This window comes from Choloepus didactylus, chromosome 8 (assembly GCF_015220235.1).
Source record: "Choloepus didactylus isolate mChoDid1 chromosome 8, mChoDid1.pri, whole genome shotgun sequence".
NCBI lineage: Eukaryota > Metazoa > Chordata > Mammalia > Pilosa > Megalonychidae > Choloepus > Choloepus didactylus.
In genome coordinates, this window is record NC_051314.1 from 122,179,481 (window position 1) to 122,251,569 (window position 72,089).

The following is a 72,089-nucleotide window of genomic DNA, read 5'->3' on the forward strand; positions in this document are numbered from 1 at the left end:
TGATGAAGTCCTTTGATGTACAAAAGTGTTTAATTTTGAGGAGATCCCATTTGTCTATTTGTTCTCTGGTTGCTCGCACCTTGGGTGTGAGGCCAAAGAAACCACCTCCTATCACAAGATCTTTAAGATATTGCCCTACATTTTCTTCTAAGAGTTTTATGGTCTTGGTGCTAACATTTAGGTCTTTGATCCATTTTGAGTTAATTTTTGTATAAGGTGTGAGATAGGCATCCTCTTTCATTCTTTTGAAAATGGATATCCAGTTCTCCCAACACTGTTTATTGAAGAGGCTGCTCTTTCCCAGTTGCTTTGGCTTGACTGCCTTATCAAAGATCAGTTGTCTGTAAATGAGAGGGTCTACTTCTGAACACTCAATTCGATTTCATTGGTCAGGTATATCTGTCCTGTCAGTACCAGGCTGTTTTGAGCACTGTAGCTTTGTAATATGCTTCAAAGTCAGGTAGTGTGAGACTTCCCACTTTGTTCCTCTTTCTCAAGATATTTTTGGCTAATTGGGGCACCTTGCCTTTCCAAATAAATTTGGTTACTGGTTTTTCTATTTCTGTAAAGTAAATTGTTGGGATTTGAATTGGTATTGCATTGAATCTAGAAATCAGTTTAGCTAAAATTGCCATCTTAACTATATTTAGTTTTCCAATCCATGAACATGGTATGTTCTTCCATTTTTTTAGGTCTTGTTCAATTTCTTTTAGCAGTTTCTTATAGTTTTCTGTGTAAAGGTCTTTCATGTCCTTGGTTAAGTTTATTCCTAAATACTCCATTCTTTTGGTTGCTATTGTAAATGGGATTTTTTTCTTGATTTCCTCCTCTTGTTGCACATTACTTGTGTATAGGAACACTACAGATTTTTGTGTGTTGATCTTGTAGCCAGCCACTTTGCTCTATTCATTGACTAGTTCTAGTAGCTTTCCTGTAGATTTTTCTGGATTTCCTACATATAGAATCATGTCATCTGCAAATAGTGAAAGTTTTACTTCTTCCTCTCCAATTTGGATGCCTTTTATTTCTTTTTCTTGCCTAATTGCTCTAGCTAGAACTTCCAGCACAATGTTGAACAACAATGGTGATAGTGGGCATCCCTGTCTTGTTCCTGATTTTAGAGGAAAAGCTTTCAGTCCCTCCCCATTGAGTATGATGTTAGCTGTGAGTTTTTCATATATTGCCTTTATCATATTGAAAAAGTTCCCTTCTATTCCTATACTTTGAAGTGTTTTCATCAGGAAAAGATGTTGAATTTTGTCAAATGCCTTTTCTACATCAATCAAGATGATCATGTGGTTCTTCTGCTTTGATTTATTGATGTGGTGTATTACATTAATTGATTTTCTTGTGTTGAACCAGCCTTGTATACCTGGAATAAATCCCACCTGGTTGTGGTGTATAATTCTTTTAATGTGTTGCTGGATTCGATTTGCAAATACTTTTTTTGAGGATTTTTGTGTCTATATTCATTAAAGAAATTGATCTATAATTTTCTTTTTTTTTTTTTTGTAGTATCTTTGTCTGATTTTGGTATTAGAGTGATGTTGGCTTCATAGAATGAGTTAGGTAGCTTTCTTCCTTCTTCAATTTTTTTGAAGAGTTTGAGCATAATTGGTACTAATTCTTTCTTGAATGCTTGGTACAATTCATATGTGAAACCATCTGGTCCTGGGCTTTTCCTTTTGGGGAGCTTGTTGATGACTGACTCAGTCTTTTTACTTGTAATTGGTTTGTTGAGGTCATCTATTTCTTCTTGAGCCAATGTTGGTTGTTTATGCTTTTCTAGGAAGTTGTCCATTTCATCTAAGTTGTCTAGTTTATTAGCATATAGTTACTCATGGTATCTTCTCATTATCTCCTTTATTTCTTCAGGGTCAGTAGTTATATTTCCTTTCCCATTTCTGATTGCATTTATTTGCATCTGCTTTCTCTCTCTCTCTCCCTCTCTTTCTCTCTCTCTCTCTCTCTTTTTTAGCCTAGCCAGTGGTCCATCAATTTTACTGATTTTCTCAAAGAACAAACTCTGGTTTTCTCGATTCTCTCTATTGCTTTCCTGTTCTCAATTGTGTTTATTTCTGCTCTAATCTTTGTTATTTATTCCCTTCTGTTTGCTTTGGGGTTAGTTTGCTGTTCTTTCTCTAATTCCTCCAGGTGAACAATTAACTCTTCAATTTTTGCTCTCTTCTCTTAGTATAGGCATTTAGGGCAATAAATTTCCCTCTCAGCACCACCTTTGCTGCATCCCATAAGTTTTGATAAGTTGTGTTTTCATTGTCATTTGCCTCAAGGTATTTACAAATTTCTCTTGTAATTTCTTCTTTTACCCACTGGTTTTCTAAGAGGGTGTTGTTTAGCCTCCATATGTTTGTGAATTTTATGACCTTCTGCCTTTTCTTTATTTCCAACTTCATTCCGTTATGGTCTGAGAAAGTATTTTGTATAATATCAATATTTTTAAATTTGTTGAGACTTGCTTTGTGACGCAACATGTAGTCTATCCTAGAGAATATTCCATGAGCACTTGAGAAAAAAGTATATCCTGCTGTTGTTAGATCTAGTGTTCTATAAATGTCTGTCAAGTCTAGTTCATTTATCATACAATTCAACATCTCTGTTTCTTTAATGGTCTTCTGTCTAGATGTTCTATCCATCAATGAAAGCAGTGTATTAAAGATTCCAACTATTACTGTAGAGGTGTCTACTTCTCCTTTCAGTGATCTCAGTGTTTGCCTCATGAATTTTGTGGCATTCTGGCTTGGTGCATAAATATTTACGATTGTTTTGTTTTCTTGATGAATTGACCCTTTTATTAATATATAGTGTCCTTCTTTGTCTCTTTTAATTGTTTTACTTTTGAAGTCTAATTTGTCTCATATTAATATAGCTACTCCCACTTTTTTCTGGTTGTGGTTTGCGTGAAATATCTTTTTCTAACTTTTCACTTTCAGTCTATTTTTCTCCTTGTGTCTAAAGTGAGTTTCTTGTAGACAGCATATAGATGGATCCTGTTTTTTAATCCATTCTGCCAGTCTGTCTTTTTATTGGGGAGTTTAATCCATTTACGTTTAGTGTTATTACTGTAAGGGCAGTACTTTCTACTACCATTTTGTCTTTTGGAATTTATATGTCATGTCTTATTTTTTCCTCTCTCTCCTTTTACCTTTCCTGATAATCTTCATTTCTGCACTCTTCTCCAACTCTCTCTCTCCTGTCTTTTCCTATCAGCCCGTAGCACTTCCTTTAGTATTTCTTCTAGTGCTGGTCTCTTATTCACAAACTCTCTCAGTGTCTGTTTTTCTGAAAATGTTTTAATCTTGCTCTCATTTTTGAAGGAAGGTTTTGCCAGATATAGAATTCTTGGTTGGCAGTTTTTCTCTTTCAGTATCTTAAATATATCATGCCACTATCTTCTTGCCTCCATGGTTTCTGTGGAGAAATCTGTACATAGTCTTATGGACCTTCCCTTGTATGTAATGGATTGCTTTTCTCTTGCTGCTTTCAGAATCCTGTCTTTGTCTTTGACATTGGGCAATCTGATCAGTAAGTGTCTTGGAGTAGGTCTGTTGGGATCTATTCTATTTGGGGTACGCTGTACTTCTTGAATCTCTAATTTTCTGTCTTTTATAAGAGTTGGGAAATTTTCAGTGAATACTTCTTCTATTACTCTTTCTGCCCCTTTTCTCCTCTCTTCTCCTTCTGGGATACCCATAACATGTATATTTGTGCATTTCATATTGTCACTCAGCTCCCTAAGACCCTGCTCATATTTTTCCATTTTTTTTCACCGTCTGTTCTTTTGTGTGTATGAATTCAAATGTCTTGTCTTCCAGTTCACTGATCCTTTCTTCTGCCTGTTTAAATCTACTGTTGTGTCCCTCCATTGTGTTTTTCATCTCGTCCATTGTGGCCTTCATTCCCATGAGTTCTGCCATTTGTTTTTTCAAGTTTACAAGTTCTTCTTTATGGTCATGCAGTGTCTTCTTTATATCCTTCAGCTCTTTTGCTATATCTTCCTTCAGTTCATTGAATTTATTTAGCATTAGTTGCCTCAACTCCTGTATCTCGGTTGAACTATTAGTTTGTTCCTTTGGCTGGTCCATATTTTCATGTTTCCTGGTATGGCTTGTTATCTTAAGTTGTCTAGACATCTGATTTTCTTCATTAGTTTATTCTGGAGCTTGTTTTCTATCTTTTACCTAAGGGTTTCTTGTTGGTTGTCTTTGTTCTCTGGTCTCTGTTATTTAGTTCAACTTATTCTAGACCTCTAACTTAGGTTCTATTTAGTTGATCAGAATTTTTCACTTCTTGTTTTCTCTGTTTCTTGCCCTGCCTCTATGTAGCCTTTTTGTGAGAGGGTCTCCTCAGATATGGTCAACCCCAGTCAGATTTTCCCAATCTAGAGAGGCCCAGGTCTCACTGGGAGGGTATGGAGTTTTCCTGAGAATGAGACCCTCCTATGAGGCCTTTAGAATTGGTGCTTTTCCTCTCCTGTCGAGCAGGTGGCACTTGCCAGCCCGCAGCTCCCCCATCAGTGTAAGGAGGTATGGAAACTTTAGTTCTACTGGTGACTCTGATCCTGTTGGGGGCATGGCTGACTGACGCTGGAATCTGAATTCCAGCCCCTGGGGTCTGAGTTCCCAGAAGGAGGACTGCCAATTGAGCTGGACGTCCCTCCACTCTCCCAATCCTAGGAAATCCAGTTGTCTCTCAGGAACACTATTCCCTTCTCCCATCTCCTCTTTGGGGCATCTCCAGCTATATTTCTTGGTCAGCCTGAATTGCCAGTTAAAAACAGGGGTGGAGACCTTCTTCAGAAGTGAATCTGGAACTCAAAGACACTGTGGGTACTCTGTCTCCCCCCAAGCCCAGCCTAGTCCCTCAATCTGGGCTTTCTGATAGAAAATAACCATGTTACTTTTAGATTTAAAAAATAGAAAAGAAAAACAAGAAAAAGAAAAAAAAAAAAAAAAAGGAGTCCCTTTTAAAAGTCTTTCCCCAGCCTGGAAGTTTTGTCAGTGTCAGAATAGAGCATTTAAAGATGTACTTTGGGCGATTGTCTGATAATTACTCTCCAACAGCTTCAATTCCACCCCTGCCAGGGGCTATTGAAATGCAAAAAGATAAGGAGTCAGTGAGAAGCCAGATGTGACAAAATGTAGGGGGGAAAATGGCTTTTTTTGGAGCCTGGGAATGGGTGACTTCTTTTATGTGCACCCCCTTCTTGGAGCCCAGCGCTTCTTTAGCACCCGCAGCTCCCAAAATTAGTTAATTAATTCGTTAATTAATTCTACAGTTGAGGCTGGGTTGAGCCCTCCTTCTTGCCCTCAGCAGATTGCTGTTTTCTGGTTTTTTCAATTTTTTTTTATTTTTTCCCCTTTCAGGGAGCCAGCAGCAAGACAGTCTGTGAGGTCTGGGTGGGGAGGGGTGCCAGACCCCTGTTCTGGGGAACTTAGAATGTTAGCTGCAATCTCAGCTTTTCCTCCAATTCCAAACTTGCCTCCGATGTGTGACTGGTTACTGGAGACCCCAAAAACACTGTTTCATATAGTTCTTGGGTAATTGCCAGCTGCTCTAGGGGAGAGATGAAATTCTGCACCTCACCACTCTGCCATCTTGCCCCTCCTATCCATAACTGTTTCTTAATGTGTAATAAACTTTATCAATTAGAAATGAATAGTACATGGTTCTTGTAGAGATGTACCCTCATTTTCACTGGTTGATAAGGACAAACAGAATAATGCTATGAGAGACATATTCAGAGGAGTACAGAAAGGGAAAATAGGCTTAAAATAAATTGCAAGTATTTGTGAATATTTTGGCTGCTGATGTAACTGTAGAAATTAGATAGTCTAGAATTATTTGAAGCTGTTAAAAAAAAACTTTCATAACAACCCAATTACTACTTCTGGAAATAGGATTATAGTGACATATTGTACAATCTAAGAAATATAGAGCTATCATACCTGGGATGTTCTTCAAAATAACCTATAAGGAAGCATATGGGTATGGGTATATATGAAGCAAGATTGGACATATATTGCTGAAAGTGGGGGATGGATACAATAGATTTATGGTTTCTGTCTATTCCTGTATATGTTTGAAAAATTCTATAATAAAAAGTTAAAAATAAGTTTTTAAAAGAGAAATGTTCTTTGCTTACATTGCAAGAAGGGGAAATTAAGATCATGCAAGACAAAAGAGAACTCAAAGAACTGAATAACGCACAACCACTCCACCACTGCCAAAAGGAAGGATTCTATGGCTGTGCTATAAAGTAATGAGAATAAATGAACTACAAAATATACAAAAATATATAGTTCAATCTTAAAAACCTAATTTTGAACAAAGGAAACTAAATTTATGTACTTTATGATTCTAATTCTATTTATATAAATTTCAAAAATAGGCATAACCTATCTGTGGTAGGTTGGATTATGTACCCCAGAAAAAAAAAACATGTTCTTAACCAGTGGGGAAAGAAGAACAAATTAAACTCTTCCTATAAACCCATGATTCTGTTATTATTTAATAATAGTACCAATATTATTGTAAATTAAGTAGTTCAGCATGCCACTTTATGAGGCTTTTTACTAATTAAGGGTTTTGATTCTAATTAAAAATCTATTTTATAAAAAAGTAATTTTTAACTAAAGCTATTGAATCTATGGAAGATTTTGCTTATTAAAAAGAAAACTCTAAGAAATTTTAAGAAATATATGATTTTTTTAAACACAGCAGAAACAAGAAAGATGTTTTCTTAACATTTTTATTTAATAACAATACCAAAGTTTCTGAAATGACAATGGGAAATTGGTGCCATTAATGGGGCACATTAAATCACTCTTAATCAAAATCGGCTATTTTGAAAGTAAAAATCATGAAAAAACTAAAAATATGTGAAAATTCTAAAATATATATTGTGCTATAATTTAAGAGAAAACTATGAGTAGCTAGAGAATTTAAACCCTAAACAAACTGATCACATTCCTGGCAACTTGTCTGGCCATACACAGACCCTGTGCCCCACCTCCTAATGGTTGCTGTGTCCTTCAAGCCATTTAGACCTCCTCTTCTTCCACAACCCTTGAAACATGGTGCACACATCCATGTAGCAAGAATACCACCACTGTCAGGGAAATGCTGTGCCAAGACAATCCCATGAGCTATTTTAAAGTATCAAATTATCTTTAGAAATATAAAAATTGCCTTTAGGAATAGGCCAAATCATGAATTCGTGTTGGAAGTTACAGCAGAAAGTCACTGACTGTCCAATGGAAAATCCAGGTCACCTGGTGTTCTAGTTTGCTAATGCTGCCAGAATGCAAAACACCAGAAATGGATTGGCTTTTATAAAAGGGGGTTTATTTGGTTACGCAGCTACAGTCTTAAGGCCATAAAGTGTCCAAGGTAACACATCAGCAATTGGGTACCTTCACTGGAGGATGGCCAATGGTGTCCGGAAAACCTCTGTTAGCTGGGAAGGCATGTGGCTGGCATCTGCTCCAAATTCTGGTTTCAAAATGGCTTTCTCCCAGGATGTTCCTCTCTAGGCTGCAGGTCCTCAAAAATGTCACTCTTAGTTGCACTTGGGATATTTGTCCTCTCAGCTTCTCTGGAGCAAGAGTCTGCTTTCAACGGCCGTCTTCAAACTGTCTCTCACCTGCAGCTCCTGTGCTTTCTTCAAAGTGTCCCTCTTAGCTGTAGCTTCTCTTCAAAACATCACTCACAGCTGCACTGCATTGAGTTCTCTCTGCCCATCAGCTCACTTATATGGCTCTACTGATCAAGGCCCACCCTGAATGGGTGGGGCCATGCTTCCATAGAAATATCTCATCAGAGTTATCACCTACAGTTGGGTGGGGCGCATTTCCATGCAAATCTAATCAGCACCAAAACGTCTGCCCCACAAGACTGCATCAAAGAATATGGCTTTTTCTTGGGGACATAATACATTCAAACCGGCACACCTGATAACCCTGGTCTTAGGAAGATGAAGGACAGAGGTGGGAGCAGCTTCACACCAGCCTTCTCTATTGTTATGAATTAAGGATTCCTAAATCAATGGTGGGGTCTCTGTGTGTGTGTCAGAGTTCGGGTGAATGCAATGAACAGCAAACCCTCAGAGATAGCTCTGGAGAAAGAGTCACCAAGGGAGCAAACTTCTTCATGAAGTCAAGAGTGGTTAACTGAGAAAATGTGTGAGGAGACCATAGTGCAAGCTACAGAAGCCCTGGAGGGAATGAGGTGAATTTTCCAGTGCAGTGCTATTCTAGATTAATTCTATATGTTGGTGTTGAAAAAGTTGATTCTATGGGGAGAAACTGCCCCTAGATTTGGAAGAGGATTGGGTCACATTCAGTCTGGCTCCTGTCATGAAGACAACACAAGCTCCTGAAAAAAGGAAAAGACCTTCTGTTGGATTTGCCAATCACCTTGACCTTCCCTACTCTCCTAGACTACTGGGTCACTAAGTTAGTTATGGCTCCTTCAGTTTACAAACACAGGTGTAATCTAAATTCATATTAAAATGTAAAAGTAATTGTGGTAGATTAAATAATGTACCCCAACAAAAGACATGTTCTTAATCTTAATCTGCATTCCTGTGGGTCTGAACCCATTTGTAAATACAGGAGGTAAAAGAAGAACCTACTTTTAAAGAGTCACTGTAGGAAACAAAGGTTGATATTAGATAATAGCTGCTAAATGTTCTCCATAAAATTTAAGAAAACAACTCTATGGAAGAAGAGATAAAATATTAGATGATACAACAAAAATAAAAAATAAATAGGGAACTTGTAAAGAGACAAACCAAAAAAAAAAAAGAAGAAATTGAATTAAGTATTAGATAATTCATGCAACTAAACATGTGACAATATAATATAGATTGAAATGTTCAGAAATTAAATAATAGTCATTGTACCAGTTTGAATGTATTATGTCCCCCCAAATGCCTTTATCTTTGATGTAATCTTGGATGGGCAGACCTATCAGTGTTAATTAGATTGTAATTCTTAGAGTGTTTCCATGGAGATGCACCCCACCCAACTGTGGGTGATGACTCTGATTGGATAATTTCCATGGGGGTATTGACCCGCCCATTCAGGATGGGTCTGAATTAAATTACTGGAGCACTGTATAAGATCAGACAGAAGGAGCAAGCTTGCTACAGCCAAGAGGGACACTTTGAAGAAAGCACAGGAGCTGCAGATGAGAGACAGTTTGAATACGGCCGTTGAAAGCAGACTCTTGCACTGGAGAAGCTAAGAGAGGACAATTACCCCAAGTGCAACAAAGAGTGACATTTTTGAGGAACTGCAGCCTAAAGAAATATGTCCTGGGAGAAAGCCATTTTGAAACCAGAACTTTGGAGCAGATGCCAGCCACATGCCTTCCCAGCTAACAGAGGTTTTCCGGACACCATTGGCCATCCTCCAGTGAAGGTACCTGATTGCTGATGTGTTACCTTGGACACTTTATGGCCTTAAAACTGTAACTGTGTAACCAAATAAACCTTCTTTTATAAAAGCTAATCCATCTCTGGTGTTTTGCATTCTGGCAGCATTAGAAAACTAGAACAGTCATAAAAGACCTTAACTTAAAATTAATAAAGGAGAATTTTTAGACATGTGATGGCAATTAAACACTACTGAATTTTCCTACTTTTTTTTTTAAGTGTTCAAAGGCACTCAGACAAATGGATCAGTCACAAGGCTACAAAACAAAATCCAATCCTCACTTACAATCCTGCCAAAAAAACACAAATAAACAACAACAACAACAAAAAACAAACAGAAAACAAAATCTAGAAATGTTAACATTATATTTTCTTATAATAGCATCATAGAATAAGCTGAATAAAACTTGCATGTGTGCATTTGTGTATATTTTTGAATCAAACACATTTTACCTTTCAATAAATACTTGATTAAAATCTTTATTGACTCAAATTTTGTTAAATGAAGATTATAACACTTTCCTCAATTTCATTTATAATTCTTTCAAGAAAGTGTTTGGAAATATTCTACACCTATAAGTACTTGGGAATAAATTTACATTATTTACAAATTTTGTGTTTCCCCATTCAGAAGAATGTTATGTCTCTCCTTTTATTTAAATATTCTATTTATGACTGAGTTAAAACTTTTAAATCTAAACAGATCATTTAGAGGCAGGTACAAGCTAACTATCTTATTCTACATGTCCATGTCTTTTAAAGCTCAATATTTTAAGAGTTTGAACTTTGTCTTTAATTCTTATCTCTCTCCTCTCTCAAGATTTTCACTTTCTAATCATTCTTGGCACCTACAGATATTTTACTTTCCAACAGCTCAGCATACACTTCAAAATTTCTCCAAGGATTTATTTTTCAATATTTTCATGTATTCTTGACTATAAGGATTTCTCTGGATCTGGTTTGCTGAAGTTAGTTGTTCATTTTCTAGCTTATTTTCAATCTTTCTCCTTTTCTTTTTTTAAATAAATGTATCCAAAGCTATATATTTTCTGCCTAAATACATCAACAAATATTGGCATATAGTTTTTATATTGTCATTCAAATTTGAAGAATTTCAAAATTTCATTTATGGTTTCCTTTTTATTTCTAGTTTGCATTGGTTGTATTTTTTTTCCCCAATACCACCACATTTTTTACACCTTGCAAGGCTGAAATTCATTTGTTCTCCCTTATGTAAAATCATATTTGTGCATTTTATCACAATTGTTGAATACTCTAGATTTCACTGAGTTATATATTCCCAGTCTTTATCTTTCCTCTTTCCTTCTGGTGTCCCACATGTTCCTAACCTTCCTCTTTCAACCATACTCACAGTCATCTTTGTTCAGTGTACTTACATTGTTGTGCTAACATCACCCAAAATTGTGTTCCAAACCTCTCACTCCTGTTTTTTCCTTTCTGTCTGTAGTGCTCCCTTTAGTATTTCCTGTAGAGCAGGTATCTTGTTCACAAACTCTGTCATTGTCTGTTTGTCAGAGAATATTTTAAACTCTCCCTAACATTTAAAGGACAGTTTTGCCAGATATAGGATTCTTGGTTGGCAGTTTTTCTCTTTCAGTATCTTAAACATATCACCCCACTTCCTTCTTGCCTCCATGGTTTCTACTGAGAAATCCACACATGGTCTTATTAAGCTTCCTTTGTATGTGATGGATCACTTTTCTCTTGCTGCTTTCAAGATTCTCTCTGTCTTTGACATTTGAGAATCTGATTATTAAGTGTCTTGGTGTAGGTCTATACAGATCTATTCTGTTTGGGGTATGCTGCACTTCTTGGATCTGTAATTTTATGTCTTTCATAAGAGATGGGAAATTTTCATTGATTATTTCCTCTATTATTGCTTCTTAGAGGCATAAAACACCTTGCAAGTTTGAAATTCATTTGTTCTCCCTCATGTAAAATCATATTGTGCATTTTATCACAATTGTTGAATACTCTAGATTTCACTGAGTTATATATTCCCATATGTTTCTTTTCTTTTAGCCTTCCCTTCTCCTTTTGGGACACCCATGATATGTACATTCATGTGCTTCATGTTGTCATTCAATTCCCTGAGATGTTGCTCATATTTTTCCATTCTTTTCTCTATCTGTTCTTTTTTGTGTAGGCTTTCAAGTGCCGTGTTCCCAGTTCCTGAGTGTTTTCTTCTGCCTCTTGAGATCTGCTGTTACGTGTCTCTATTGTGTTTTTCATCTCTTCTGTTGTGCCTTTAATTCCCATAGATTCTGCCAGTTGTTTTTCAAACTGGATTTCTACCTTATGTTTGCCCAATGTTTTCTTTATATCCTTCATCTCTTTTGCCATATCTTCCCTGAATTCATTGATTTGGTTTTTTAATTGATTTAGCATATTTCTTTGACAATCTTTAACTTATTGTTTCATTGAAGTGAAACAATATCTCAACTACATCTCAATTGAGGTGTAAGTTTGTTCCTTTGACTGGGCCATATCTTCATTTTTCCTAGTGTAATTTTTAGTTTTCTGTTGTCTAGGCATCTGGTTTCCTTGGTTACCCCAATCATATTTTCCCAGACCAGAATGGGTTCAGGTCTCAGAATGGGGTTATATTCAGTTTCAAGTTTCCCTAAGGGTGTATCTCAGAAGAATGACAGACTTTCCTGTGAGACCTCTAGCCACTGTGCTTTTTCTAACCTGCCCAGCAGGTGGTGCCTGTCAGCCTATCGCTCCCAACTGGTGTAAGGAGGTATGGAACCTTTAGTTTCTGTTTTGGCTGTTTTCCCCCAGGCTCTGGGATCTGAGTTCTGAAGGGAATGCTGGCACTAGAGCTGGTCCCCACCTCCTTCCTCTTAGGGAAGATATACCCACTAGGGAGTTACCTTCTGCATTTGAATTGTTCCTTTGTCTCTCTGACTCTGTTATCTCCACCCCTGTCTGGGTCAGATTGCTGCAAACTGAAAATGGCTGAGGCTCTCTCCACTGAGCCACTCAGGTTGAGAGAGAGAAAAATGTAAAGAAAGCCCCTTTCAGAGCCAGTCCACAGCCCCCCAGTTTTGCCCATTGGTCAGAGACAGCACCTGATCTTCTGGGCTCCCTCTCCCAGGGTACAGGCATTTTCTGGATCTTTAAGGTCAGTCATCTGTAAAAGCCTCTGTCTGCTTGTTAGGGGTTTGTCTATGTTTGTAGCTTGTATTCAGCAGTCCACATTTGTTAATTAAAACCCCAGTTGGAGCTGGCTGGCCTGAGCTATATTCACTTGCTCCAGGACTGCTGCTTTCTCCCACAACAAGGTCTTGCAGCTCAGCCTGCCATGGGGGGAGGGGGCTCCTAGTGCAGCTCTGCAGTTTTTACTTACAGATTTTATGCTGTGATCTCAGCCATTCCACCCAATCCGGGTTGGTGTATGATGTGTGGATAGTCACAGTTGTCCCCCAGCAGTTGTTCCAGATTATTTACTAGCTATTCCTGGTTGTTTATTAGTTGCTCCAGGGGACTAACTAAATTCCACTCCTCTCTGTGCCACCATCTATGGTTTCCTTTTAATTGAAGGGTTATTTAACAGAATAATTTTCTAGGTATATGAAACTTTTAGCGCTAAACTTTTTGGTACTAATTCCTTATTTTATTGAAGTTGGTATGATATATGGCCTATGGTAAGATTTATTTGACCTTATATAATGTTTATTTTGTGAATGATCCAAGTTTCCTTGAAAGGAGTTTGATAGCACTAAAGTTAAAATTTTATGTATTAGATGGAGCATATTAGTTATATTACTTCTTGATATCCTTGTTTAATATATGCCTATTTGAAGTAGTTAAATTAGTAAAAATACATTTACAAATATTTGTTGTTTTTTTCTCATGTCTCTCATTTGTAGCTGCATTTAACCTGAAGAAATATTGATAATTGTATTTTTATTTATGATAATTACTGTTTTATTTATTATTATGTTTATGGTATTAAAAACCCTTTTATCAAGCATGAAGGTTTTGGCTTAAATTTTTTGTCCATGTTAAAAATAATTAATTATTTTGCTTTGCTTTATATTTGCTTATTATGTGTTTTTTCCATTTTTTTGTTGTTGTTATTTGTTATTATGTGTTTTTAAATCTCAATATTTTCAATCTTCCTGTATTTTTCTTTTTAAAGTGTTTCCTGTAGAGAAGAAATCTCTGATTCTTGATATTTGTTTAGTCTTAGAATCTCAAAATTATGACCATTGAGTAAACATGTTTATATTTATTGTAATTGCTGTGTTATGTTAATTTTCTTTCTACTTTCTTATTTTTTTAAATTTTTTGAGTTTCTGTTTTTCCCTTTTCCTGCCTTCCATTGATTATGTCAAATTCTTATGTGCTGGTTTGAGAATTACATACCCTATTTTTTTTCTCCTAGTGGTTACTCTTAACTTATTGACTCTAAAACTTGAATTTATTTTGCCTTCAATTTTTAGATATGATCAATACCTTTATCTTTGTCCCAAATAAAGCAAGACGTTCAGTTTATTGTCATCTACTTCTAGTCTTTCCAATGCTGCATGTTTTTATGTCCTAGGGTTTTAAATTTTATTTTCACGATATATTGATGTTCTTTTTCTGCCAGTTTGCTGGAGATTGACTCATTTCCTACACAAAAGTCATGTTCAGGTCCCATCCCCTGGTCCTATGGATGTGAACCCATTTGTAAAGCGGAACTTTGTTGAAGTTTTAGTTGTCTCCAAACTGAATGAGGGTGGACCTTAATCCAATATGGCTGAAGTCCTTATAATAAAATGAAATTGAGTTCAGAAAGGGACCAGCCAGAAATTGGAAGTCAATGGAACCCAGAGGAGAAAGGGGAAAGCCACCACATGCATTACCATGTAAGTGAAGAGCCAAGGAACCCCAAATATTTCTGGCCAACCAGAAGATATTGGCCTGAGAGGAAGCAAGCCTTGTAGCCTCTGAAACCATGAGCCAATAAATTCCTCTTCTTAAGCCAACCCATTATATATTATTTATTTAACAGCCAGGAAACTAAAACAGAATTTTTTTGAGACTCCACAAACTTTACAAAACTCCTTATTAAACTTTACTCCATGTAAGTTACATAGGTATCTCCTTATTTCTCCTTAGTCCATTTCAAATTTTACTAACACATCCTCTAAAACTTCCTTGAATAAAACTCCATGTATATTAAATATTCTGAAACCTTATATGCATGAGAATATATTTATTTAATCTGCATATTTAGATAAGTTGTAAAATATAAATAAGTATCCATTGTGTTTAGGTTTATAAACTATTGGAATGGTGTTATTTATGACATTGTGAAGGGAAACTGAAAACTATTTTTGTTCTGAATATCAGAAGATACACTGAACATTAATATTGAATGAAGAAAAGAACCAAGTCCTATATATGAAAAAAACTGCTGAGTTCATTTTTAAGTTTATTTACTTCATCAATGAATAATAAAAAATATGATTGAGCCATCATTAGTATTATACTGTAATATTTTATGATTTCATGTAACTATCATGAACCTTGAGGTCTGTACAAGCATTATGGATAGGAAATTGTAATTCAGATCCATCTAAAGACTCTATAGAAAATAATTTAACAAAAGAGAGTTGTGATTTCTTGAATTGAATGTAAAGAAACTCAGTAATGATACCCAGTCAACATTTATTGAATTTATATGATAAGCCCCATTTTATCCTAAGTGCTTTAAATGTAAGTCCTCATTTAATCACAACAATCCTAAGAGGTGGCTAATATTATCAATGTTTTACACTTGAAAAAAAAGTTAAACACAACCCTAATCACACAACCAATAAACAGTGGAAACATGATTCATTTCCAGCTGCTGAGACCAGGGATGAGGGTTTTTTTTTTTTTTTAATTTTAAAATTACTTTATTAATCAAATAAAAAAAATTTTCCAAACAAAATAAAGCAAAGCAATTGGAAAAACAATATCCTGAAATAACTTCATTCCTGCCAATATACTCTTACCATACCAAAAGAAAATTAACAAACCATAGTCTTAACTACGGGGTCTTAAACATACGTGAAATGCTGTCTATGGGGGAAACTCATTAGAGACTCAATGTCCAGAGTTTTTATTGAGGGCTGGTCACATTTTTCCTAGCTAATATCAAAATTCCAGATTGCCAGAAGGAAAGTAGGTGGTCATGATAAATCACCATGTTTATACAAACAGCTTAGGCGTGGTTGCCACTCTTATTAGGGAATGATTGGAACCCTCTTGAAATCCAAGATCCCGGATGCCAGCTAAGGGCCAACCTTGCAAGGTGGCCTTTCTAAGGATAGCAGTCATGGGCATGCTGGGTAAAATTTTTTCTGCATAAATGCAGCTAAAGCAATGCTCAGGAGCAACTCAAAGACTTTAATACATACAACAAAAAAATATCCAACTCAGGAAAGTCAGGAAAAGTACATCAAAATAAACTAAAAGTAAGCACAAAGGTTAATTAGAGAGGGAAAATTCCTAAATGCTGGAATTGATGAGTTAGAAAACACATTTTTTTCTGAGATGGCAAAAAATTAAGATATGCCAATAAAAAACCTAATCAGGAAAGAAAAGTGTGGTGGGGGACAAAGCACAAATACACAAGCTTGTATCTTTGCAAATAAATTTTGAAACTAATATGAAATGGTAGGAAAATATATCTTAACAAATTCCAAACTCCCAAAAAAAAAAAAAAAAAAGAAAAGAAAAGAAAGAAAAAAGAAGAAGAAAACATACTAATTTCCATAAAGAAATAAGAGAACATTGTCAAACAGTTAACCACCCTCCCCTCAAAAAATAGAAGCTTTGGCTCAGATGAAAACCAAATTCTACCAGATCTTTAAAGAACAGATAACTCCACCACTATGTAAGTTCTTCTAGAGTATAGAAAAAGAGAAAAACTTCCAAAATTTTTTATGAAGCAAGTTTTACTTGATACCAGAGCCTGACAAGACTGAACATAAAAAGGAAACTATAGTCCAATTCTACCTCTTGGCTTTGAAATGTGAATGTGGTCTTAGTTCATTAGAGCTGCTATCACAAATACCACAAACAAGATTTGGTTTAAACAGCAAGCAATTATTTTCTCATGGTTTTGAGGCTGGAAGTCCCCAAATCAAGATATGGGCAAGGCTTACTTCTTCCAGGAGACTAGTATTCTGGTGTTGGATGCTGGCAACTCTTGGGGTTCCTTGGATTGTATTTCTACCTCCTGTGACACGGCAATGTCTTCTCCCTTCTGGCTTCTGTGACTTCTGGATCCTCTTTATGAGACCTCCGGTAATCTGGATTAAGACCTACCCTATTCAGTTGGGCCACACCTTAACTAAAAATAGTATTTTCAAGGGGTCCTATTTATAGTGGGATCATACCCACAGGAATGCAGATTAAGATTAAGATTAACATATTTTTTTCAGGGGTACATAGCTAAGTCAACCACAATATCAATATAAAAATCATAAATAGAATATTAGCAAGTAGAAATAGTGACGGTTTCCCTAAAATAATGGTACAACAAGGCTAAGTAGAGTCTAAATCAGGAATGTAAGAATAATTCAATATTAAGAAATCTACCAAAATATTTGATGATATTTGTAAATCCAGAGGAAAATGCATATTATCATCTCCATAAACTTGGAAAAGACAATAGACGAGTGCTTCACTCATTCTTGAAAGAAACACCCAATAAAATAGAAATCTGTAGATATTTAATTACTGTAGTATTAATGGAGATGTGGCCAATTTCACAATCCCTGCATGTTTCAAATCTTTGAGGATGGAACTAATGTTGGCAATTCTCCCAAGTATGAAGTATTGCTTTGGTTTCTTATGCTGGTAAGAAGGGAAATTCAGAGGCTTCTACTTGAAACTTTGACCTTAGTAGCCATTAGCCCATGCATATGAGATCCAATGTGGGGATTTTTTTCCAGTTTTTAGGTATATCTATTCCAATTATCCATTCAGGAAATATAAAAACCACACAGTGGATCCATGAGACCTACCTGGGGCCACTATAATTAAAACTTTGGCCAATTCCTCACTACCATAGCTCTGTTTTTGCTGGTGTACCATAGTGGTGTTTGGGATCCTCAAGAATTAATGTCAACATTAGAGTTAAGGTCTACTAATCCCTTAGGGTTTGAAGTATTTTTCTGAGTCACCCTAGTAAATGGCAGCCAGGGCAGTCTCAGAAGATCCATGTATTTGTGTACTTGTGACACTGCTTCAGGGTCTTTCCTCAAGAGGTTCTGGCTTCTTTTTCAGTCAAAGTGCTCTGTATTTGTAAAGTTGTTTAGGACTGGAAACAGGTGAAAACCATGATTTCTTTGTGGCAATTCAAGTCATTTTTCCAGCTTCCAGACCCAGAATGCCTCTTACTATAAAGATCAAGTACGGTTTTTGTAGACTGCCCAGCTCTTTGATTCCTAAAGATACCATGATCAATCAATTACGCACCACCAAGGATACCTGAGGGTCAAAATATTCTAATCATCTAGTCTTTACTTTTCAATATAGTCTTCATGTCCATCTTGTCTCTACTGGCTAAGCACTGACACTCGAGCATCTCATCATCCCCACTGAGTTGTTATAAATTCTCCTATGCAGTTAGTAATAGCCGTACCACTCACAGACATTTTAGTCATCATTAATGCATTAAGAGTAAAAGGCAGGAGGCGGGGCAAGATGGCAGACTGGTGAGCTGTATGTTTTAGTTACTCCTCCAGGAAAGTAGGTAAAAAGCCAGGAACTGCGTAGACTGGACACCACAGAGCAATCTGTCTTTGGGCATACTTCATACAACACTCATGAAAACGTGGAACTGCTGAGATCAGCGAAATCTGTAAGTTTTTGCGGCCAGGGGACCCGCGCCCCTCCCTGCCAGGCTCAGTCCCGGGGGAGGAGGGGCTGTCAGCTCCAGGAAGGAGAAGGGAGAATTGCAGTGGCTGCTCTTACCGGAAACTCATTCTACTGATTCAAACTCCAACCATAGATAGACTGAGGCCAGACACCAGAGACTCTGAGAGCAGCCAGCCCAGCAGAGAGGAGACAGGCATAGAAAAAAAACAACACGAAAAACTCCAAAATAAAAGCAGAGGATTTTTGGAGTTCTGGTGAACACAGAAAGGGGAAGGGCGGAGATCAGGCCTTGAGGCGCATATGCAAATCCCGAAGCAAGGCTGATCTCTCTGCCCTGGGCACTTTTCCTTAATGGCCCTGGTTGCTTTGTCTATTAGCATTTCAATAACCCATTAGATCTCTGAGGAGGGCCGGTTTTTTTTTTTTTTTTTTTTTTTTTAAATCCTTTTTGCTTTTTCTAAAACAATTACTCTAAGAAGCTCAATACAGAAAGCTTCAAAGAATTGAAATTTGGGCACGTCAAGTCAAGAGCAGAACTAAGAGAGCTCTGAGACAAAAGGCAATAATCCAGTGGCTGAGAAAATTCACTGAACAACACAACTTCCCAAGAAAAGGGGGGTGTCCGCTCACAGCCACCATCCTGGTGGACAGGAAACACTCCTGCCCATCGCCAGCCCCATAGCCCAGAGCTGCCCCAGACAACCCAGTGTGACGGAAGTGCTTCAAATAACAGGCACACACCACAAAACTGGGCGTGGACATTAGCCTTCCCTGCAACCTCAGCTGAATGTCCCAGAGCTGGGAAGGGGGAGCAGTGTGAATTAACAGAGCCCCATTCAGCCATCATTTGAGCAGACTGGGAGCCTCCCAACACAGCCCAGCAGCCCAGAACTGCCCTGGGGGGACGGCACTCACCTGTGACATAGCACAGTCATCCCTCAACAGAGGACCCGGGGTGCACAGCCTGGAAGAGGGGCCCACTTGCAAGTCTCAGGAGCCATACGCCAATACCAAAGACTTGTGGGTCAGTGGCAGAGACAAACTGTGGCAGGACTGAACTGAAGGATTAGACTATTGCAGTAGCTTTAAAACTCTAGGATCATCAGGGAGATTTGATTGTTAGGGCCACCCCCCTCCCCGACTGCCCAGAAACACGCCCCACATACAGGGCAGGCAACACCAACTACACACGCAAGCTTGGGACACCAATTGGGCCCCACAAGACTCACTCCCCCACTCACCAAAAAGGCTAAGCAGGGGAGATCTGGCTTGTGGAGAACAGGTGGCTCGTGGACGCCACCTGCTGGTTAGTTAGAGAAAGTGTACTCCACGAAGCTGTAGATCTGATAAATTAGAGATAAGGACTTCAACTGGTCTACAAACCCTAAAAGAACCCTATCAAGGTCAGCAAATGCCACGAGGCCAAAAACAACAGAAAATTATAAAGCATATGAAAAAACCAGACGATATGGATAACCCAAGCCCAAGCACCCAAATCAAAAGACCAGAAGAGACACACCTAGAGCAGCTACTCAAAGAACTAAAGATGAACAATGAGACCCTAGTACGGGATATGAAGGAAATCAAGAAGACCCTAGAAGAGCATAAAGAAGACATTGCAAGACTAAATAAAAAAATGGATGATCTTATGGAAATTAAAGAAACTGTTGACCAAATTAAAAAGATTCTGGACACTCATAGTACAAGACTAGAGGAAGTTGAACAACGAATCAGTGACCTGGAAGATGACAGAATGGAAAATGAAAACATAAAAGAAAGAATGGGGAAAAAAATTGAAAAACTCGAAATGGACCTCAGGGATATGATAGATAATATGAAACGTCCGAATATAAGACTCATTGGTGTCCCAGAAGGGGAAGAAAAGGGTAAAGGTCTAGGAAGAGTATTCAAAGAAATTGTTGGGGAAAACTTCCCAAATCTTCTAAACAACATAAATACACAAATCATAAATGCTCAGCGAACTCCAAATAGAATAAATCCAAATAAACCCACTCCGAGACATATACTGATCACACTGTCAAACATAGAAGAGAAGGAGCAAGTTCTGAAAGCAGCAAGAGAAAAGCAATTCACCACATACAAAGGAAACAGCATAAGACTAAGTAGTGACTACTCAGCAGCCACCATGGAGGCGAGAAGGCAGTGGCACGATATATTTAAAATTCTGAGTGAGAGGAATTTCCAGCCAAGAATACTTTATCCAGCAAAGCTCTCCTTCAAACTTGAGGGAGAGCTTAAATTTTTCACAGACAAAGAAATGCTGAGAGAATTTGCTAACAAGAGACCTGCCCTACTGGAGATACTAAAGGGAGCCCTACAGACAGAGAAACAAAGACAGGACCGAGAGACTTGGAGAAAGGTTCAGTACTAAAGAGATTCGGTATGGGTACAATAAAGGATATTAATAGAGAGAGGGAAAAATATGGCAAACATAATCCAAAGGATAAGATGGCCGATTCAAGAAATGCCTTCACGGTTTTAACGTTGAATGTAAATGGATTAAACTCCCCACTTAAAAGATATAGATTCGCAGAATGGATCAAAAAAAATGAACCATCAATATGTTGCATACAAGAGACTCATCTTAGACACAGGGACACAAAGAAACTGAAAGTGAAAGGATGGAAAAAAATATTTCATGCAAGCTACAGCCAAAAGAAAGCAGGTGTAGCAATATTAATCTCAGATAAAATAGACTTCAAATGCAGGGATGTTTTGAGAGACAAAGAAGGCCACTACATACTAATAAAAGGGGCAATTCAGCAAGAAGAAATAACAATCGTAAATGTCTATGCACCCAATCAAGGTGCCACAAAATACATGAGAGAAACATTGGCAAAACTAAAGGAAGCAATTGATGTTTCCACAATAATTGTGGGAGACTTCAACACATCACTCTCTCCTATAGATAGATCAACCAGACAGAAGACCAATAAGGAAATTGAAAACCTAAACAATCTGATAAATGAATTAGATTTAACAGACATCTACAGGACATTACATCCCAAATCAACAGGATACACATACTTTTCTAGTGCTCACGGAACTTTCTCCAGAATAGATCATATGCTGGGACATAAAACAAGCCTCAATAAATTTAAAAAGATTGAAATTATTCAAAGCACATTCTCTGACCACAATGGAATACAATCAGAAGTCAATAACCATCAGAGACTTAGAAAATTCACAAATACCTGGAGGTTAAACAACACACTCCTAAACAATCAGTGGGTTAAAGAAGAAATAGCAAGAGAAATTGCTAAATATATAGAGACGAATGAAAATGAGAACACAACATACCAAAACCTATGGGATGCAGCAAAAGCAGTGGTAAGGGGGAAATTTATAGCACTAAACGCATATATTCAAAAGGAAGAAAGAGCCAAAATCAAAGAACTAATGGATCAACTGAAGAAGCTAGAAAATGAACAGCAAACCAATCCTAAACCAAGTACAAGAAAAGAAATAACAAGGATTAAAGCAGAAATAAATGACATAGAGAACAAAAAAACAATAGAAAGGATAAATATCACCAAAAGTTGGTTCTTTGAGAAGATCAACAAGATTGACAAGCCCCTAGCTAGACTGACAAAATCAAAAAGAGAGAAGACCCATATAAACAAAATAATGAATGAAAAAGGTGACATAACTGCAGATCCTGAAGAAATTAAAAAAATTATAAGAGGATATTATGAACAACTGTATGGCAACAAACTGGATAATGTAGAAGAAATGGACAATTTCCTGGAAACATATGAACAACCTAGACTGACCAGAGAAGAAATAGAAGACCTCAACCAACCCATCACAAGCAAAGAGATCCAATCAGTCATCAAAAATCTTCCCACAAATAAATGCCCAGGGCCAGATGGCTTCACAGGGGAATTCTACCAAACTTTCCAGAAAGAACTGACACCAATCTTACTCAAACTCTTTCAAAACATTGAAAAAAATGGAACACTACCTAATTCATTTTATGAAGCTAACATCAATCTAATACCAAAACCAGGCAAAGATGCTACAAAAAAGGAAAACTACCGGCCAATCTCCCTAATGAATATAGATGCAAAAATCCTCAACAAAATACTTGCAAATCGAATCCAAAGACACATTAAAAAAATCATACACCATGACCAAGTGGGGTTCATTCCAGGCATGCAAGGATGGTTCAACATAAGAAAAACAATCAATGTATTACAACACATTAAAAACTCGAAAGGGAAAAATCAATTGATCATCTCAATAGATGCTGAAAAAGCATTTGACAAAATCCAACATCCGTTTTTGATAAAAACACTTCAAAAGGTAGGAATTGAAGGAAACTTCCTCAACATGATAAAGAGCATATATGAAAAACCCACAGCCAGCATAGTACTCAATGGTGAGAGACTGAAAGTCTTCCCTCTAAGATCAGGAACAAGACAAGGATGCCCGCTGTCACCACTGTTATTCAACATTGTGCTGGAAGTGCTAGCCAGGGCAATCCGGCAAGACAAAGAAATAAAAGGCATCCAAATTGGAAAAGAAGAAGTAAAACTGTCATTGTTTGCAGATGATATGATCTTATATCTAGAAAACCCTGAGAAATCAACGATACACCTACTAGAGCTAATAAACAAATTTAGCAAAGTAGCGGGATACAAGATTAATGCACATAAGTCAGTAATGTTTCTATATGCTAGAAATGAACAAACTGAAGAGACACTCAAGAAAAAGATACCATTTTCAATAGCAACTAAAAAAATCAAGTACCTAGGAATAAACTTAACCAAAGATGTAAAAGACCTATACAAAGAAAACTACATAACTCTACTAAAAGAAATAGAAGGGGACCTTAAAAGATGGAAAAATATTCCATGTTCATGGATAGGAAGGCTAAATGTCATTAAGATGTCAATTCTACCCAAACTCATCTACAGATTCAATGCAATCCCAATCAAAATTCCAACAACCTACTTTGCAGACTTGGAAAAGCTAGTTATCAAATTTATTTGGAAAGGGAAGATGCCTCGAATTGCTAAAGACACTTTAAAAAAGAAAAACGAAGTGGGAGGACTTACACTCCCTGACTTTGAAGCTTATTATAAAGCCACAGTTGCCAAAACAGCATGGTACTGGCACAAAGATAGACATATAGATCAATGGAATCGAATTGAGAATTCAGAGATAGACCCTCAGATCTATGGCCGACTGATCTTTGATAAGGCCCCCAAAGTCACTGAACTGAGCCATAATGGTCTTTTCAACAAATGGGGCTGGGAGAGTTGGATATCCATATCCAAAAGAATGAAAGAGGACCCCTACCTCACCCCCTACACAAAAATTAACTCAAAATGGACCAAAGATCTCAATATAAAAGAAAGTACCATAAAACTCCTAGAAGATAATGTAGGAAAACATCTTCAAGACCTTGTATTAGGAGGCCACTTCCTAGACTTTACACCCAAAGCACAAGCAACAAAAGAGAAAATAGATAAATGGGAACTCCTCAAGCTTAGAAGTTTCTGCACCTCAAAGGAATTTCTCAAAAAGGTAAAGAGGCAGCCAACTCAATGGGAAAAAATTTTTGGAAACCATGTATCTGACAAAAGACTGATATCTTGCATATACAAAGAAATCCTACAACTCAATGACAATAGTACAGACAGCCCAATTATAAAATGGGCAAAAGATATGAAAAGACAGTTCTCTGAAGAGGAAATACAAATGGCCAAGAAACACATGAAAAAATGTTCAGCTTCACTAGCTATTAGAGAGATGCAAATTAAGACCACAATGAGATACCATCTAACACCGGTTAGAATGGCTGCCATTAAACAAACAGGAAACTACAAATGCTGGAGGGGATGTGGAGAAATTGGAACTCTTATTCATTGTTGGTGGGACTGTATAATGGTTCAGCCACTCTGGAAGTCAGTCTGGCAGTTTCTTAGAAAACTAGAGATAGAGCTACCATTCGATCCAGCGATTGCACTTCTCGGGATATACCCGGAAGATCGGAAAGCAGTGACACGAACAGATATCTGCACGCCAATGTTCATAGCAGCATTATTCACAATTGCCAAGAGATGGAAACAACCCAAATGTCCTTCAACAGATGAGTGGATAAATAAAATGTGGTATATACACACGATGGAATACTACGCGGCAGTAAGAAGGAACGATCTGGTGAAACATATGACAACATGGATGAACCTTGAAGACATAATGCTGAGCGAAATAAGCCAGGCACAAAAAGAGAAATATTATATGCTACCACTAATGTGAACTTTGAAAAATGTAAAACAAATGGTTTATAATGTAGAATGTAGGGGAACTAGCAGTAGAGAGCAATTAAGGAAGGGGGAACAATAATCCAAGAAGAACAGATAAGCTATTTAACGTTCTGGGGATGCCCAGAAATGACTATGGTCTGTTAATTTCTGATGGATGTAGTAGGAACAAGTTCACTGAAATGTTGCTATAGTATGTAACTTTCTTGGGGTAAACTAGGAACATGTTGGAAGTTAAGCAGTTATCTTAGGTTAGTTGTCTTTTTCTTACTCCCTTGCTATGGTCTCTTTGAAATGTTCTTTTATTGTATGTTTGTTTTCTTTTTAACTTTTTTTTTCATACAGTTGATTTGAAAAAAGAAGGGAAAGTTAAAAAAAAAAAAAGAAAAGAAAAAAGACAAACAAGGAAAAAAAAAAAAACAAAAAAAAAAACGATGTAGTGCCCCCTTGAGGAGCCTGTGGAGAATGCAGGGGTATTCGCCTACCCCACCTCCATGGTTGCTAACATGACCACAGACATAGGGGACTGGTGGTTTGATGGGTTGAGCCCTCTACCATAAGTTTTACCCTTGGGAAGACGGTTGCTGCAAAGGAGAGGCTAGGCCTCCCTGTATTTGTGCCTAAGAGTCTCCTCCTGAATGCCTCTTTGTTGCTCAGATGTGGCCCTCTCTCTCTGGCTAAGCCAACTTGAAAGGTGAAATCACTGCCCTCCCCCCTACGTGGGATCAGACACCCAGGGAAGTGAATCTCCCTGGCAACGTGGAATATGACTCCCGGGGAGGAATGTAGACCCGGCATCGTGGGATGGAGAACATCTTCTTGACCAAAAGGGGGATGTGAAAGGAAATGAAATAAGCTTCAGTGGCAGAGAGATTCCAAAACGAGCCGAGAGATCACTCTGGTGGGCACTCTTACGCACACTTTAGACAACCTTTTTTAGGTTCTAAAGAATTGGGGTAGCTGGTGGTGGATACCTGAAACTATTAAACTACAACCCAGAACCCATGAATCTCGAAGACAGTTGTATAAAAATGTAGCTTATGAGGGGTGACAGTGGGATTGGGAATGCCATAAGGACCAAACTCCACTTTGTCTAGTTTATGGATCGATGTGTAGAAAAGTAGGGGAAGCAAACAAACAGACAAAGGTACCTAGTGTTCTTTTTTACTTCAATTGCTCTTTTTCACTCTAATTATTATTCTTGTTATTTTTGTGTGTGTGCTAATGAAGGTGTCAGGGATTGATTTAGGTGATGAATGTACAACTATGTAATGGTACTGTAAACAATCGAAAGTACAATTTGTTTTGTATGACTGCGTGGTATGTGAATATATCTCAATAAAATGATGATTAAAAAAAAAAAAAAAAAAAAAAAAAAAAAAGAGTAAAAGGCAGCAGTCACTTAATTCTCCAGATAAATAAGGGAAATTATCATTTAAATAAAGGTGGCATTTGAAAGCAGGGGGCAAAGATGGCTTACCAAATCAATATAATTGGAGCAAGTGGATAACCTTCTGTGGCAAAGAAAGAAATTCAAATGGCTCTTAAATATAAGAAAAGATACTTGAATCCTAACCTCTCCCAGTGAGTGAGATTCTTTGTCCCCAGTTCTTATATTCAATTTCTGTTACTATCATTATTCTTAGAATGCATACGCAAATGATGCTGGGACATTTGTTTGAGATCATCTTGTGCTCTTTTCCTGACAGAGCTGCTCCTTCAGTTATACTGTCAGAAAGCTTCCAGATTAGATGTTAAGTTGGTGAAATATTGAAGTTTTAATTCAAGAGGATCTCAGTATGATTTGGTTCTTTGTTTTATGGATTTAGATGCTGTTTGTTTTAAATCATGAAACCAAAAAAATATTGATATCCAAATAGTAAAATTCTGATCAAATATATGTTTTGCCTTTTGAAATGTTATGTTCTCATGAAAGCTCTATAATGTAGGTTACTCTCATATTTAAACAAACCGTAATACAAAAATAGATTCTAAGGTGCAACTCCAGTAAGAGTTGATTGGCAAAACTAGAGTGTCTTCAGTGTTCAGTCTCCAGAAGTACTGGGTGAAAGAACTGTAGGTCAAATAACTGAGAGATGAGATTTTGGAAATGAAAGATACATTCCTTACCACACCTTTGGTGACTAGGGAAGGGGTCTATGCTTTTCAGAACATTCTTTATATTGAATAAAGCCAAAGATAACAAATAGCCTTTGGTGAGCAATTTCATTTTCTAGGTAGAGTGCTTGGCAAAGCATATGTCTTATAAAAACTGTATCTTTTAAAGAAAATTGAAAACCACTATTGTCTTACCTGAATTATTTTAATTAATGAAGTTCATGTGTTACTTTGAGGTTTAAATTATTAATGCTAATTGACTACACTTTTAATTTATCAATTATTTTTAAGCCCCTAAACCTGCATTTGTACAAAATAGACTACAATTTTGGAGCACTTTACAAGTAAGTATAGATAGCGAGGATGCCAAATTAGTCCATTTCCAATTTTTATTTTAGCTGTGAATTCTAAGTAATTGATTCCTTCCTGAAGTTTCTGGTCCACAGTTCAGATTGATGAATTCAAAATATAAAAAGTTTAAAATGAGAAAGGTTATTCAAATTCAGGAAATCAGATTCATTCTCATTTGTATCTTAGAGCCTTTCGATCATCACTACACATGATGGAAATCACTGGCTTCAATCAGTGAAGGCTTCAGGCGGTTCTAACCCAGAATAGAACCGGCCATCTTAACCCAACTGACTCAAGGCTGACAAAGAGTACAGAGAAAGACGCTGCATCATCACCCAAGTGGCAGGCATATTTAACATTCTTCACTGGTAAGCTAGATATCAGTTCATCATCAGTGATAGTCAAAATCAGAACTCTCTGCTGACATGCCAAGTACAAAAGAGGCAATATATATGATCCTGATTGCTGGTTGATTGATGACAGGGATTTGGGGAAATGGATTCATTGTGCTGGTTAACTGTATTGGCTGTCTCAAGAGGAGGGATATCTCCTTGATTGACATCATCCCAGTCAGTTTGGCCATCTCCAGAATCTGTTTGTTGTATGTAATTATCATTAGATGGTTTTTGTGATAATGGTGCTCTTTCCAGAAATATATGCCAGTGGTGAACTACTGAGTATTTTGGATGTTTCTTGGACACTTACCAATCATTCAAATGACAATCATTCAAGATGGTCAGCAATCTTCTGATTACTCAAGATAGCCAATATCTCCCACCCACTTTTCCTCTTGATGAAGCTAAAGATTAACAGGTTGGGATTCTTCTTGGGTACTTTCTCATGCTCTTATTTATTAGTATTTTAATGAGCAAACACATTTGAATGATGATTTCCATTATTACTTCAGAGTGAATCATAAAAAAAAACATACCTTGGAACTTCAAAGAGAATAAATTCCATAGGGCTTTCAAACAGATCTTCCTGAACATGGGGGCTGCAGTCCCCTTTATTCTATCCTTGATCTCCTTTCTCTAGTTACTTTACTCCTTGTTTAGACACACCAAGTAGATGAAATTTCATTCCACAGGGCCCAGAGACCCTAGCACAGAGGCCCACATGAGGACCATAAAGCTGTGATCATCTTCCTCCTCCTTTCCATTGGTGTACTATGCATTCTTTCCTGTAGTCATATCTAGCTTTCTGATTCCTCAGGCAAAATTAACGTTAATATCTGGTGGAATGATACTGTCATGTTCCCCTCAAGCCATTCTTTCCTCCTGATGATGGGGAACAGCAAGCTGAAGGAGGCTTTTCTGAAGGTGCTAAAGTTTGTGAAGGGTTTCCACAAAGGAAGGAAACCCTTTGTTTCTTTGAGGGCCCTGGAGAGAATCCTGAATAAAAGGAGAAAGAGATCATCAAAAGACTTTCTCCTTTCTCCCAAGTGACTGCATTCATTTTTTCCTTATGTACTTTTGGAAACCATTAATATCTATCATTATTCTAAAGATTCCTTTTGTGTTTCTTCACATTTCTGACTTATTTTTTCATTGAATGCTATCATTGAACCCCTATGTTTTCTTTGTCCTTGCAGGAGAAGCTTATCTACACCTCATACTAATTATTCATATCATTGCCTAAATGCAAAGAGGTTCTACTTCTTTCTGCCATATGCTGGGAATATGAAGTCAATGAGTGGAAAGTTTCAGGCAATCAGTCTGTGGGGAAGAGATTTTAGAACACATCAGCTGTTCCTATAAAATCAGTATAAAAAAACAGTCTACTTTGTCTGAACCTAACGCCAGCCTTGCCTTTTCTGCCCTATTCTCCTTCATTTCTGGAATAGTTTGTTCTGATCAGGAAGAGAGTAGGGCAGTCTTTGGTGATATTCTGCCTGGGACAAAATACAATGTAGGAAAAGAGGTGTGATCTCAAGAATGAAAGTTTGACCAGGAAACGGGAGTTCATACTAGGTTAGGAATGTTTATACTGGAAGCACCTTGAGAAAGATTTAGAGCCACAGTGGTCAGGATGCTCCATAATTAATCATAGCTGACAATGGCAGTTTTGGGATCCAGTTCTGAAAGATTCTTCAGAACACTCTCTCTACCCTTTCAGACTCAGGATCTTTTCCATGTTTTTTCCTTTGATTCATTCTTCCTTCTGTTTTATTTCCAGTGATATTTTATAGATAACTTGCTTTTTTTTTTCAAAATTATGAATTTCATGCTTTCCTATTACACATTAGGTAAATGTAAGAAGTAGGAAAAATACTACATATGCTGTTCACAATGGAGAACTATTTAAATGCAAGAAGAAATACCCTAGTTTATTGTGATTTGTAGTACATAGATTCTACTTCATTGTGGGCCAAATCATGTTTCTCCCCAAAAAATAAATCTAATTTAATAGTAGAATTAGTCCTGTTCCCTGGAATTTTTTTTTGTTTTTGGTAAAAGAGTATTTATTTGTTTATGTGATTGCCTCATTTAGAGAAATGAATATAATGTGAATTGTGAGATCATAAGTCTCATAAAAGGAATTGATCAGAATTAGAATAAAGTGTGAATTTCCTTAATTTTAGATGAAAACGCTTGTTATTCAACAAAGTTTCAGAAAGTGACTTGTCTTGGAGAGCATTTCTCATATTAAAACTAAAGATAACAAATCTTTGTCTTACATCTTTCACTACTAATAACCGACTGCACAGAGAGCAAATTTATAGTAAATATTACCATGTGCCTGCCTAATAAAACCATGTCATTTATAAATAGATCTGTATTGTATCATCCCCTAATTAACCATTTAAATTGAGACAAAAATTGTTATCCTGTGGCTGAATGTTAAATATCTACAATCAGATTGCACTGAACATTTCCAAAACTAAAATTAATTTCCATATAGGAGACCTGATTTCTAGATGATGTATAACTTGTGGTGATGAAATGAAGTTTCATTTATGAAGTTTGATTTTTATCAAACATTTATGATTTTGTTTGCTTTTTGTGGCTCCCTATTCAAAATGCAATTGGAAAAGTCCAACTATGCAGAACTTGAGGCAAGCAGCCTATTTCCAATTCATGAAATAAAATTTCTTTGCATTTGCATGAGAGCAGGTTCAGCCAAAAGCTTCCATTGTCACTTACTAAAGGATGATAATTATAATTTGCCTAGGCTGCAAATTACTGGGTAAGCTGTTTGTTTGGAACAACAGTTGGTTTGATCTTCATGCATAAAGAAACATCCTATTTCAGAAGTGAGAGATGAAAACATTTCATGATTCAAAGAATTTATATATATCATTTTCTAATTTGCCATCTGTAAATTAGCTCATCTGCAGGGACATTTGAAATCAGGTGTTCTCTCTACAAACATGCTCTGTACAGAAGATACCTTCTTTATAATGATAATAATTGGAGAATTCATAAAGGGAATATTGGGAAATGGATATATTAAACTAGTAAAATGAATTGACTTGGTTAAGAAGAAAAGATCTCAATCAACTACAACCTTACCGGTTTAGCTGTCTTCAGAATTTGTTGCTCTGTGTAATGGTACTTAATGGCTTCATAATGGTTCTCTACCTAGAGGTTTATGAAAATGATCAACTAAATATAGTCATTGATGTCTTCTACACACTCATCCATCACTTACGTATCTGGTTTGACATCTACATCCATGTTTTTTCTTCCTTGGGGTAGCCAATTACTCCCACCCACTTTTTCTCTGGCTAAAGAAGAGAATTGACAGATCAGTACACCAGATCCTGCTGGAGTGCTTGGCCAACGCCTTGTTGATCAGCCATGTACTAACAAGGATACTGGGTTATGCTTATAGGTTTCATATCATTGGAAAACAGATACACCACTGAAATGTTCCATGAGAGTAAAATTCAACACTTTAATGTACCAACTCTCTTTAACCTGTAGGCAGTTTTCCCATTGACTGTGTCATTTATCTCAGTTTTCTTTTTAATTCTGTCCCCATTGAGACACACTGAGCAAATGAAGCTCATTGCTGCAGGCTGTTAGACCCCAGCACAGAGGCCCATTAAGGAACCATGAAAACTGTGACTTCATTTCTCTTCCTCCTCTTTATATACTATTTATGTTCTCTTTTGGTGACCTTTAGCTACCTTATAACAGAAAGCTAGTTAGCTATGATGTTTGGAGAAACTATAGCAACTCTTTATCCCTCAGGTCATTCATTCATTTTAATTCTTGGAAATAACAAGCTGAGGTAGTCATCTGTCAGTGTGCTGAGATGTGGAAAAAACAGCCTTTGTGATGTAAAAATCATAGCTTTATTAGTGGACTTTAAAACCAAATCTTATTTCTAATAAAAAAATCTAATTTTTTTATAGATCTGTTATTTTTTCCAGTTAATCCATTTATATTGGATGGATATCTTTAAGTGTTATTATTACGATCTATTGAAAAACTAATGTGCTGGTTTGAATGTATTATGTCCCCCAGAAAAAGCCATATTCTTTGATGCAATCCTGTTGGGCAGACATATTAGTGGGGATTAGGTTGGATGTTTGGATTAGGTTGTTTCCATGGAAATGCACCCCACCCAACTGTGGGTGATAACTCTGGATAATTTCCGTGGAGGCGTGGCCCCGCCAATTCAGCGTGGGCCTTGATTAGTTTACTGGAGCACTATATAAGCTCAGACAGAAGAAGCAAGCTTGCTACAGCCAAGAGGGACACTTTGAAGAATGCACAGAAGCTGAGAGAGCAGCTGCAGATGAGAGACAGTTTGAAGATGGCCATTGAAAGCAGACTCCTGCTCCGTAGAAGTTAAGAGAGGACAAACACCCCAAGAGCAACTAAGAGTGACATTTTTGAGGAACTGCAGCCTAGAGAGGAACATCCTGGGAGAAAGACATTTTGAAACCAGAACTTTGGAGCAGACACCAGCCAAATGCTTTCCCAGGTAACAGAGGTTTTCCGGACACCATTGGCCATCCTCCAGTGAAGGTACCCGACTGCTGATGTGTTACCTTGGACACTTTATGGCCTTCAGACTGTAACTGTGTAACCAAATAGACCCCCTTTTATAAAAGCCAATCCATTTCTGGTGTTTTCATTCTGGCAGCATTAGCAAACTAGAACAACTAATAAATACATCTGTTATGTCTCTTTATAGCCCAAACATTCTCATTTTCACACTCCCTTTTCTCTGAAAATTTCAAAGAATTCACACTTCTTTTTTTGTCCTCTCACTACAAATGTTAGATATGTATTACCTAGTTAACTCCTTTAAGATTTTACTTTGGACCATCGGCAAAGTTCACATGAGCTACCCTTGCTGATTTCTTGCTCTCTCTTTCTCTTTTTTTTAATCATACATTTTCACTTCTGGCCCCTGATTGTGCACCTTCATGGCTCTGCTGAGTCAACAAGACCCTCAGCTCTCCCCCTGTGAAGGGTTCAGTTTCCTGGTTAAGTATATCAGCTCTCTGCTAATTGAGTGATGCCTTAGGTGGTCTCCCAGGTAATACTTCCTGGTTAACCTTACTCTGGCATCTCCTATTCATTTCCTTTGAAACTAAATTTCCTCTCAAATAACTTGCTTTTCCTATAACACCCAGATAGAATAGCACTCATTCAAACATCTCACTCCAAGGGGTGTTCCTAAGTTCCTCTTCACAGTCTGGATAAAAGGATGGGGATAACTAACTATCAGTCAGATTGCTTCTCTCAGGTTCCTTTCCTTAACAAGTCCTGCAGGGGTTCTTTTCATAAGGACTTTAAAAAAGAAATTAATTGTGAAAAAATTAGCATATGCTTTGGAATAACTAGATACTGCTACTAAAAAAGTAATGTATGCCCATAATACATACATACAGAGTAAATTGCAAAAAAATAGAAGAAAAACAAAAGCCATTAATAAAATGTGGTGCTACTGTGAGCATCAAACCCTTCCTCACTAGAGTGTGATTGAAACACTTGGCCCAGCACGTATAAGTCATGTCCCTTCTAATCCGCCACGCATTTTGACTTTTATTCCCAGCATTTTCTATTTCTAATTCTGGTCCATTTCAGTCAACTTATTTCATTTTGTTATAAATAAAATACTAATTTCCTGATTATTACCATTTTTTTGGCTTACAATTAGGCAAAATTCACTCTGTAAAAGAGTGGTGTTTCCAGCTCTGGGTACATAAATCTCTTTGGATATATTTCTTATACCCTAGCTATGTATATTTATCTTTGCTGTGCAAGGCAGAAGAATTGAAACTCCTTTGATGGAATATATTGACATATTCTATCAGGGACCTGTAAATTCTGTGTTGGGATAAATTTTATTATCTTCTGCAGGTTTCGGTGAAATAAAGAAATGTTTTATAAGATTAATACTTCCAAGAAGCTTATTCCTCCACTAGTCTGAAGTACTTTTTTCCATGTTTTTGTTCTTGTCTTTTGTTTTTTTCTATTTCACAACAGCAAATGTCTTCAATGATACTGGGGTTAAAAGTTGTCTGCTTGTGACAAAAATGCTCTCTTATAGAATTTATTTTTTCTTAACAATAGCGTTTTTGTATCCTCCATGCCATACGACACTGGCATGCATAAAATGTAAACTTACATGCATTAAAACAAAACTATATGCAGGTGAAGGTATCATCATAGTTACTGTGAGCATGTTATTTACTAGGACACATTGTGGAGAAGAAAATGCTATGCCTAGGTCAGAGACCATTTCCAAATCAGAGGAAGGTAGTCTTGTGTGAACATGGCTACATAATGAAGCAGTTTGTTCAAAACTCAGGGCTGTGTCTCAAGAATGAAGGTTTGTCCTTCAAGGATGGACAAGACGAGGCAGGCATTACCAGGAAAGGTGTGAGCTCCCTAGTATTATTCTGTGGAAACACTATGTAGCAAAGTATTTCTCAGTAATTCTAAATTAGACGATCTATTTCAAAATAAGAATTAGCTTGCAGACATGAGGTAAATTTAACCATCAGTCCCCTCCTGCCTAACAAAAAAGAAAGAATGAGGGGCTAGATACTCAGAAAAAATTTGGTATGAAGAAAGGTAGACGATAGAATGAAACGCAGGCATTTTTCCTCCTCTCTTGTACATACAACTGCACTTGAAAACATCTTAAATGAAAGGGAAAATCTAAAGGTAACCAATACTTTGATTTATCATTTATGTACCTTATTATATATAGCATCACACACTAAGTAACCATCAAATGTTGCTTGACTTAGGAGGCAAAGTATTATTTTAAGAGAGATTGTGGCATACAATTGCCCATCTGAACAACTTTGAGAAATACTTCTCTTGGAACCAAATAATCTATATTCAGTGATAACCTTTTAAATTCCCTGAAAATATGCAGCTCTGAATATGTACCAAAACTTTGAATTCTTTACCAATAATCAATATTACTGTTCATCAACAAAATGAAGATTCTTCCACAAATTTCAATTTTTGTCCATTTTCTAATTTCTAGCAGATCCTTGAGGTTTAGGTTTGCCAGATAAAATACAGTATCCCCCAGTTAAATTTCAATTTCAGTACTTCCTGGAAGTACTAACTTCATGAAATTTGGGGCACACACTAAAAAAATCATTCATTGTTTATCAAAATTCAAATTTAACTGAGCATCCTGAATTTTTATTTGCTAAAACTGGAAACCCTATTATGAGAATGCATCACAGAAAAATAAATCCCAAATTCGTTAAACTGCCTCAGAAAGGCAATGCGGAAACACGAAAGGGAATCAACCCAATTTGCATCCTGGTAAACACAGCTCAGCCTGAATTAACCATATGTGGAAAAGTACAACATGCTGAGGAGGTAAAAGGACCTATAATACCTAGACTGGGGATCACCAGCCACATTGTCAAGACTAATTAGGATTTAATGAAGATATCTACAGTCTCCACTTAGCATTCCAGTCTCCATCACAAGACAGACTACAATAAAAGAGGTAAAGAAAATTAGAGCAGAATATAAGAAACAGCAGTTGGTATCATACTAAATCAAGTCAACTAAAAACTGGATATTTCTCTATTTCCAGCATGTCAGGTAAAGTGGAGAGCACCTTGATGTTCATGGTGGCTGGAGTGTTTTCAGTAGGGATCTTAGGAAATGCATTCATTGGGTTGGTAAACTGCGTGGACTGGATCAAGAACAGGAAGATCATCTCCATTGATTTAATCCTCACAAGTCTGGCCCTATCCAGAATTGGTCTGTTGTGTATACTACTACTAGATTGTTTTATATTGGTGCTGTACCCAGATGTCTATACCACCAGTAAACAAATGATAATTATTGACTTCTTCTGGACACTAACTAACCATTTAAGCATCTCTTATGCCACCTGCCTCAGTGTCTTCTATTTCCTCAAGATAGCTCATTTTTCCCATCCCCTTTTCCTCTGGATGAAGTGGAGAATCGACAAGGTGACTCTCAGGATCCTGCTGGGGTGCTTGGCCCTCTCTATGTTTGTTAGCCTTCCGGTCACTCAGAATTTCAATGATGACTTCAGGCTTTGTGTCAAGGCAAGGTGGAAGAGAAACTTAACTTTGAAATGCAGAGACAATAAAGCCCAATATGCTTCCACCAAGATTCTTCTCAACCTGTTCACGCTGTTCCCCTTTTCCGTGTCCCTGATCTCATTTCTCCTCTTGATCCTCTCCCTGTGGAGACACACCAGGCAGCTGCAGCTCAGCGCCACAGGGTACAGAGACCCCAGCACAGCAGCTCACGTGGGAGCCATGAAAGCCCTCGTCTCCTTCCTCCTCCTCTTCTTCGTCTACTATTTGGCCTTTCTTGTAGCCACCTCCAGCTACTTTATGCCAGAGACTGAAATAGCTGTGATCCTTGGTGAGTTGATAGCTCTAATCTATCCCACAAGCCACTCATATATCCTAATTCTGGGGAACAATAAATTAAGGCTGGCATCTCAAAGGGTGCTGCGGAAAGTAAAGTATATCCTACAAACAAGAAAATTCTAACAACATAAATTGATCTGAAGAGAAACTATCATTTCCAAAGAAAGATGACACATTTCTTAATTTTCTTCAACTCCTCCATTAATATTGATTTTATATGGTGAATTGCTCTTAAAATTATTTAATATACTTGTAATTTAAGGAATCTCTCTGAGAGAAGCTAAAAGAAGAAACTGCATCTTCCCCTCCCCCTCTTCATCCCTACCTTCAGAGTTTTTAAAAACATGTTTCAGAACAAATAGAAGGTAATACCCTAATATTAACTGTGAGGAAGGAGGACATTTTCATAGCTCTAAATCATTTCTCCCAACGCAAAGTTGCATGGCCAATTCAGAACGACTGCAATAGCATCTTGCTGTTGGTTGCATTGCCTTGAAAAGCAGCTGGCACATCCTCACGGTCCTACTTAGGTTTTTCTTCTTATATCAACTAAGTTTCACCTTTGGAAAAGAATCAGTAGGGTCTTTTCTAGTTCTTAATCAAATGCTGTGGGATTCTATGAATGTAGCAGAAATTAATACTGATTATAGTCACAATTAGGACATAAATTGTGATTAGAATACATATTGTCACAATAGTTCGAAGGTTATCTTAGGATGATAGGTTAATGGAAGAAAGACACTCCATAAAGCATGAGGGAGGGGGAGTAGATGTAGAAAATTTCTGTAAAATAAGATTGGCTAAAGAAAGAGCTTAAATAGAATTACATATTGCTTATCAAAGGACATTTCTCCATAAAAGACATGTGTAAGCTTATGTTTAGCAAACTAAGAGCACTCCAGGCATTTTGTAAAATTACTCTGATAAAATGAGATCTTCGGCCAAAAGCTTATGTATTGAAATAGAGATCAAGTGATGGTAGGAATTGCAAATAAAACAAAAGTGTGTTCCAAGAAGGTGTTCATTAAGTTCAAGGGTGTTAATATAGGTATGAATTCTGCATGTTCGGGGATGGTGAGGAGTCCCCAAAGGACTGGGACAGATAATAACAGTAGATTGCATATGTGATTCATAGTACACTGATTGCTTTCCATGCCTAAGTTAAACTCAGCCCTGAAAAATAAGTATTTCAGGCTTCTGAAGGCCAATTTGCTCTTCCTAAAATTCTGTTTCCATTCCATTCTTCTTTTTCTCATTGAAAATCTTCAATAGCTACCCTTAATCCGTAACTATAGTGTTTGTTACAGAGAAATTGGTGTTGAATGTTCTTTTCCAATTTGTCTGAAATCACATTTCTAGCCTTTTCTCTCACTACTCCCCTATTAAGTTTCACAGGTGCTACATACTCTGTGATACATTAAAAACTGAATGGAGAAATCTATCTTTACCCAGTTGAAGAATTTTAAGGCCCTTTTGATTTTTAAAGTTAATGTTGGGTTTTGAGTAATAATTATAGTGAGATCTAGTTCATTAGGAGCTGAATTTGGAATGAAATTGCAAATGTTCTTTGAGCAAAGTAATCACAGAAATCTCTACCATCTGGCCTTTATTTTATATTTTAACTATTTTGCTTAAAGTACTTTTTGTTAACTTTTTATCCCAGTAACATAAGTACAACTCAGAATTTCCCATTGAAACCACTTTCAAGGGTGCAATTCAGTTGTATTATTGCATTCACAATATTGTGCTACCACCACCAACATCCATTACACAAACTTTTTCATCACTCTGCACCCATTAAGTAATAACTCTTCCTCCCAGATGATCTACTGTCTGTCTCTAAGTATTTCATATCAGCAAGATCATACAATATTTGTCTTTTTGTGCCTGGCTTATTTTACTCAACATGACGTCTTCAAGTTTCATCCATGTTGTCACATGTATCAGAATTTCTTTACTTTTTAAGCTGAGTAATATTCCATTGTATGTATATACCACATTTTGTTTATCCATTCATCTGTTGTTGGCCACTTGAGTTGCTTCCATCTTTTGGGAATTGTGAATAATGCCTGTATGAACATTGGTGTGTACGTGTATGTTCGAGTCCCTACTTTCAATTCTTTTGGGTATTGTTCTAGTTTGCTAATGCTGCCAGAATGCCAAACACCAGTAATGGATCAGCTTTTATAAAAGGGATTTATTTGGTTATAAAGTTACAGTCTTAAGGCCATAAAGTGTGCAACGTAAGTCATCAACAATCTGGTAGCTTCATTGAAGGATGGCCAATGGCATCCGGAAAATGTCTGTTAGCTGGGAAGGCATTTGGCTGGTGTCTGCTCCAAAGTTCTGGTTTCAAAATGGCTTTCTCCCAGGATGTTCCTCTCTAGGCTGCAGTTCCTCAAAAATGTCACTCTTAGTTGCTCTTGGGGTGTTTGTCCTCTCTTAGCTTCTCTGGAGCAGTAGTCTGCTTTCAACAGCCATCTTCAAACTGTCTCTCATCTGCAGCTACTCTCTCAGCTTTGTGCATTCTTCAAAGTGTCCCTCTTGGCTACAGCAAACTCGCTCCTTCTGTCTGAGCTCATATAGTGCTCTAGTAAACTAATCAAGGCTCATGCTGAATGGGTGAGGCCACACCTCCATGGAAACTATCCAATCAGAGTCATCACCCACAGTTGGGTGGGTTGCATCTCCATGGAAACACTCAAAGAATTACAATCTAATCAACACTAATATGTCTGCCCACACAAGATTACTTCAAAGATAATGGCATTTTGGGGGACATAATACATTCAAACCAGCACCAGTATATGCCAAGAAGTGGAATTTCTGGGTCATATGGTAATTCTATTTTCAATTTGCTGAGGAATTGCCAAACTGATTTCTACAATGGCTGTACCATTTTACAATGCCACCAGCAATGTAAAAAGATTCCAATTTCTCCACATCCCCATTAACAATTATTATTATCTGGGTTTTTTTTTTTTTTTTTTTTTAATAATAGCCATTCTAGTGGGTGTGAAATGATATCTCAATGTTGTTTTAATTTGCGTTTCCCTGATGATCAATGATGTTGAGTATCTTCTCATGTGCTTATTGTGCATTTGCATATCTTCTTTGGAGAAATGCTCCAAGGAGTTTTCCCATCCCCTAAACACACATTCCACAGTGCTCTCTTTCTTTGGAAAATTCCAAGAATTCTTAGCTGGGCCATTCTCATAGTGCTTATCATAAACTGCCTTATTGTATGACCTTTTACATGCGTTTATGTAGTCTCTGGAATCAACTGTCCTTGAGTGAATCAACTCAGTGTCCTTGAGTGAAGGGACTATGACTTACATGAATTGAACACAACCCTCCCCCCCCCAAATTAAATTACATACATTGCTTGAACATGCACTATGCATAATGTTTATTAACTGATTGCACTACCCACCCCTACCCCATACACTATCCAATCTCTTCATTGTAGTCAGAAATTAGAGACATAGATTTTATCACTTTGTATATTTCATGCTGTCTGCAACAAGGTGGCTTTAATTTTCCCTGAGGAGGATTATAATTCAATACTAAGGAAAAAAATGCAATGGTGTGGAGTTTATTTCTCCACCCCTTGAATCTTTGTTTGGCCCATATGACTTACTTTGGTCAATGGAACATCAGCAAACATGACATAAGCAGAAACTTGGCATGTGCTGGTGCACTGGAGCTTGTTCCCTGTCTTGCTGTGTTTTATAACCCTGCTGCCCTATGGATGGAAAAGCACAGAGCAACCTGCTAGACACTGGAGACATGAGGCCTATCACTCCATTGCCGTGGTCACCCACACACATACAAATGAGGCCATCCAGGACCAGCCAGCCCCCAGCCAACCTACCAGCTGTCTGCAAGGGCATGAGTGAGCCCAGGCGAGACCAGCAGAAGAACTGCTTAGCTGAGTCTAGTCCACACTGCTGATCTACAGAGTCATGAGCTAGTAAATGATTGTTTTCATGCCTGTAAGGTTTTTTTATATTTTGTTACACAGCAAAATCTAAGTAATTTAGTAAATAATAATATCAGAGTATTAAAAATTAAAAAATAATTGTACGTGTTGAGATGTTAAAATGTCCAAACTATCAAAAGAAACATTGATTCAATACAGATCATCTCTACACCCCAGGAGAATATTATTTGAATTGTAATAAGTCATCTATAAGATATCTATTTGGATGGTGGCAGTAGGCAATTTGTTAAGGGGTAAAGTCCATATAATGTGGTGATAAAGCTGACAGGTCTTGTAGATTAACTAGATATAGGGAGAGAATTGAAGGAAAAGAGGATTAAAAAAAACTTTTAGATTGTTGTTACTTAAACAATTGGGGATATACTGCTACCAAAGATTGAGGGAGGAATTGTTAATGGCAATGAAAGACTAGAAATCAAAAATTCCATTTTGTGCATATTGTAGGTATGAAGGCCTATGAAATGTCCAAGTGAAGACATCAAATAGCGAATTGGATATATGGATCTGTAATGAACAACAGAGATCAGAGATATAAATTTGGAAGTCATCAATATACAAGTGGATTACTTGAAAAAGATTATTCATAGAGAAGGAGTCCCAGAATGGAGCCTGGAGACATTGAGCAGAAAGAACTGGCAAAAGAAAGTGAGAAGGAACTATGAGGAAGATAAGAGGAAAGCAGGAAAATGTGGCATGGAAATAAGAGATATTTTGTTGCAAAGAGGGAAAGATCAGCTGTGTCAAATGCTGCAAAGGAAAAAGTAAAGTTGATATAGCAAGGTAATCACTGGGCTTGGCAATGGATATAATTGGTGCCCTTAGCAAGAGCAATGATGGTTAAAGGTAGGGGCAGAAGCTGAATTCAAAGGGGAGGGAGCAAAACGTGAGGAAGCAGAAATAGGAAGAATATATAACATTTAATAAGTTTTATTATGAAGGGGTGTAGAGAATGGAGCATGGAAACAATGATAAAATTGTGTTGTTTTCATTGGTTCTGTTTTTAAGTAGGATTATGCCATGACTGAGTACAAATGGAAGGGATTCATTAGCTAGGAAGACAGAAATAATATACGAGGTGCTGGTAATTGCAGGAGCAGCTATGTTCAAATGTTGAAACAGAAAAAGGTGGAGCCCTCAGACCTGGGATAGGGATGTTTGGGTGTATGAAATTGAAAACGTGGAACCCCTAGATTCCCTGAAACCTCAGGGCCAACAGAAAAGACCCTTCCTCCTTGCAAGAGGAGAGCAGCTCCTCCACACCCTGGAAACTGTTCAATTAATTCAATCCTGAAGCAAGTTAATGGTTGTTCTCCTCAGGATTGCTTAGGATCAAGATTTCACCACAGCCCAATCAGGTAAGTACAGCTACTGTTCCCGGAGAAAATACCTTCAAGCCAATACTAGCACATGTTGTTAATAAACCAGCAGGAATTAGGGAACATGCTGGGAATGGACCTTGAGGGTGGTAAGCCAAGGGGTCCTCTTTATTTAGTCTGGATATGGAGAATTTATTGACATGGGAGCCTTTAGTCATGACTTGGGATTCAATATTCTGGCCAGGACTCATAGAGCCAGTCCTAATTGTCTGTTGGGATGGCTCCGTGAAGCTTAGACATAAGGATGACCTAGTACATAAGGTGGAGTTGCTATAACTTCCCTGACATAGTATTCACAAGAGATCAGGAAGTTGAAGGAGAAGGGAATGTCAGAAGGGATTTACTGCATAACACCTGAGAACCCACCCAAAATTCCCCAGGATATCCCTTCACTGAGGCAATAAAGAATATTCTGATGAGGGGAATTCTGGCATCTTTGACAACTCGGTAATGAACTCTCTTATGTAGGACAGAGTTTGTTGGTTAGAGAGGCTGCCAAGGAATTGGGTTCCCAAAATCAATGAGTATGTTGGAATTGCCAGGTGCGGCACTTAATCATCATTACCATATCAGGCAGCAAATCTAGCCAGAGTGCTAATCAGGGACCTTGATCCAAAGGGATCTGTGGCAATGGCTGATAGAAATGGTGTTCCTATGATTTGGATAGATAGACAGTCAAATAAGGTGTTTCTTGAGCTATATAATAAAAAAAGAAATGTCAAGGTGCCACTGCAATGGAAAAGCACGGTGAGTTTACAAAGAGTTAACTTATTGAAGAGGAGGCTGGTTCTCAGTGAGGAAAGACCCTGCAAAACCACTGCAAGCTTTCATGGTATATGTTTTCCCAATCCTTCCCAAAAGGAACTGCACTTAATTGTGAACAGGAGAAAGAGGGACAATCAGATATTTTGGGATCTGTTGAATACAGGATTTGGCATGACACTGGTATCAGGACAACCAAAATGCCGTCATGACCTTCCAGTAAGAGTGGGGGCTTAGGAAGGCTGGGTGACAAATTCCTCAGTGGTTCCAGGAGGCCCACAAACCCACCCCATGGTTATCTCCCTAGTTCCCAAGGATAAACTGGGATAGATATACTTAGCAGCTGTCTGAACACAGTATCAAATGTTCTTAAACTTCAAATGGCCTGAATGACTCATGCAGGGGATATCAGCAAGATTTTGTTCTCAGCTATTCGAGTTTTGAGTAGATGAGTTAAAACACATGTACTAATTGGGTGCCAGGAAGGAAGAGATACACATAGATCTGGCTTTTACAGAAAGTAGCACTTGCATAGTAAAGGGTGGAGGGTCAAGTTTTTGCTTGGTCTAATTCTTGCATTTCTGGGCAGATATTGGCAGTGACCATGGTGTCTCTGTCTACTCTATAATCAGACATATGGTTCCGTTTCAAAAGATAAGTTATGTACAGATAACCAGTTCTGATTCTTAGTCTAGGCCCTCATCACTGTGTTTTTGAAAATTCTCCCCCAAATCTGATCTGATTCTCTAAGTGCTGAATAATGAACCAGACAAACTGGCATTTAATTTCTGATCTGTTCACTTTGTCTGAACTTAGCAAATTCCCTTACTGGTCTCAAGAATGAGTTGTTTTTGTTTTCTTTTTTGTCTGTTTGTTTTTAGTGTATTGGTGGTAGTTAAGCCCTCACAAAATTTAAAAATCTGAGCTCCCAAAAACACTGCATCTATACAGAACATTTGGAATCTGGTAAAGTCCTTGTGTCTCCTAGCCCATTCTTCTTGTCCCTTGACTGACAACCCTAACCCTAGAAGGAAAACAAGAGCCTGGGATTTAATGCTGATGAGTTTATTGATGTTTTGAAGTCAGAGAAAGGAAAGGCCAAGAAGTTTCCACAGCTGAAAGTTCCATGATCTTCAACTGATAATTTAATTTTCTGAAACAAAGAGCAGGATTTTAGACAGTAGTAATAAATTGGCCTGGACATGATCTATGCCTGACATCTCTACCATTTAAAAATGTCAAGACATCATACTGAGAGAGAGAGAGAAAAAAGGAGGAGGAGGAAGGGGTAGGGGGAGAGGGAGAAAGAAAAGGAGATGAGGAGAAGAGAAGGGAGCAGAGGAGAGGGGAAGGGGAAGGCAAAGGAGGAAAGGAAGGGGAGAGGAAGACATTGGGGAAGCCCTGTGATAGTATGGGAATAAGATGGTCAAAAGAAGGTCAGAGTGGAAGTAAAACTTCCTCCTATGGAAATGGAGAAGACTTTTCTATGAGGAAAGTTGCAACAAGGAGAATCCTGGCAAAGAAAAATCTTGGCAACCGGTTGAAAAAGGGATGGAGGTCAAGATACTAAAATGAGATGAAAGAACAGAAACAAATAGAGAGAATTAGAATTTAAAGAGAAATTAATAAAATCAGTACCTAGGGTATCACTGGAGGCCATCTTTAGTTTGTTTACTTTGTCATTGATCACCAGGACGGCCACCACACTGACCACCCTGGCCACCTCTTCTACGTTGACCACCCTGGCCACCCTGGTCACCTTGGCTATTCTGACCACCTCTTCTGCCCTGGCCACCTCGGCCTCCTCGGCCTCCTTGGCCTCCTTGGCCTCCTTGGCCTCTTTGGCTTCGTCGGTCTCCTTGACCTCCCTGGCCTCTTCAGCCTCCTCGGCCTCCTCGGCCACCCCCACCAAGTGGGCTTTCCTCGTCTCCCTCAGCATTCTGGCTGCTACAGCCACGCTGCTGACCATGGTCTTTCTTTCCATTTTTGCCCTTCTTCCCACGCTGACCTCCAGGTTCTCCTTGGGGATTAAACTATATTTCTTCTAGACTTTCTTCAATTTCTTCACCTGTTTAGGGAATAGAACACAAATCCAGGTAAAGAGAGAGGCCAGCCATACCTTTAAAAAAGCAATTATGGAAACTACCATAGGCTAAATGTAAATAGTAGTGATATTTTACTGATTTAAATAGTATTAGGTAGTGACCAGGACCCAGTGCCTAGAAGAAAGAGGTAAAGAAATCCTGGTCTCCTCAGGGTTCAGAGTGCACACACTTAGTCTGGCCCCTCTTCTTCACCCCATCGCCATTTACTCTCCCGGCTGATTTCCCATGATGTTTGAGAAAAACTACCAGATAGAATCACTATGTATCTGTAGATATGCACAATATCTTGACATAAGTCTATTAAACAGGGGGAACTATCAGCCACTCTGCCCTCCCCAAGAGCAGAGCAACCACACAAGTTTCAATACCCACTCTCCTTTTCATCACCATCCACCAAATGTACATAAAGCCCATACTATAATATCTCTTTTTGCAAAATCACTTCATTATGATCTCATGACCATCGCTCTTACTTATAATCATTCTCTGGTGAATTCAACAGATATATAGTGAATGTCCTCTACATGTCAGATGCTATGATTCAAAACTTAAAACACATAGTCCATGCCCTCAGCTGCTTATTCTTCATAATTAATCAGATCAATAAAGAAATTATTGGGTTGCTCCCCTATTCTTTGTGCCCATAGAATAAATTTCAAATTAAAATTTCCATTCCCAACATCCTTCACAATCTGGAACCAACTCACATTTCCAAATTTTTCTTCCTATATTCCCTTCAGCCTTCCTGGATTATTCCACATTCCTAGACCATTGAAAATATTATAATATATTCATAGATTTAGCCATGCATTTCACTCTGCCCTCTCCCACCCCTCCATTTTCCAAGGTCCAGATCACATGCCACCTTCCCTAGGAGGTCTTCCCTTTGTTACCCTACTCTGAACTTTCATACCTTCTTTTGCTACTCTGTACTGACAGTGATCATGGTTCTGCCCTAGATATATCTTCCATTAGATTCTGAGTTGCTTATGAATAAGGGCAACATTTCATTTACCTTCACATCCCCAGTGCCTAGATTGGGGCTCTGCCACCATGATTCTTAAATAAAATGGTGCTAAATTTTATTTCATTAATGTTAGGGGAAAGATTGCAGATATTCAAAGTATTTCTTTCAGAAACCCCCAAACTGGCATGCCCTCATAAAGGCAACCAAGACCAGGTACCATAGACAAGAAAAAAATCAAAAGGAAAGCAGAGACCTCATCTTGGATCTGAGAGACAGCTCTTAAATATAAAGAAAACCACTCCTTTTTGTTGCCATTTTTGTCATTTTTTGTCTTTTGTGCTCCTGCTGTAACGTGGAACTAGCAAGATTAAACTACACAGAAAAATTGTTGGGAAAAGAGAGTCTAATGGTTAAAATGATTTCTTCATTAAGCAAAAGTTGTAGAAATTTTGGATTAGAACAATGATGAAGAGGTTGTTAGAATTCATTTATAAAGATTCAAAGAATTTAAAATTCATAATTCAATAATCAAAATAACTCACTTGTCAGTGGTGGCTCTTCTTCTTGCCCTTGAGGAGCTATTGCAAAGAAAGAAAAGAAGGAAAGAAAGAAAGATTGAAATGTTTATCATAATAGGAGCAGAAGGGTCATTGACAAGTCAGGAATATTTAAGCATGAATATGTTTTCTTTAAGCAACAAAATTTTTGGATGACTCATTTATTCAATTCTGCCACTCTTCTTTGGTGGCATTACTTATGACCCATTAGCTTTCTCATGTACTCTTTTCCCTTCTAAGCTCTTCTTACTACCCACACTGTCACACTGGCCATTAAAACTGACTTCAGATTTTTCATTTGAAATATGTGTGATGAATAATGCCTTTAAATTTTACCTACACTGAGACAAATTAACATTTAGACAGATAACAAAGCTTTACACCAAAGGAAGGAAGTCTTACTGCTGTAAATTCAGAGTGGAACAAGAAGTAAGGATAAATTCATTGACTCTATAACTATTACTTTAGGTAAATTACATGGCATCTTTGTGTTTCAAATTGGCCATATGTCAATGGAGAGAATGCCCTTACAATTATAAGGGATTTGTGTTCTCTTAGCCATTGGTTGTAGAAGGATTTAAGAAAAAGCATTCACAAAAGAGTAGGGGGTCATGATTCTGCTAATGTTCAGACACTATTTAGATCTCTGACACAAGAGATTCCAAATGTGAAAGGAGAGGAGATGGCCCTTATCAAACATTATCATTGAGAACCACTACAACTTAAGTGTTTGTTATTCCCCTTTGGAATGACTCTCTAGATCCAATTTTGAGAACTTTCAAGAGACAAAACACAAACCAAAGAAAAAAGCGTGATAGGTTCTGAAGAAAGAAAATGAAAAGAACACCACGTTGAATAAAATAAGCCAGACACAAAAGGACAAATATTGTATGATCTCACTGGTATGAAATAATTAGAATAAGCAAATTCATAGAGTCGGAAACTAGAACATAGGTTACCAGGGGCCAGCATGGAGGTGGGGAATAGGGAGTTAACACTTAATTGGTACAGAGTTTCTGTTTGGGATGATGGACAAGTTTTGGTTAAGGATGGTGGTGGTGATCGTAGCACAACATTATGAATGTAATTAATACCACAGAATTATATATTTCAATGTGATTAAAAGGGGCAATTTTAGGCTGTATATATGTTATTAGAATAAAAGTTGTTTAAAAACCATGGGACTGTACAAAACAAGTGGTGAAATCTAATGTACTATAGTTAATAGTACAATTATACTAACGTTCTTTCATCAGTTGGAACAAAGGTACCACACTAAAGCAAAGTGTTAATAATAGGGAAAACTATGTGTAGGGGGTGTACACAGGAATTCTTTATTTTCTGCATGGTTTTTTCTATGAACCTACAACTTCTCCAATAAAAAATAAATTGAAAAAAGAGAGACAAGGAAGGAAGAAAGGAAGGAAGGAAGGAAGGAAAGAAGGAAGGAGGGAAGGAAGGAAGGAAGAAAGGAACTCATCCTTGAACAAGGATTTACCTGGCTCTCCAGGAAAGTCTTCAGCAGCAGTACCTAGGATTTAAAAAGAAAAAAATAATAAAAAGAAGATATATTTTGAAGTACCTGATAAGACCCCAGCTATGCCTTTGTAGAATAACAAATAGGTTTAGACAGATGCAATTAAGAAAATGCTTAAGAGAACTTTAGAAGAAAAATATAACATAAGGTTTAGATGCAGTGAACCATCATTTGTTGAACCCTCATCCCAATCATTGATCCTGAAGGTGGAATGAACACTGGGTCAGATATGAGTGAGACTAATTCTGTTTTCTACATAATGAAATGGAAAGCTACAATGTTTATAGACACAATAAAAATTATGAGACGGTGGAACCGAGAAAATCTGAGAACTGAAACCATCTACAACCACACAGCTTACTGTCTACATTAACATGGATTTACTATTCCAGATAGCTCTTGCTCATTAAAATAAAAGTTTCAAATAACTAGATTAGTGTCAAGAACTTCCCCCAAATCCATTTAAACAAACATCAATCCGTTCAACTCTTCAGTAGCACGAAGCAATTGGTTACTCTCCAAGACTCTCTTCACATGAACTGTTGCTTCCTAAACTCATAAATCATGAACCTTACCCTAACTAATCAAATCTTCCTTAAACCAGACCCCCAAAATCTTATTTATAAATATCCTGACTTTTCTTTTGCCCCTCCGAGACACTACTAAGACAAAGTAGCACTCTCCCTTGCCACATTAAAAATGAACACATCATTGCTTTATCAACAGGTTGTTTTGATGGTATTTGCGGGCATCCAACATTTGGCAATCTTTTTAGCTATGTTTTTATTTGAAACATGTTTCGATAAACAAATACTCCATGAAATTCTTGGGGAAACATAGCACTGGGATTTATTAGACTTTTATGCTACCCTCAGGCAGTAATGAGTTGGGGAAAGAAAGCAATTTGGGAACAAGAAGAAATGTAAAGCAAAGGAATTTATGTGGCAAATAGGGATATTAACTTGAAAATCCCAGCCATTCAACATAAGTAGGACAACTGGAAGCCATTTTGGATGAAGAAAAACTAAAAGGGAGGTCATAGAGTGAGGTAAAAAGATTGAGGGCTTTCAAATCTGACACGGTTGAGTCTGTAATACAGCTTTGCCACTTCCTAGTTATGTAAGCTCTGCAGACTATTTACTCTTTTAGGGTTTAAATGTAAAATATGGGTAATACCTACTTCAAATGGTTATAGTAATTAATCAATGGCATGCCATATGTAATAGACCAGGCTCAGACTAAAAAGTCAGTAAATTAAAAAAAAAAAATCTTTACTCAGATTTTTACTATTATTCCTCATCTAATATCCAAATCATCACAAGTTGTAGAGTTTGAAGACTCAAAGGATTTTATCATACACTACCCTTTTATGGATGCCTTTCATATGAATCTTACCATTTTAGAATTCCCTTCCCCATTGGCAGAAACTTTGTCTCTGTATATGGCAAGAGGGTAACAACTCAAAAAAAATCTATTACAATTTCATGTGTTTGTTTAATATTCTTATTTTCTAGATTTAGGCTGCTTCCATGTAATGCCAAAACATTTGAGAAGAATGTTTTGACAAGAAAATAAAATTTTGATAAGAATTTGATAAACAAAAATAAAATTTCATTCCAACTTCTCATTGTTTGTCCTACAAGATACCTGATGTCTGGATGCTTGTAATCATTTAAACCATCAGTTTGATTTTTGCTTTGCATCCGGATATTTTTGGTAAGATTATCTTACCAAAGATTATCTGCTCTAGTTAAAAGAGCCACAGCCTGAGAAAGAACTAGCCTTCCTCTTTTATTATACCTAAATTCCTCCATTATGGCTAAAATTCTTCATTTCTAGGATCCTTAAATTTACTATAAATGCATGCCTGAGAAACAGTTACATGACCAGAACCATAAGTACTAAAATAAAATAAAATAAAATAAAAAACAGTCATGAAATGAAGAGAAGAATTTAGTGCCTGCTTAAGGTAAAAAAAAAAAAAAAAAAAAAAGATAAATTAAATAAAAATTTAATCAAAATTATTAATATTTCTGAATGTTTAAGTGTTTGATGTCAAGGAAATGACACATCTAGATGAATTACAGAGTTTTCACCCAATTTAGTTGCCCTGTTTCACACAAGCAGAATGAATATCCAAAAGCCCTTATATGTTGGAGTAGCAAAAGTTGCACCATGAAGATGCTGGCTGGGACTCAGGCCCAGGTCTTTGGAGAGGTATTCGCAGTCAGTGGAAAATGGAAACTAATGTTGTTTCCTTTCTTATCAACCTACTGTCTGAAAATGAATAACTGACTATTTGAGAAGAGTCCATCAACCCTACTCCTCTTGCAAATTTTGACTGTTATTCCTCATCTAATATCCAAACCATCACAAGTTGTAGAGTTTGAAGACCCAAAGGATTTTATCATACACTACCCTTTTATGGATGCCTTTCACACGAATCTTACCATTTTAGAATTCCCTTCCCCTTTGGCAAAAACTTTGTCTCTGTATATGGCAAGAGGGTAACAACTTAAAACATCTATTACAATTTCATGTGTTTGATTAATATTCTTATTTTCTTGATTTAGGCAAACTCCCTTGGTTTAGGCAAACTCCCTTATGTGATGCCCCCTTCCCCATTTACTGTCACCTCTTCTCTGAGCTGAGCTCAGGGCCAGCAGGGCCATTGAGATCAAGAGTAGCAGCATCTTGGGGGAAGCCATGGTATCTTCTCTCCTGATGCTCTAGGAATCTCAGACACTCTCCTTTATAAGACTAAGGAGGACAATGTCGCCTTTGAAGCCTATGTCTTGGGCATGCTTGCCCATATCTGATTTTCCATTTGGGCCTCAGCCAGCTTGCTGAGTTGGGTACAAGGACTGGTCAAGTTTCTCAAGGGAAAACTATAAAATGAACTGGTTCTTTAAAATCATTGTTCATCCTCCTCAGTTATTAGTAATAGTCTTCCTTTTGATAATATTCAATCCAGAACTGTAGTTCTCTGTTCTATTACCATGTACAACATGGTTTAAATTGTCCAAATGTCAATTACTTCAGGTCCCTTTCCTATAGAATGTGCCAACAAGATCATCATGATATCAAAGGCTAAGATAACAGAAATATAATCACAAGATGAAAGAACAACAAAAGGTCAAGAAAGACTAGAATAAGCTATCTTGCACGGCTTGAAAACATTAAAGCAGTTGCCAGTAGGAGGCTGAAACAACTTCAGACTCAGAAGCCTAGTTATTCAGAATACGCTTGAGTTCACAATTTGAATGGCCTGTGAAATCTTAAAACTAAAAATGATCAGAATAATGAGTGGATTAGAAAACAATATCATGCAAGGAGTCATCAAGTAAATTAGGGGTGTTCAGCCTGGAAAGAGAAAAATAAAAGTAAACATGATGTTTGGACTTAGTGCCTTTATATATAATTTAATCTTTATATATATGAACCTATTTCATACTTACAGTTACAACTCACTGGTTCCCATCACCACCTGTCATCCAGCATTTCTCTTGAGGTTACCAGTAACATCTTAATAGCCAAAAGTATATTTTCTCTTTTGACTACCGTATACTTTCTGAATTTCTTCCATAATTTCTACCAAACTTCTGTCGATATGTTTTTCTGTTACCTCTTTATTTTCTTCTCATCCCCCTTTATTGTCTATTTCTTTCTCCATCCAGACATTAGCCAAATGTGATTAAAGGGAAAGTGTTGGATTGTATGTATGGTAACAGCATGAAAATTTTTTAAAAATCCATGGAACTGCACTACACAGACAGTGAACTGGAGAATACCCTCAGACTTCAATTAACAGTACAATTATAAAAATGTGCTGTCATCATTTGTGGCAGATGTTCTACACCAATGCAGGGTGTTGGTGGTGAGGTAGTGTAGGGGAATCCTGTATTTCATGCATGATTGTTCTGTAAACCCACAAGTTCTCTAACAAAGGAAAAAAACTGAGATGGACTGAAAAAAATGAAAAATTAAAAAAAAATAAAAATAAAAAAGGAGCAGGTACCTTTGGTATAATCATTTACCCTTTATTGTTGGCCTTTCTCCTTCTCACTGCCTTTAATGCCTTAAATTTTAAAACCATCATGTGATATGGGGTCACAACATGAGAGAGGATAAATGTCAACATGTTTAGTATGGTCAAGATGAAAACAGAAAAATCCCTAATCACTGAGAGCATAACTAAACTTCTGTATCAGCCCTGGCTTTTGGACATTTTGTTATTTGAAGAAAAAAAAAAGATTAAATTGCTAATGTTAGAAATACAGCAGAATGAATGCATTCCTAACTGAAACATTAAGCTTCTAAGTTTGACCTTGTCAATATCAATCATTTCCATCATTTCAACGGTCACATCTATACAGATTTTTCTTGCAGTAAGCTGCTTGTTGGGGTGGAATGCAAATGTTTATGTTTATGCAAGCTGCTAATATGACTAGTGGTGGAGAAACTAAGGAGACCTGAAGCCATGTCTCCCAATTATAGGACTAATCATTTGAATGACTTTTCTTAGGTAAATGAGAGCTAATAATGTGCTGTTGTGAAAAGAGTGAGACAGTCACCAACTAACCAGTAAATATTCTTTGATATGTAAAGTTCTGAGGGTATGGTTTCAGAATGATTTGCATAAGGAGCCCAGGTATCCTCTGGGAAGGAAAGAAGAGAGAAGACTAAAAAAATCTTCTCTCTGAGATTCTAAGTTGAGGAATCCAGTCAGAGAAGACTTAAGTTTCTCCCTCCAAGGCCCAGTGGCATGGAAAAACAATGATTCCATGTGCATAGAAAGGAATGGAACAAGTAGTCTATCAGCTGCCTTATGTTTACATCAGGAAGAGGGAAGAAGGTGATTCTGGAGACGAGTTTGCAAGAGTCTCCTCCTGAAGGCATGGTTGAGTTTTGCATTGGCTGTCTGACTATGTGATCCAATTAAAGTGGCCACTACTTAAGATTTCTTGAACAAATTTGGCTTCAGACACTCCTGAGAAAACCAAGAGTTAAGATATAGGAGAAATCAAGGAGCCTAGAAAAAAAAACTGAGAAGTCAACAGTAAGGTCTCAGTAACATCAACAGAAGAAAGTATCAATAAGTCATTTAAGGTGAGGAATGAATAGTAGCCATTATGAGTGAATAACACAATGTCTTCAGCAGACAACAGGATAAGATGAGATTTTAAAAAGTAGAAGCGGATCAAATAAGAAAGGCTGTCAAGGAAAGTAAAAGTATAATAGTAAAATTAAAATTCACATTGGAGGCAATAAGGAGCAAAAGTAAGATTTTCATGAGAAAATCAAATAGCACATGTGGATTATAATTAGAATATCTACGCAGTATAGAATGTTGACTAAAAGTCAGAGATTTGAAGTCAGACAGCCAGAATTCAAATCCTGATTCTGGCACTTCCTGGTCACATAACCTTGGGGAAATTACTCAGTCTCTCTGACCTCTGTTCTGTCATGTGTAAAATGGAAACAGTCATAGATCTTACTTCTTTGGGTTATCAGGAGGATTAATGTGTTAAAGCATGTAAATTCCTAGAAGGGTGTCCAGCATTTAGTAAGTGCCCAATTAATGCTAGTTATTATGATGATGATTATGTTTCCAGAATGCAGTAGAAAAGGTCAGAGAGATGAATATTTTGAGGTGATAACAGAAAAGGACAGAGGATGGACAGTCAACGTTTAGATAATTTGGCACAAAGCAAAAGATCAAACTTAGATTTGGAGGAAAAAAATTCTTGGAAGAAAAAGTCCATGTAGATGAAAGGGGGAAAAATGATAAAATTCCAAACTAGTTACAACTCAAAAAAAAAAAAATACTAAAAATACAATTATTTTAATTCATAAAAGTAGGGACGGGGTCATATCAATATGCCTAATCAATATAAGAAATTGTAATCAACCTCACATAAAATTAAAGGATTGTACATTAAAGCTAAGAGATACCCTTTTCCAAATATTAAATCAGCAAGAGTTGAAAGTTTGGTGAAGAATATGAATTGATATAAGCACCTTGTCAAATTGGCACTATGTACTAAAGCTAAACATAGCTGTACTTTATGACCTAGCAATTCTAGTCCAAGATATATAGACAGCAATAATATATACGCACAAAATGATATATACAATAATTAGCATTGTTTGAAATAGGCCAAAGTAGAAATAATCCCCATTTCTAACAATAGAATAGATAAATAAATGTAGTATAGCCATAGGTGGAATATTAAACAATAATGAAAATAAACACACTACTTCTACACTCCTAACATAAAACTGAGTGAAAAAAAAAAAAAGCCTAACTCAAAAGAGTATGTGCTCTATTATTTGTATAAATTTCAAAAATGGTAGAAGCAATCTTTAGGGAAAGACATCAGTACAATTGTTCCACTTGTAGGGGCATTGGCCGTAGTACCTGGAAAAGAGTACAAGGGGTTCCTTTGGTTCCATAGGACCAGGGCTTTGGAACTGCACATGCCTTTTTGGGGGGACATGATTCAATTGCCAACGTTTGCTCTCTGGACCCCCAAAAGACAGGTTCTTTCCACATGCAAAATACATTCATTCTTTCACAACATCCCAAAAGCCTTAAGTCAGTTCAGCAACAATGCTAAGCACAAAGTCTCATCAAAATCATTTACGGGTGTGGTCCATCCTGGGGCAAAATTCCTCCCCAAAGTACTTGTAAAACCTAGAAAACAAGTTATCTGCTTCCAGTTTTCAATGGTGGGGCAGGCATAGCATAAACATTTCCATTCCAGAAGGAGAAATCAGAAAGAAAACAGGGGTCATGGATCACAAACAAGTTTGAAAACCCAGCAGGGAAAACTCCATTAGATTTCAAGGCCTGAGAGTCATCTGTGGTTGGATATTTTGTCCTCTGGGCCTGATTGAGTGGCAGCCCCACCCCTTCCAAGGACTTGCACAGTGGCCTTGCTCTGGAACAACAAGGCACAAGACCCACCCCCTCCAAGAGCCAGGGCAGTTGGTCAAATCCACCTTTTCCACACATGTGGGTGGGCCCACTTTCTTGGCCCATGGAGATCTTTTCAGTCCAGACCTTTATTTCCATAGTTCAGCCCTTGAAGTCATTCTTCCTTCAATTCATCCCTTCTCTGCCCCTTTCATTCCAGGCTGCAGTGGTTCTCCTCATACAAATTCTGCAAAAATCTTGTCAGCTTTGCATGTAGTTCAAGCAGGTTCAAACCATAAGACAAAAGAGCTTTCCACAGATCCTCCTGGATAATAGCATTTACTATCCTGAATTCCACTGAAATGGCTGACTGAATCCATGTTCAGACACACCCTCTTTAGTAAAGGGCTGTTCAGTTAAACCCTCACAGGAAGACTTGTTCTCCAGGGACTCACTTCCCTGAAGCCCAGGGAGGTCCCTGATAGAGCTGCTTCTGGCCGTAGCTTCAGAAGCTATTTGGATAGACTGAGAATTTTTCAAATTATTAATTCCTGGTTTCCTTGTGCTTAACAGTTCAATCCTCAGTTTATCTCTTTCTTCTCTTATTTCACTATAAGCTGAAAAGAGAAACTAGGCTGCAATTTCCACACTTACCTTGGAAATCTCCTCAGCTAAATATCCAAGTACTTCACTTGCAAGTTCTGCCTTCCATCTGACATCAGAACTCGATTCACTGTCAAGTTATCTGCCACTTTATAACATGGATTGCTTTTCTTCCAATTTCCAATGACATGTTCATCATTTACTTCTAAGGCCCCAAAGTCTCTTCAAAGAAATTTAGGTTTTCTTCTGTAAGCAGCTCACAATTCTTCCAGCTTCTACCCATTACCCAATTCCAAATTTTTAGGTATTTGTAATAGCAGCATCCCAGTTTCTGGTATCAAAAATTGTTTTAGTTTCCATGTTGCTAAAACAAATACCACACAATGGTTGGTTTAACCTCAGAAATTTATTGGCTCACAATTTCAAAAGCTAGAAGGCCTTTGAAAGGTTTCCTCCTGGGGTCAGTATCTTCTGGCTGGCCAGCAGTCTTTGGGGTTCCTTGACTTTTCCATGCACATGATGGCGTCGTCTCCTTCTCTGTCGGGTTCCACTGACTTCCAGCTTCTGACTCCTTCCAGGTCCAATTTTCTTTGCTTATAAGGACTTCAGCAACTTTGGATTAAGGTGCACCCTTAGTCAGTTTGGGCACACCTTAACTAACAACATTTTCAAAGGTCCTATTTATAAATGGGTTCACACCCACAGGACCAGGGATTGGGAACTGATCCTGCCTTTTATGTGGGACATGATTAAATTCCCAAACAATGACCTATCAAACTTTAAAGCAAACCTGATGTTTTATCCAGAAATCTCACTCTTAGAATTTATCCTGCGAGTATTATTGTATAAGTACATAAATAAAACAATAAGAAAGTTTATTGCAGTGCTGCTTGTAAGAGCAAAATACTGGAAACAATATAAATGCTTATCAAACTGGTTAAATAAATTATGGACCACCAATGCAAAAATATGACTCAACCATTAAAAAAGAATTCAGTGGCTGGAGACGTATGGATATGGAAAGGTATCCAAACTACATTTTTAACTGAAAATAAAGAGAGAGATGATCCCATTTCTGTATAAAAGAAAGAAAAAGAAAGAGAAGGAATATTGAGATTTGTGTTTAGAAAATATCTGAAATATAGACAAAAAATTTTTACCAGTGATTTTTTCTGGAAATGAAATTGTTGTGGTGGAGGTAGATAAGGCCACCTTTTTCTTTTCATTCTTCTGTATTGTTTAAACTTTGTTACACTGACTGTATATTATTTATATATTTAATAAGTACTAATAAAAATGAAGACCCTTGCCTGCGAGCTGTAGTCTGACACAACCAGTGAGGGCCTCCCCACACATTAGCCTCTAGCCTCAACTTCCTACTTCTTTGTTTGCTTCTGCCAAGTTTTGATCTTGGCTTTTAACCACAACCTCAAGTCTACTTTTGTTCCAGTCAACACTTGGCACCTTCCTTCCCATTATCCAATAATTGACTGGTTCCAACCTTAACTCCACGTGGCCCTACCTGGCTATGACATTTAGCTGCTCTTACCTGATAATTGACCTTCACATTATTCCTTAACTGTAGGCTTTCCTACAGATGTAATTTTACTTTCACTCACTGCTCTTTAGAACTGATGACCTTGGTGTCACTATCCATATGCCCAACCTTCAGGCTGACAATATGTACTGATTATTAAATGACTTATGAAACCTGAGTTCCATGTCCTAAGCATTGTATAAGTTCTATTAAGTTTATTATTCACTCTAATCCTGACAACCTTGCAAATAGGTGCTATCATTCAAATATGAAAAACAAATAATCTGAGGCATACATTATATTTTTGAAATTAATTTTGGAGCTGGGATTTGAATTGAGGTCCATTTGATCCAGAATCCATGCTTTTAATCACTTCATTATATTGTATACCAGACTTTGTCCATTCCATATTTTATTCTACATCATATTTGTATTTGTGTTATATTCTTTATTTACTTGTAAAGTTATCAAACGGACTAAAAAGGTTTTGGTCAAGGGGACATTCTCCCTTCAGTTTACTTTCTACTTTTGGGCCCTAACTTCCTCCTATTTTGTGAGAGTGATAAAAGATATAAAAAATGCAATATTAGTTTGTTGATGCTATTATGATCAGGTCAAATACCATATTGTAAGGCATTCATAATCAAATCTCATTCCATAATTATCTAGCTTAGTGGGAAATGTAGTTGTCTAAGAGCCAGAATAAATGTGGGCTAGCAACAAATAAAAAGTAAATGATACTTGAATTTTGAAGGGAAGATTTGTGTCAGATCACCAGCTCATTTAGAACTCTAATTTTAAAAAATTATTGATAAGTGTACCTTCTTAAAGACTCACCCATTCATATAAACTTTTCTGATTTAAAAGTTCATAGTGATCACAGCTTTCCAATCGGTCAACTCTGATCATTAATATGGAGGGAAAGAGAAGGAGAGAGAGAAAGGGAGAGAGGCAGTATATTTAATAAAATACTTCAAGAGAATTTCCATTTTCTTGGGTAAATCCAAAATTTCTGCATACATTTCTCTGCTTATTTAGTGTGTCTTCTCACCTGTTTTTCTTTTACTCCTTACATTACTAAAGAACACTTGACCTCAGCAATTATCCTTGCTCATTTTGACCCAGAACATTTAATCCCTTTTAGGGTACTCTCTTTTCCATGGAAGTTTGGCAAATGTCATTCCTGGAATCTGAGTAGTAAACTGTAATCCAGATATAAGACCTCCCCATCCCCCCAAAGAAACAGAGGAATAAGTTTTGTGGCCACGTCTATGTGTATTAAAGAGAGAAACCATTACAAAATCCAAAGCTCAATGTAGTGCTTATTCAGTACAATTACAAGAGAAAAAAATTGATGATTACATTTATGCTTTGGGGGAGGAAAATAATTTCTTAGACAGGACCCAAATGCACTAGTAATAAAGAAAAAGGTTGATACATTTGACTACATTAAAATTAAGAAGATTTGGATTCAATAAAATACACCATAAAGACAGTGAAAAGAGAAGACACACAATGGATCAATATTTACTATATCTATATCTATCTATCTATATACATATGTTTAACATTTAATGTTAGTAACCAGAAAGTATAATGAACTTCTACAAATCAATAAGAAAAAGATAGCAATCCAATAGATAAATTAGGAAAAGGCATGAAACAGACATCTCACAGAAGAAGCAAACTCATATGACCAACAAATATGAAAAGAAGCTCAACCTCATTTATAATCAGAGAAATGCATATGAGACCACAATAAAATACAATTTTCCTCAACCATCTGACTGATAAAAAGTAACAAGTCTGACAAAACCAAAATGGCAAGGACATGGAGCAAAGAAATTTTTATTCTGGGTGAGAGTACAAATTATTAGACCACTTGCTTGAGCAATTTGGCATTATCTTTTACCCTATGACTCAACATTTCTACTCTTAGTCATATAGTCTGAGATATTGTTGTTCCTGTGTTCCAGGGCACATATACAAGAATGCATATAACAATATTTTTCAATAGCAAAATACTGGAAGCAGTTCAAATGTCTATTATCCACAGAACACATACATAAATTATGATGTAGTCACCCAACAAAATAGAATATTGCAGTAAAAATTAGTTAATTACAGCTAGAGACAATATGGATGAATCTTAACAATATTGAATAAGAAGAGCATATCTTACATGTACAGTATTACACCATGTTATAAAGCTCAAAAACAAGCCAAACTAAGCAATATATTATTTAGGAAAACATGCATGCATTATATAATTACTATAAAAAGCAAGGGCATGATAAGGGAAAATTTGAGCTTGTGCTTACCTGCAGGAGGAGGCAGAGCGTGGAATGAGAGATGACACACAGATAGCTTTTACTCCATTATTAATGTTCTGTTCCTTAAGTTGGGTAAGGGGCTTATGAGTTATTCTATTATGATTTTTATAAGTTACTTTCATAACCTACAATATGAGACATATATTCTTATATAAAAAGATTATGTAACATTGTCATAACAATACTAATTTAGGCCTGTGAGGGCCCTATTTAAAGGCAGGGGTAATAAAAAGAAAGGAAAAGCATGATTCTATATGACAATATGAAATACTAACTTCATTGTGACAGTGAGGTACCTTTCCTGTCATGAGCCAGCTAGGAAAAAAAATCGTTTTTCCCTATTTGCCCATAAGTTCAGGCTGTACTCTTTCTGAGAATTAATGCTTGTCCTTGTAAGATGGGTGTGTGTGTCTCCACTTGGCAGAGTCAGTATTAGTCGAGGCAAGTGAAACACCAAAACATTCAGTAATCAAGGTAAATAACAATTTAATGCAACATGCAAAAAAATAAAAATTGACACAAAAAACTCCATAATGAACAAAATGTTAAAATTTTAAATAAATACCAGTGCTGTGTTGAGCTATATTGGAATCTGAGGCAAAAGGAAAAAAAAGTCCATAGTTATATAAATGTTTTCATGTACTTTTTAATGTTACTTTTTCCCAGAACATAAAATAGTTGAAAAAATACTGAATAATGGAAAAGCAGGTGTATTGAAACTTACGACATTAGTTTACATTTAAACGTTTTATTTATACCGAAAAACAGAATTTGTTATCATTTTCTTTTCCTGGCTTTAAATGGAAGCAAACACTTCAATAACATTTTTCAAAATTTACTTCTTTGCTTCTCTTGTTTTCATTTAAGAAAATTACCATGTTTGGCAAGTTCTTTCTATCAAGTGAGTAAATAAATTTTAATTGACTTTAGCTAGCTGAAAACTTCTTTCATAAGAGGCCACTGTGGCAGATGTTTAAAGCTACTTTTTCTCTTATAGGTATTTTTATTCTTTTTTTTTTGTATTGAGAGTGGGGACCGAAGAGTGATTCGTTTTCACCAATTCCGCTTCCTCTGATGGCAACTTGCTTGACACAGCCAGCCCCTCTTCATCAGCTGACAACTTCTGACATCTCCACTCCCTCTTAGCTCCTGCCCTGAGCCTCTCTCTGCTTTTCCAGGCAGCTCTAGATGAGTTCTCTTCTCTTTGTGGCCCACTGCAGCTCCATAAGAAACATGCACCTTTCATCCACTGGGGCTGGGTATCCAGTTTCTTCCCAAATGCTGCATTCTCTACGGCCAGAAGTTGTGTCAGCCAGAGGTTGTTTCCACCAGCCTCTCACCTGCAGACTTTTTGTTCCAGGGATAATTTAGACAGCAGTTTACTGGGCCCCTCTAATTCTAGGGAGGTATATTAAGCTCCTTGAGCCCTTCTCAATAAACTGGCAGTGAAGGGAAAGCATTTTCCACAATCCATCTCCATGGGGGAGAGAGGAAATTTGCTACAGAACTTCCATGACTTTTTCCAAATAACTTGTCTCTCTAACCTCCAAAATAATTTGCCTTGGTGTAAGTAACCTGAAAGTACACAAGCAGCATTGGTCTTACATAGGTTTTCAGCCACATAATTTGCCTGGTCTGCTTAGGACGACCAGTACTTTGGAATGTAGAGGGAGTTAGCTACAATTATCTAGGGGGTTTTATAAAGCTAGGACAGAAAGAGTCTCATTTTGACATTTGTTACATAGGCATGCTGGTAATTCACTATTGTGGAAAGATGGCAAAGAGAACTCACCTCCGAGGACCCACCCTTCCTCATACACACTACAACTTGGTATGCAAATTAACCACCTGACTTAGCTTCCTGGTGTAGCCATAACAAAATGCCACAAACTGGGTGGCTTAATAACACAAATTTATTGTCTCCCAGTTCTGGAGGATGAAAGTGCAGGTGTCAGCAGGGCCACGCTCCCTCTGAAACTTGTAGTGGAGAGACCTTCCTTGCCTCTTTCTAGCTTCTGGTGGTTTGCTCACAATCCATGGAGTTCCTTGGCTTGCAGCACTTCAGTCTCTGCCCCGGTTGTCACACGGCATTCTCCCCTGAGTCTGTCTGTGTGTCCAAATCACATCTTCTTATAAGGACGCCAGTCATATTGGATTAGGACCCTCCCTAATCCAGTTGGGTCTCATCTTAACTAATCACATCTTCAAAGCTCCTACTTCCAAATAAGGTCACATTTTGAGGTACTGGAGCTTAGGGCTTCAGCATATCTTTTTTGGGGTGTGGGAAACAATTCAACCCATAACACCTCCACACCCATCCTTTCCACCCTGTTCTCAAGAATTTTAGAAATTATTGAAGCAACAAACTTCACCCTCTGTCTTGCTGAAAATCTGTGAGGGCATTACTCTAGATTGAAAGGTTAGTCTAAAACGGGGATAGCTCATGCAGAGTCTTGTGAGATTTCAGGGACTTTGCTTTAGGTGATGAGAAGCCACAGAAAGTTTTAAATACAGATGAGTAACATCATCAAAGTTCCGAGCTCTGGAAAAGCAACTGGTAGCAGATTAGAGTATAAAATACATAAAAGGGTTAAGGCAGCAAGATCAGTTAGGACATTATAGGTATAGTCAAGGAATGACAAGAGTCTGAACCTATTAGCCAGGTAAATAAAGAGGTAATGGTTAAAGAAATATTGGGGAGGTCTATTTAATAGGATTTTTCATAACAGATTGATGAGGAAAATAAATAGAAGCTAGACTCTGATCTAGGCAATTGGATAAATGATGGTATCTTTAATTGCTATTGGTAATAGAGGAAGGGAAGCCAGGTTGGATGTTGGGAAGGGAGAATTATGAAGTCAGTTGAGAATGCATGTGAAATATCCACAGGTAGTTGTAAATACAGATCTGTCTACAGATCGTTCTAAACTAGAACTAGAGAGACAGATTTAGGAAATTATCTAAAATACATGTGATAATTTCATGTCAAAGAAATAGATTAGAAAAGGTACAAAGAGGACTCAGAATGAAATTCTGAAGGATGCCACCATAAAAGAAAAGGGCTGAGAAAGAAATAGTAAAGGAGAGTAAATAGAAACAACAACCTGGCAGATCAGAACAAATTGAGAAGAAAGTAATGTCATCAAACCAGAAGAAGCAGGAGTTTCCAGAAGAAAAGGATAAACAGTAGAGTCAAATACAACCTCACTGAGGCTCATGGAGTTCATTGAAAATTTTGAGAACTGGTTTTAATAGGGAGATGGCATTGGACAACAGACTACTGCTGGTTGAAGAGTAGTTAAAAGTGAATTCTACAAATGAAATATATTCTTTCAAGAAGTTGGATAGTGAGCTGATATATAGGTAGCTTGAGGACTAGATAAAATTCATTTTTCTATTTTAGATAAGGTATGGTTTAACTGTATTAATGGGGCAGAGGAAAGTTGACAAGGGAAGAGGAGAGAGCAGATATGAATCGGGGGAAAACAAATATGCACACAACTCAGCATAATGCTTTAAGCCTGCTTTCTTGTGATGATTTTCTTGGAGGGAAGAGCTTACTATATTTGAGCTTGTTATCATTGTGATGATGTGGCTCAATCCATTTTTATTATGTCATGTGAGAGGCTAGATTGCCACACTGTGGTCACTGTCAATATAGCTTCTATATTATCCACATTTATACATTGTATTTATAGAGATTGACTGCAATAGTCTTCTTGAACTTTTTATTTTGTTCTTAACATAGCTTCCTATTTTAAGTTTATTTTGAGTAATAGATAGCATTAAAAGAAAATAAAACACCAAATATACAAAAATATGTAAAGGCATAAAAGATAGGGGGAATAATCAGAATAAAAAGTATTTACAAGACCAAAATATATAATGTTAAAATGTAGTTGTAAACTTTGTAATAACACCCGAGGTTAGCTTGGAAATCATTCTGATTTTTAATTTGTTATTTCTATGTGAACAAATGTTACAACTTTTAAAAATAAAGAACCATGAGAATGGAAAGGTTTAAATGATATACTGCAATATTATATCATTGTAGTCTTATTCCAAGCACTCTTTTCCTCCATATTCATCCTGGTAGAACAACGTCATATAATAGCTGCACTCCTAGTTATGGAAGAGTCTTTCAATCAAGTATTCTCCATGATTGCCATATTGACTGACCCTTTTTGATCTTTCTTTGTACTTGCTTCCACCAACATATTCATTGTCTTAGCCCTCCGGGTGCAGGATGCTATGTTTAACTTGCTTATTCTACATAGTCTAGCAGTAAAATATTGAACTTCATACTTCTTTACATACTACCTCACTTTGTTTTCTAATGGTTTTGTGTCTTTGAGTCTTACTTTCCCATGAAGTTTGCCTGTTCCTTGAGGGCAACAAGCCACACAACATATTTCTTTTATATCCTCCACATAATAGATATTCAATAAATGCAGACTGAAAAGTGACATTTTTCTAAAATGCTGTAGAAAAAAAAAAAACTGCTTGATCAATTTATTTTAGGTTCTAAAAACTTAATTTTATTGACCAAAGTAAGAGTAACAACCACAAATTGTCCTTTAATTGATTAATTCATTTAACTACTAAAAATATTATTCAAAATTAGCCAAATCTCCCCCTAAAATTTTAATACTATCTGACTAAAGTAATAAAGGGCTCTTGAGAGCTGATAAAGAAATTTAGAAGTGTTAATCCATATTGATCGTTAATCTGTATTAGTAATTAGAAGCACTGGCATCTCAAATAACTGATATAGGAATTGACAGATTTAAAGAGCAAATATGTAATGAAGTCATGGCTTAACAGATTTTCTGCTGAGTAGACTGCCTCTGGAAAGTTATTATTTTGGAATTAGGGTTGATATATTAATCTAACTCTATTACCTCTTGTTCTCTGATTGTTCTAGGAAAAAGGAGAGCAAAAAATTCACTGAAGATACACCATCTAGTTTGCTAACTTGTCCACTCATCAAAACTTTACCATACATGGACTTACCACTCTCTTGATTTTGTACTTCTTGCTGGGTTGTGCTCAAAGCCAGCAAGGTAGCTAAAAGAAAGAGAGAAAGCATCTTTAAAACAGAGTGGTAATCTCCTCTCTGCTGGGGGAGTTTGGGGAGCCTCGCTTATATAGCTCATAGAGAACAATAATACCATTGCTACCATAAGGAATTGCCCCCAGGGTCTGTGATCTGATGGGGCTGCTTCAACCAGTATATTCCCTCCATATGATTTATCACGCATCTCCTTGTGTTCTATGTAATTAAAATTTTCAAATGAAAACATGACTTTGGCTGTCTTCCTTAACTGTCATAAGAATGACAAATAATAATAGATTAAAATGATACAAATATAATTGCTTGCTGACAAAGGAACTACTTTGTGGAGGATTTGTCAGTGAAGGGCAAAGGTATCACTAAGTAGTGCCAGAGCAAGAGTCTATAATGTGGCATCCTATATTAATATATACCATTTCTTATTTAGCATCTAGATTAGTTCATAAAAAATTGGCAGAAAGTGAAGATACAATCTATGACATCAGATTCCCTCAGCAAAAACTTTGGAAGTTGGGAATTGGAAGTTGTAATGAGGGCCCAGAGTCTCATCTGATGGTGGGATGGCCCTTTTCACAACACCTTGCAAGGGAAATTAAGACAAACTGGCCTCATTGAAGGGAATAAAGGAGATAAAAGGAAAAAAAAGTTGGCATTTTTGCACAGACATGAAAAGTCAAATCCAATGATTTCCATGAAATTAGAATCTGGCTCCTCCATTTGTTATCTCTTTGACCTTGAGCATTAAAACTGAGAGAGCTGAACTAAATGTTCTCTGAAGACTTATGCTTATCTCATAGCTAGGAGTCTGAACAGAGTTTCTAAGGGTAGAAACTGCTGTTTTATTCATTCCCAATGAAAAGTTACAAGGAAACAAACAAAAAATAAGAGTATTTTTAGGCATTTGGAAAATGCTTGATTGAGAGAGTACACCCCAAAATGAAACTTTCCCTTGGCTCCAAGCAGTAGAATATAGGGGTTAAGAGTGTGTTCTGACGTCTGATGTGATTTTAAAATCTGACTTCATCACTTATTAATTGTACAGTTTGGGCCAACTAATTAACCTCTCTAAGCTTCATTTTCCTTAGCCATAAAAGAGAAATAGTAGTACCTAGCTCATAGCATTTTTGTGAGAATTAAATGAGATTATAGGTAAAAAAATGCTTATCCTGGCACATGAAAATGCTCAATAAATGTTAATGATGATAAAGATGGTGATAATGGCAGGGATGTTCTTTAGAATGCGTGCATTCCTTCTTTGGGGTGTTTACAGCTGGATGAAAGAAAGAGGATTCCTTCCCACCTACTGATAGCATGTAACAAATAGTATATAGGGGGAGGGTGAGTGGGTTGATAAGAGAACCAAGGAACAGGTTAAACCAGAGACGGGAGCTGAGGCAGCAGAGGCCATGAGTTTGGGGTGGGGGGTGGCATCGGCAGAGAAGAGTCAGCTTCATAGAAAGGAAGCCACACCGCAGTCAATTATTTTTTTATTTCTATATTTTACACAAGGGCAGAAATTAGAAAACAAGTAGGATATTCAGTGCCAAGGAGAGAGTTGAGAGCCACACAGCATCAGGTGCGAGATGGTGGGTTTGTGGTACAGCACAGGTTCAAGGAAAACAGGGTAGCTTTGGGGAGCAGTGACCAGCTGAGCATTGCTGTATTTGGAAGTAACACAAAAGTACTACTTATCAGGGTGCAGAGCAACAGTTAATATAAACATGGACCGATTTCACATTGAGGTTCCACATCTGTCTTTTGTTGAATCCTGTATTCTTATAGTGATGAGGCCTTGAGGTGAATCTCTATAGATATCTCAAAGTTTAATCCAAACATCGACCTCATTCTTTCCTTTTTTTTTTTTTTACTATTTCAAATAACATTTAATGAGCATTAGATGTGGCATGTACTGTGATGAACGCTTAATCTCACTTAGTCTCTATAAAAATCTCATAAGTAGGTACTATTATTAACTGTTTTGCAAATGAAACCACTAAGTCTAAGAAAGTTAAATACCCTGTCCAAAGTAATACAGCTACTGATCAGTGGGATTCATACTCAGGCAGTCTGATTTTCAAAGCCCCAGCATATTAGCTCTTATTTTGGTTATGACAGCTATTTGAATTAGTTAATAGTGAATATAAAACAAGCTGGAAAAGGAGAAAAGGAAAGAAATCTGGCAGTTAGTAAGCAGCTGCTATGTGCAAGGCACTGCTGATTTAATCCTTGCCAAAATCATGAAAACTATGTGAAATTTTCCCCTTTCAGTGAGTGAGGAAACTGAAGCTCAGAGAGGTTAACCATCCAAAACTAAATGTTAATCAACCACAGGGAAAGAAATCCATTTGAGATATCTCTGGATTGTTGAACTTCCTTCTGTTTCTGCTTAAGTCCCCAAGACTTGCCTGAGAGATAGTCCAGGCTCACTTTTCTGAAAGAAAACACTAAGTAAGTGGGCTGTAATTCTTTGCCTTGAGTTGCACAATGAGGATAAAAGACTATTAGAATTGCAGTTTAGAAAGTCTGAAAAGCTGTCTAGTTGACTCCAAAGCAAGATAAAGGGAGTAAGAAAAACAGTAGTGAAAGTAGAAGCAAACCATCACCCAACTTGGCACCCTGTTCATATAAGACCAATTTAAGGTGACTTTAACTACAAGAGAAGAACTCGATTCCACATGGATTTTATTTGAAATGCAATCTTGCACTTCAAATCTGAATCCTCCAAGTCCCATCTCCTGAAATGCTACCCCTTCAAGGGCTCCACCTAGTGGTACACATTTGAGAAAGAACACGTCCTACCTATGGGGTAATCAAACGCTGAGTTTTCTAAATTGACTTCTACCATTTGTGTTGTCTTTATAAAGCAACACTTTCTAATGAAATGAAAAATGTGCTCATACTTAAAACTAGTCATCAGTCACTACATACAGTCTTTATTTTCTACTTTAAAATCTACATTAATAAACTTAAAATGATAAAGCTGAAAATAATATCATACAATGTTTTACCTCAAATCCTTAATTTTAAAATGAGGAAAGTGGAGTTAAACCCAGAATGTTTTAATGACTTTCCCAAGTTACTTGTAATAGATTGGACATCTCCCAGGATTGCTTTCTTTCTGTATGCCGTATATATTCATAACAATTTGAAATAGTTGTTACCATAGATAAGTTTGGGGATCTCTTGCCTTGAGTGCTTCTTTGAATCCAAAGGCTTATAACCTTTGTTCTACATCTTTCATTTAAAAATGGTAAATTTCCATCACAGCCCTTCAGGAATTGGTGTTTGTACAGAAATAATCAGTAGCTGTTACCTATCCCTGGACACTGAACTAAGCCCCACATAGGCCGTGAAATACAAGGACAGGGAGAGAGAGGCACAGCATTATTATCCTTATTATTTTATTGCCATGAATTATTAGTGGATGATAGCCTGATACTCAGTGTCTCCTTATAAGAAAATTTTCCATCACAGGATTTAGAAAAGACTTCTCTTTCAAATTTTTCCATTGTTGTTGAGATTAGCAAGTGAGTTAGATATTACAAGAAAAGTTAAAGTACAAAAGTAATAACACTAAGTGGAACGAAAGAGAACCACTAACAACCACCAAAGGCTTCTGATATTCCTAATGGCGAGAGGAAGGTTCTGAAAGAGCGTGAAATCAATCAGCTGTTACTGCTTCTACGTTACTGAGCTGAGCTAGGCTTCTGTCCCTACCTACGAGGGCTAAATACACATGGTTCATTTTGATTTTCTTCCTTCTATGCTTATAACTACACAGAGCTCCTGAGAATTTCTTCAGGGCCATGCACCATCCACCGCATTCCACCAACTGCAAAATTGGAAGTCAAGGGACTGCGATTATTTTTGCTGATTAACACAATTAGTTGCTTAAAAGGATTAGACTGTTGAGAGCAAATAACAACATTCTACTGAGTTCAATACCTGTTTAATTTAGATATGCTAAGCTTTCCACTATGTCTTCTCAGTTGTTGTTGCTTTTTTATTTTGTTGTGTTTTTGTTTTGTTTTGTTGCTCTTTAACAACTACTTAATCTAAAGGTCTAAATTTCTATTTTAGGAGGATTTATTCCCTCTTTCAAGGATGACACTTAAAGAAGGATGATTTCTGTTTAATGCCTTCACTTACTTTTATAGCATAGGACTTTTGTTTCAGCTTCTGTTTTGTTTGTCTTATTTTGTTTCCTTTAATTTTTCCTAGTGAGATCTGAATCAGTTTATCTGACCTTGTAACAGTTACTCTTTATCCATGGGATGGGAGAGGGAGAATCCTCCTCTAGAAAACAGGACTCATAGGCATAAGGGATTTCACAACAGATGGTAACAGTGACAACTGCTGTCATATAGGGATAAAAGCTCAGGGACTCTTGCTGGAGCTGAAGGCACACAAAAGCAGAAGTCTTGCAATGAAGACTAAGGTGTGCTTGGACCTACTTTTTACAAATAAGGGTACCCTGCTCAAAAATACTGTGGAAGAGCTCATATTCCGATTACTATTTTGATGTAAGAAAGAGGAGGCTTAAAATGGAAATGAAAATTGAGAGGTTTCTAATATGCTAAATTGTCACTAACAGGAAGAAGAAATCTTTAAGTAAGTAGTAGATATTGTTTATTAAAGTGGAAGGATGACACAGAGTTTTAAATTCCATCCTCTGAGAGAGGACATATAGAAAAGAGATAAAATCACTATTAAGCTCTTAAAGGAGATGTTTCTTTCAGTTCATTTTAAGTTCAGATTTGTAGACCATGGACATCTGGTACAAACTAATTGATAGTCTGAGTTGAAATCAAGATTTTTCTCTTATTTTTGTTTTTTCTTTTTTTCCATGCTCATACCTATGTGGCTGGCGATAGCAATGAAGGAACAATGCTTTTTGCTCATAAAGTGTTATGCCTCAAGGCAAATTTTTTAAACGTAAGTTAGCAATATTTCTGTAATATTCTTTTAGGTCCAATTTTCCTTCTTGCTCTTTGGAAAATGGGACACACAAGAGACTGGGTGGAGAGCAATGGGACTTTTATCAACTTTGGAGAGTCAAGAATATAAGATAAAATTATCCAAGTGAAAGATGACTTGATCTGAGCTACAAGGAAAGGAAAAATAAAATCTATTCTAGTTAGGTTCTATTTTTCCTTAATGGCCTAGATAAGACTGAGAAGACAAAATTGGAGAGCAGAGTATTTGGAATTGAGTTTCTTTAGGATTTTCATTCACAAGGCATGGGAATATTTCCTTGAAGAGTTACTAATAGGAGGCATTTTCATTATAAAATTTGGGCATATTTAGTACCTATAGGACAATATGTTTGCAATAGGGTATTGTGTAAAGAGGGACATGTTTACCCTTCTCCAGTCACTGCTGTCCTTTTTCACATGCCTTTAACCATTTCTCCCACCCTTTATCCTCCCCTCTCTCCTCACCTCCCTTTCTGGCTTCCTCCAAAGAGAGAAGGAATTACTAATATGATTGTTCAAACCCAACCATATTGTGATATTAACTGGTGCATATTTTGGGGGTAGATTTGCCCTTTCAGAATCCTTGTGTAGAATGCTCTTTTGGTCAGCCATTTTGTGGAGTACATCCTAGACGGGCTTGCTCCCTTGTGGCAGACTCGTTCTCTTCTCTTCATTTGACTAGGCCGATAAGTAGGCAAGGATCCCCTCTTGCGCCCTGCCTTGCCCCTTGAGGGACAGAGAAAGTCAGAGGCCTCCCTCAGGCCTCCAGACTTCCAGTCCAGTTTGTACCAAATAGTCCTACATTGCCCAGTGCTGACCCAAATATTTTTAAAATAGTACAATGGAATCTTACTCTACACACATTTCATTTACTGAAATGTCACATATACATTGATCATCATTTATGCTAAGTACAATCAAATTGAACACAGTCAATGCATATCGGCAAACCTGAGGAAGTAATATGCAATTGATGCAAAGTATTTTTCAGATAGAGAGTCAGAAAAAAAAGAAAGAAGACAAGAAATGTATAGTTCACATGACCAGACATGTGAGTGGTAACGGATTTGTCAATATTCTTGAGAGAGGTACTGAAGTATTAACTAAGGACATAAAAACATTGACTAACAAAGGGCTATGTTGTGAAAAACAAAAACAAGTGCCAAGTACTTTAACATGGGGCAATTAAGAGATTATCATGGATAATTCTGTTAATATGTGATTTTTCACCTTGTGGTCTGACTTTGGTTCCCAACTTTGTGTTGGATGTAACTCCACTGCAGTGCATTTGTCTTTTGTCCACAGTCCCTTTCATATAAGTTCCTTAGTCAGGAGCCCTGAGGTAAAAATCTGAGTGACAGGATCCTGTATGACTGTTTTAATGACATCTAAAGCCACCATATCTTACTTTGCTAACACTACTTCCTTAACAGTCTTTCACTTCAATCCACTGTAACCTGGCTTCAACTCCCACCAGTCCATTAACATTACTCTGGAAGGTCATCCTTCCCCTCCACGTGCTCTGAGTATTTTGCCTAGAAATGGAGATGGCTGGTGATGCATGGTGTGATCAGTGACTGCCTGAACCATGTACCTGACTGCAAATGAGTGTGTAAGTGTAGTTGCTTGTTAACGGGTAAACTGAAGGTATCTAAGACCAGCAAGATTCACTGGGGCAAGCAAGAGAATTATCACAGCCGTCTTCTTGCTTGACGAAGCTCAGTTGTCTTTAGTTTGCCCTAAGTTCTATCATCAGAATCAGGAGCCTGCTCCTCTCTCAGCTTTGAGTCTTTACAAAGAGAGGGTGAGTAAAGAACAGCATGTATTTACTATTGACTTAATTAAAACACATTAAGATCAGGGATCTTCATCTGTTTTGTTCACTAATATATTCCAAACGCTCAAAAGAATGCCCAGGCCATGGTAGGCAATCAGTATGTAGTTGAAAAACTTATATAAAGTTAATCATTAGAAACTGGAGACTGTTTCTTATTAGCTTAACTGTGAGTGAAACAGTTTAATGACCCAAGTGATTAAAGGATTCTTGTATTCAGCAATCTCTGATCAATATATAGAAAGTTTTCAGTTTTGCTTTCCTAACCTACTATTTACAATGCCTGAAATTATGCTACCTGCTGGATTCCTTGTTTCCTACACTTGAATAATGAAAAATGAAAATGAACAAGTTCTAGGCTTTCAATTTTTCTGATAGAAGCCATGAAAACAATGCCATCATTTTCCAACAATTTTAAAGCAATTGTATTCCAGGCATGCCTTCAGGAAAATAAAAATCCAGTCATCATGATAGAGCTTGAGTAGTTCTAAATCTTTTGAGTAGTACATAGCCAAATATTTCTTGCTCTAAAGCCCTTAGTGCAATTGTAACAACTTTGATTTAGTATAATCATTTATTTAATGACTGTCTATCCTTTGAGAATGTAAGCTCCATTAGAGCCTGGAGTATCTGTCTTGCTTAACAATATTTTTCTGACTCATTTTGCAGTGACTAGAATGTAGGAAGCTCCAGGTTGATCTACAACTGCAAACAGTTAAGTAGTCATTTCATATACGTGTGCATGTGTGTATTTGTGTATATCTGTACTCTGGCAGAGTTCTTTCTTATCCTGACCATATTCCAAAATTCAAAAGGGTCTTTAAACTTGGACTTGCAGACCAATTATATACTGTAGTGAAAGAATGCTGAATGTGATGTCAAAATAATAGTGATAATAATAACAGTCACTACTATTTGTAGTGATATCTTATGCAATATGCATATTATGTGATTAAAATAATGTAGATCATTTTGGATAGTATTGGCATCTTGACAATATTGTTTTCTAATCCATGAACATGGGCTGTCTTGCCACTTATTTAGATTTAATTTCATTCAGTAGTGTTTTGTAGTTTTCATTGTATGGGTTTTTTCTGTCCTTGGTTAAATTTATTACTAGTATTTTATTCTTTTAGATGCTATTGTAAATGGAGTTGTGTTCTTAATTTCATTTTTGGATTGTTCATTTCTAGTGTATGGATACCTAATTTATTTTTTATGTTGATCTTATACCCTTCCACTTTGGTGAGATCATAGCTCTAGTAGTATAGTATTTATAGTTCTAAGCTCTTTAAATTTAATCTTCATTAGAATATTTTGAGGAAAGTATTATAATGAATACTATTTTACAGATGAGAAACTGAGAGATGGGGAAATTAAATAATTTTCTGATGGTCACACAAGTATTTGGTAATTGGTAAAATTTGATCCCATAACTGTACGACTAAAGATTCTGTGCTTTTAACATCTATGCTACCCTGGACATTCAGTCTTTTTCAGCTACATTCTAATAGTGTGAATATTAGTTAATCATTGAACTTATTTTT

At 37.0% G+C, this 72,089-nt stretch overlaps 1 protein-coding gene, 1 long non-coding RNA gene and 1 pseudogene across 2 annotated transcripts; 2 read left to right on the plus strand and 1 right to left on the minus strand.

Annotated features, from left to right (window-relative positions):
* The first annotated feature begins 27,533 nt into the window (after positions 1–27,533).
* On the plus strand, positions 27,534–31,348 carry LOC119542901 (annotated as a pseudogene).
* A 3,795-nt stretch (positions 31,349–35,143) lies between these two features.
* On the plus strand, positions 35,144–36,082 carry LOC119543172 (taste receptor type 2 member 7-like). The gene has a single exon (XM_037847879.1). It carries the CDS (start codon positions 35,144–35,146, stop codon positions 36,080–36,082), a length of 939 nt encoding a protein of 312 aa, XP_037703807.1.
* A 9,630-nt stretch (positions 36,083–45,712) lies between these two features.
* Positions 45,713–58,730, minus strand: LOC119541798. Its single transcript, XR_005218354.1, has 3 exons — positions 58,647–58,730; positions 47,228–47,260; positions 45,713–45,750 (listed from the first exon to the last, which is right to left on the minus strand). It is a non-coding gene; the product is annotated as an uncharacterized LOC119541798 (long non-coding RNA).
* Positions 58,731–72,089: the final 13,359 nt, after the last annotated feature.

Coding starts and splice junctions, on each gene's coding strand:
- LOC119543172 (XM_037847879.1), top strand. CDS start 35,144: ATGTCAGGTAAAGTGGAGAGCACCTTGATGTTCATGGTGGCTGGAGTG.